Below are 72,089 nucleotides of genomic sequence, written 5' to 3'. Positions count from 1 at the left end.
CATTAATGTATAGCATTATTAGGCATTAACGTATAACCCAATTTGGCTACAGTATTTTTGAGTATGTATGTTGTATATATGTTGACCTTCTCGTAATGTAAAAGAATAACCTTGTCCTCATTCCATTCCCAACTCTTCGACTTAATATGGTATCAGCCTAAAACACGTTTCTGGGCCTTACCATCAACAACAATGGCCACCGATCCACCTCCCTCCATCGTCGCTCCAAACTCAACACCACCTATTTTGGATCAATCATCTCCATATTTTCTACACACTTCTGATCAACCCGATAATTCCCTCGTCTCTTCACCTCTCAATGGCAACAACTATCCCACTTGGAATTGTGCCTTTACAATAGCCCTTGTAGGCAAGAACAAACTCGGGTTCATAGATGGTTCCATTCCAAAACTCGCATCCGATTCACCTCAACTAGATCTTTGGATTCAATGCAACATCATGGTCCAATCATGGTTGATTCATTCCATCATTCCCTCCATAACCAACAACGTTCTATGGATCGACAACGACCGTGCTGTTTGGATCGACCTTCGTGATCGATTTACTCAAAAAAATTCACCACGCATCTTTGTGATACGGTGTGTGATTTCAAATCACTTACACGGCACTGACTATATCTCAAGAGCTTTTGGGGTGAACTCTCCTCTTATCGCACACCTCATGCTGGCTCCTGTGGTTCCATGAAAAGTCTCACAGATGTGCAGAACTCGAATCAACTCATGGATTTTTTGCAAGGCTTGAATGACTCCTACTCAACCGTTCGTTGTCAAATACTCCTTATGGACCCTTTGCCCTCTGTCAACAGGGCATATTCCTTACTACTCCAAAAGGAAAGACAATGGTCCTCGATTGATTTTTGGCCTCAATCGTCTGAACAAGCCACCATGACAACCCATCGTTCTTCTTCTAAGCTATATGTTCGCTCCGACTCCAGCAACAACAAACCAAAATATCATTGCAACACCTGCAATATGGATGGCCATTTTGATTCACGTTGTTACAAAAACATTGGATACCATGATGAATATCTTGTGGCAACTCACCCTCATCCAATGCTGGACATCGCAAGTCGGCGAACATCAGGAATCATCATCAAGCAAATGTTGTTACCAGCAACAACGATTTTGTCCAGCAACCCATTATTGCACCACAACTCACTACTGATTAATGGTAACAACTACTTTCATTGATCCCATCCGCTAATATTCATCCTTTGGCAAACATGGCAAGTACACCCATTTGTCCAGTCACATCTTATTCCTCAACTATTTGGATTATAAACTTCGGTGCTACTGATCACATGATTTCTGATTTGTCACTATTTTCAGCATACACCACACCCACTCATTCATCATCCATTCAACTCCCTAATGGTCTTCATGCTCCTATTGCACACATCGGAACAATAACCCTTTTCCTTGACCTTACACTCAATAACGTCTTGCATGTTCCTTCTTTTCATTTCATCTTGCTTTCCATCAGCAAACTCACATTCTCATTATTTTGTCACTTTTTTTTTCTAACTCTTGTGTATTTCAGGGCCTGCGGACGAAGATGGTCATTGCGACGGGTAACATACATGGTGCTATTTATTTCTTGGAGTACTCTTCACCTTTTTCTTCCACTGCAACTCATAGATCTCATTTTGACCTCTGGCATTGGCATTTGGGCCACCTCGCCATTTCCTCATCCTCAAATTTGAAGGCCTTAGATGATGGTATTCATCTCTCAAATAAATACACTTGTAGTGTTTGTCCTCTTGCAAAACAGTCTCGGTTGTCATTTAGAACTAGTCATGTTACTTCCACTTCCTATTTTGAATTAACACACATGGATGTTTGGGGACCTTATTATAAATTATCTTTATTTGGTGCTCGTTATTTTTTAACTGTGGTTGATGACTTTTCTCGTAGTACATGGATTTTTTTAATGCAGAATAAATATGAAGTTCTTAGACTTATTTCACATTTTTTTGCTATGGTTAAGACTCAGTTTAACACTCAAATTCGGTAAATTAGATCCGACAATTGCACTAATTTTTTTAATAAATCCAATCTCGATTTTTTTAGCTCGCTGAGTGTCATTCCACAATCAAGTTGTGTTGACACTCCACAACAAAATGGTGTTGTGGAGCGTAAACACCGTCACCTCCTTAATATTGCCCACGCACTTCGTTTTCAAGCTCACTTACCTTTAGATTTTTGAGGTGAATGTGTATTGACTGCCGCATACCTCATCAACCGCCTACCCACACGGGTACTTCATGGTAAAACCCCGCACGAAATTATTCTTAAAAAGCCACCTTGTTTCTCTCATTTAAGTGTTTTTGGATGCTTATGTTTTGGTCGCAATACATCCATCTAACATAAATTTGACAAACGTGCTTCACCCGACATATTTATCGGGTACCCTCATGGTCAGAAAGGTCACAAAAATTTTGACATTCCCACCAAGAAAATCTACATCACTCAGGATATAATCTTTTATGAACACATCTTTCCCTATGCGTTTCTCCCTTCACCCACTATTAATTCCCCTGTTCTTCTCCTACCACCCATTGACCATGAGGACCCACATATCTCTTCCACACAACAACTACCTCACCATGCGCCACCCAACCAGAATCAGACCTATGCTACCGCTACCTCATCACCCTCTTTCCAGAACCACCCTCCTCTTCGTCATTCCACTCGTACTAGGAAGCAGCCCACTTACCTTCAAGACTACTACTGCTCCATTGCCCATTCTCAATCTCCTTCTTCGGCTGCTGATTCATGTACAAACCACCCTCTTCAATATTTTTTATCTTACAGTAATTTCAATCTATCACACTTATCTTTCCTCACATCTTTAGCTATAACCCAAGAACCAACCACTTTTGTCGAAGCCATGAAATTTCAGGAATGGCGCGATGCTATGCAAGCTGAAATTGTTGCTCTCTCCAACAACAAAACTTGGTCCCTAGTTCCATTACCCCCTGGAAAGAAACCCATTGGTTGCAAATGGGTCTATAAAATCAAAAGGAACTCTAATGGCACAATTGAGCGTTACAAGGCACGTTGTGTTGCCAAAGGCCACACACATGTTGAAGGCCTTGATCGCCATGACACCTTTGCACTTGTTGCAAAGCTTGTTACAATTCCGGTTCTACTTGCTGTCGCCACAGCCCATGGATGGCCTTTACATCAACTGGACGTTCACAATGCCTTTCTCCATTGCGACTTTGATGAAGAAGTTTACATGTCCCCCCCTCCTGGATATCATCGAAAGGGGGAGAACCTAGTTTGTCAGCTACATAAATCCTTATATGGCCTCAAACAAGCCTCACAAAATTGGTTTTCCAAATTTTCAAATGCTCTACTTGACTTCGGTTCCTCCCACTCACAAGCTGATCATTCATTATTTTTCCTCGGGTTTAGTCTTCATTCTTGTTTATGTGGATGATATTGTCATCACTGGTTCTAATGCCTCTATGATTCAAGATGTTCAACAACTTCTTCATCAACAGTTTCATATCAAGGATCTAGGTCCCCTGAAATATTTCTCGGTATCGAGGATGCTCGTTCGCAGCATGGTCTTTATCTTTGTCAGCGCAAATATACTCTAGACATTCTCACCGACTCTGGCATGTTTGGTTGTAAACCCGTGGACTTCCCAATGGAACAAAATTGTAAACTCTCTGATTCAACGGGTGATCTTCTTTTCTATTATTCTCTATAACGTCGTCTGGTTGGGTGCCTCATTTACCTCACTATTACTTGGCCAGACATTGTGCATTCTGTCAACATTCTCAATCAATTTATGCACCAGCCTCACCTTGATGCCGTTAATCGGTTGCTCCGCTATTTAAAGGCTACTCTGGGTCAAGGCCTTTTCTTCCCCTCCCAGAACTCTCTTTGCCTCCGTGCTTACTATGACTCTGACTGGGCAAGCTGTCGTATGACACGTAGCTCCACCACGGGCTATTGCCGGTTTAGTCCCATCTCTTGGAAGATAAAGGAACAATCCATTGTTTCCCGTTCTTCAGCTGAAGGTGAATATTGTGTCATGGTTGTCACAACATGCGAGCTTACTTGGTTATCTTCATTACTACGAGACCTTGGCATCCCTCTATCCACTCCCACACCACTTTACTGTGACAACGAGGCAGCTCTACACATTGCTGCCGACCATGTTTTTCATGAGCGCACCAAGCACATAGAAATCGACTGCCATGTCGCATGTGAGAAGCTATAAGAAGGATTGATTCGGCCCATGTAGATTTCGTCCAAGCAACAACTTGCAGACATATTTACAAAATCTCTTGGCCGTGATTCCTTTCAATTTCTAAAATTCAAGTTAGGTGTTTGCAACCTACACGTTCCAACTTGAGGGGGAGTCTTACCATATTTGTGGTCGCCATATCAGGAATTTGTTCATAGCAATATTAGGTATTAATGTATAGCATTATTAGGCATTAATGTATCGCATTATTAGGCATTAATGTATAGCCATATTTATAGTCGTCATTTCAGGAATCTGTTCATAGCAATATTAGGCATTAATGTATATCATTATTAGGCATTAATGTATAGCCCAATTTGGCTACAGTGTTTTTGGTATGTATGTTGTATATATGTTGACCTGCTCTCAATGGAAAAGAATAACCATGTCCTCATTCCATTCCCAACTCTTCGACTTAATACTCGTAATTTAGAGGATGTGATTATTTGGGAATCTGAACATAATGGGTTGTTATCTGTTAAATCAGTGTATTCTAAGGTAGAGTCCGTAACACTAATCTCTCACTTGGTTCCATCTGGAAATGGCCGATCTCATCTAAAGTTCAAGCTTTCTTTTGGATTTCTTGCCAATAAAAGTGCCTAACCATAGACAACCTGCAAAAGATGGGTAAAGTTCTTCTTAACATATGTCTGATGTGCAAAAATGATGAAGAAACTGGATCACATCTTTTCATACATTGTCCTTTCGCCTCCAGTTTATGGTACTGGGCCTTCTCCTCGTTGGGGCTTTCTTTATGCTGCCTAGTAACCTTGCTAGCATCATCCATCATCTGGCTGCAGATGGACTTCCGAAGAAGGATATCTTGTTATGGAAAATTTTCAGAAGTAAGATTATTTGGCATCTTTGGCTAGAGAGAAATAGAAGAACCTTCGATGGGATCTCTCAGAATATTGAGAAGGTGAAGGAGCTTATTTTGCTGGCGCTATGGAACTGGTTCTCTTCTATAGCTGAAGGTAGGGGAGAACTTCAGACTGACATTTTTATGAACCTTAAACTTCTTACAACCTCCTCCACCTTCCCAAGCCATACCACAAGTTTGTGGTCGTCACCACCAGAAGCATTTCTAAAGCTCAATTTTGATGGCAGCTCTTTTGGAAACTTAGGCCTAATAGGTATTAGTGGCCCTTTGCGATAGTTCAGGGGGGATTCTTTCTTCCTTTTTAGGCCACTGTGGCATCACGACTGCCAATCAAGCTGAGTTATCTGCGCTCCTTCAAGGCCTACAAATCATTATTAATAAGGGTTTCCATAGAGATATTATCACTGAAGAAGACTCACTTAACGTTATCAAATGGTGCATGAGAGAGCAAAGAGTCACGTGGTCTCTATTCTCAATTTGGATCAAAACTTTGGACCTTTGCACCTCTTCATCTCGACGAATTTCATTTGGTCACACTCTTTGTGAAGCAAATGACTCAGCTGATGGCCATGATAAGTTTGGAGTTTCTCTTCCTTCTCTTCTTATATTTAACGAATTGATTACTTTGTAACACCATGCTCTTGCAGTAGCTTCTTAATAAAAGCCCATAATATTCATAAAAAAGAAGAAGAAAATTAAACACCATATTGCACGTGTAGACCTTCTTAGATTTCATGATGTTGGCATGAGTTTTTTCTCTATATTTTTTATTTTCTTAAAATACTTTGTTATTATGATAAAAATATCCTTGGCCTTATGATAATATATTATGTATATATCCCTTTTACCAAATGTTAAAAAAGGAAAAAGAAAAATCATTCCCCAAAATCATACCCGTTGGAATTTTGAGGATTCCCAAAAACTCCACCCGTTGGAATTTTGAGACTTAAAAAGAGATGGGTTTGGAGAGAAAGTTATGGTGCAGTAAATATCTCACTACCTATAATTCCTTTCTCTCTCTCTCTATCTATCTCTAAATTTCAGAGGTATTTTGGTCCCAATGAAGCACCCAAAAACCTTGCAAGGTCACCTTGAGACAAGCCACTATTGAGCGTAATCTCATGCACCATTATCTTTAAGTTTCTCTCTCTATATTGCCACTAGTCTCTTCATTCTCCAGAATTTTCAGCAAAATGTTGATATTCTTTTGATATTTTTGAGCTGTGGATTTGCTAATTCTCTACGAACCCTAGTTGGATCATATTGGTGAGTTTTTTTCATACTCCATACTTATTCATTTTATTATAATTTATGATTAGGGCAAATCATGAAATAAAAGATGATAGATTGGATATTTGATAAGTTCTAAGTAGCCCTTAGTTGTAGATATATGCTTAGATTATATACATATAAAGTGTTTGTTTATATTTTCAAGTAAGATTCAAATACTAATTTTGATCCAAATCTGATTTTGCATAAATCCATATTAATAGGCACTCTAAATCGATCCTAACATTTGATATCAGAACGTTGGTTACTTTCAATGGGTACTACAAAGACAATTCTTTCTTATTTGGTGAAAATAGAGAAATTAGATGGCTTCAACTGTTTAATTTAGATAGTACATTGTTTTTCTTGCTCCATACTATTGAATTGTTATATGTGATTAATGAAGAAAAACCATTTGAACCTAATGATGATATAACTCTTCAGTATAGGCAAAGGTTTATGAAGTAGGAAAATGTTGATTTTACATGTAGAGGTGCCATTCTAAATTGCCTTCGTGATAGACTACATAAAGTGTTTGAAAAAAGACATACCGATGATAATTGTATGGCTAAGTCTGAATTGTATGAAAGATATAATATGTATGACATGAAGAAAAATCAATCAGTACTTAAGTATTTTGATGATATATGCATCATCGCTAACTAATTAGCTGGTTTTTTGTGAACTCTTAAGGGAACATTAATAAATTATGAAGATTTTAGAAAATTTTCCTCACTCATGGAAGTATTTAAAGAAAAATTTGTGCCATAATGGGATTGTCCATACTTTAGATGATCTAAGAAGACATTTAAGGATGGAATAAAATGATAGAGTTAGGGAGAAAAATAAAATGGTTAGAAACCAAGCCTATCTAGTAATGATCAATAATCTTAAAAGAAATTTAAGAAGCCTCCTTAATAACAAACTTCTTTGAAATTTAAGAAATATTATAATTGTAATAAATATGGACATAATATTACAAGGAACCCAAGAAGAAGGATGTTGGACAAGCAATGACACTAAGGATTTTACCTTTGTGGTTGAATAATCATTGATGATGAATTTCTCCAATGAGTGGTGGGTGGACTTGGGAGCTACTCGATACATTTGCAATACCAAAAACAATATAGTAGACTTCAAAAAAAGGAGTGGTAGTGCTTGAAAACTTTACATGGGCAACTTGTCTACCATCCACATTCTTGGAGAGGGTACCGTTAGATGTCACTTCCAACCGATGGCATTTTGACTCTTATTGATATATTGTATGTCCCAAATATGGGGAGGAACTTAGTTCCTCCCCCTAGGATTTATATGAGTGGAGGTGATGTCTATGTAAAAGATGGGAAAATGATTGTTAAGAAAATGATGCTTTTGTTGTAAAAGCTACTATGGTTGGCAATATGTACAAGCTTAAACTTGATAATAAAATGAAAATGCCATTTGCTTATGATGAGTGTTTCAATGTTTGGTACATAAAGCTTGGTCACATTGGTTATGAAAAAGATTAATGAAAAATTAATCCTTTATTTAGAAAAGAAAAAATTCAAATGCGAAAGTCCCTTAAAAAGAAAAATACATATAAAATCATTTCCTTAGGGTAATCATTGGTCATTAGTCATGACATAGATGGGTTGACCAATGATTAAGACTCTTAAGGCATATTGGGGCCATCATATGGTGAGTCTTAGACATATCATACTCCTTATATCATAACAGGACCATATCTTTGCAAATATCTTCAAGAATCATATCCATTGGGTTTGCTTAGTGATCCCTTGCCTTCCAAGGTATCAATCTAGCATCCATTCAATACTTATCTCATGGTCATTCCTTCAAGCTCATCTATGCATCTCTCAAAAATATAATTAGTCCTGTATCATGACTAAAAATACACCCAACAAAACCGCCATGAGTGCAACATGTGTGGTATAATCCCAAAAGGGTGGGGCGTTCGGTCATTTGGGTGACCTCTCCGACTTCATTATCTCTTCTTTATGACTATCATTTCATGCATGCATGCTTCAATATCTTCAGAACTTCCCTTCATCCCCGGAGTCTCGATTTATCAACTCTCATTATACTATCTCGTTTTCCAATGGAATTATCTCTTCGGATTCCCCTTGGTGCTTTATACTGCAATCAAACTCACCCTACACATGAGTTTTATCATGGAAAACAAAAATAGGATCAACCCTTCTGCTGTTTTATTTTTCATTTTGGAATTTGGAATTCATCACAAGTTGATTTGAGATATGTTAGCAAATTTTCATATCCTTTAAATATAGTTTAGGGGGTTTGCCAACAATGTAGAAAATCAATCCAATGCAGATTTGGCAGCCGGATTAACTAAGAACTTGTAGAACTATCACATAAGCAGTTCAATGGATGCGATCGGTTGGTTTCACATATTCTCTTGCAACTGGCACATGCAAATAGGGGTGACAATGGACCCGGACCTGACCCAGGACCCGAGGGTAAACCCGATTTGGGTTTGGGTATAGGTCCAAAAATTGGACCTGGAGGGTTGGGTTCGGTAATATTTTTCGGGCCCCATATATGAAATATCTTTAAATATAATTAAATACATAGATATTTTAACTTTTGGGTTGGGTCTGGTCCCACACTATATTTTCGGGTCTCGGTCCTGTCCGGGTTCCGACCAGAGCAGGAACTCACCCATTGCCACTCTTAAATGCAAACTTCTTTCTATGTTTCAACCGATATTTGACCCTTTTTTTTTTTTTTTCATGCCTTTCATTTTTAATGGTTTGAATGTTTATATTGCTGAAATTTGTATCCGAAATTCCAGGATTTCTACCAAAAATCATGACTCTAGATGGTTGAAAAGAAACTCTATGTTTCCTTTTCTTGAAATGGCTTTCAAGCCAACTTCGTCAAAACTTTTGCCTTTGTATCAATTTTTCTATTTTATTGCAATTATTGTTCTTTATCCAAAGATTTTGCCTACGGACACGAAATGATCAAAAGGAAACCTATCTTATTTTTCTTTTTCCAAGGAAAAACAAAACTATAAAATGCCCAAATTCTTTCCATTGTTTTGTTAGTTTTACTATATTATTACATCTACCTTTCTTATTTCATTGAACTTTCCGGGAAATCGTGGTAAAAAATGGACAATAGGAAATCCAATCTAGTTTTTTTTATTCACCTAAAAAAAATCTAGCTTTTTCTTTCGAAGATTTTTCTTTCGTACATAGAACGAATTTCAGCAGTATTTTCTTTAAACTCCTTTCTTTTTCTTGCCATTGATCTGCTAGGTTAAATTCTAGTATTTGAAAAACCGTCTATCCAAAACGGAAATCATTGATCCAAATTGGGAATAAGTCCAAACTAGATCTGACCGCGTAGTTTCATCCCAAAGGCCAGCCTTATTGAATATCAATCCTTTTTGAAAAAATAACAGGAATATTACTAACTATTATATTTGCGGAGATCGGGTATGGCGTTCTTCTGCTAATTTCTGACGAATGAAATAGTAACTCACTTCAACTAACCTAATTGACATTAGGGAGATGCTGATGGCTTGTGGGAAAGTGCTCATATAAAACACGAATGCTACTATTGTGGATCACAATTTCTTGATAAATATGTGTAAACTCAACTCAACTCGATTCGACCGATTTATTTGGACTTGTTCGAATAACTCGGCTCGCCTGAGTACCTCAGTAGAGTCGATTTTTTAAACTCTGCATACAACTAAATACAGAGGGGATATATGGCTGCATTTATCCTGGGAGATCTTGTAGTAAGTATTTCAGTGATATCTTTACTGCATCAATGGCAAACTATTGTCTATAAAGCCTTTCAATAGATTGGTATGTTTTCTCCATCCCCATCCCCTTTTTTTCCACTGATTTTCCTATATAACGGACTGCAACTGTTGTGCAATAGTGACCGACCCAATACTCATTTTCGTTTTTCTCGATAACTGGATAGTGAGTGATGCTTTACTCGTATTTAGGAGTGATTTGCAATTGATAATATTAAATATTACAGTCTCCAGTTCCGTTCCGAACTATCCCAAGAAGAGAAAGTTATACGTTATGTTATTCCCTAGAATCAGATGGTTGGAAAAAGTCTCAGCAAATTGTTCCAAATTCAAAGTCTAGCATGAACCCCTAGACTATTTTCTATGTATTCAAAGTAAATTGACAGAAGGATGTAATTTCTAGAAGGCCTGAGTCTTATATATAAAAATAGAGCCAAAATTTGAAATCTTGTTTGGAAAGTACTTTTGGGTACGAGAAATCTCTAAGATAGCTTTAAAATCTACTTTCATCGCCGATTATGAAATTTGTAGCTCAAAAATAAGACTTGAGGACATGAACACTTAGAAGTGAACGGTCTCGATGATGTGTTACAATACGCACTATTTTCAAGGCTTGAAATGATAAATTTTTTCACCTTGATAATGATCAAGGTCGAGATGATCGATTTGAAGGTTTTTTTATACTGGAACAATAATTTTAAGATGATGGTTTCTTTTCTCGTGGCCTTATTTTAACATTTTCTATTTATTTTACTTATACTTTGCATAAGTGTAAAAATATTTCTAGAGAAATATTTTAATATGGAAAAACCCACATGTGATTAGGTGTGTTATTTTAGAGAAATTTACTTACATAATAAATCACGTTTGTCTCAAATTACGGGCGGTACCCCCTTGCAGTGTTTTTTTTCTCAAAATTGCCTCTGTTCGATAATGTGAACACTTCCATGTTTGAAAATACTGGATATCTATTTACTATCCTCAAGCCAGCAAGCCCTCTATCCGATAATACGAACACTTCGATGTTTGAAAATACTAGATCTATTTACTATCCTCAAACCAAGAAACTCTCTCTCTCTCTAAAAATCTCTCTCCCAAAATCATGAATATCTGTCTCAACTTCAATTGTTCTCTCTCGCGCTATCTCTCCCCCTAAACCATCTCTCTCCCGTAAACCATTTCTCTCCGCTAATCTTACATTATAAACGAAATCAACCGAAAATTTTATGGAGGTTTAGGGGATGAGTTATCAACGAAATCAATTGTTGCATTTCTCTCTCTACCTCCTTTTCTCTCGAACTGCTCTCCCCGAGAGCCAGGCCATTGTTGTGTTTCTCTCTCTACCCTAAGAACTAAGCCATTGTTGCGTTTCTCTCTCTACATCATTTATTCTCTCTAAGTGCCATTTTTAAAAACTAAGACAGAATAGCCTATATTTGGTGTTTGTATTATTGGACAAGGGGCAACTACTTAAAGAGTTATTTTATAATTTGAACACCGAACTGCTACTTTTTCTTTAAATACAAAAAACCCATATGTCTGGTGTTTGATTTATAGAACAAGAGTAACTTAGAAAAAAAAACTCCGAGGGTGCTGCCCATAAATTAAAACAAACATGTTCTCAATTTGAAATTGTACCCCCACAATATTGCCCCTACATAAATTTCTCATTATTTTACTACAAAATGACTTAAATGCAACAAGATTAATGGGTGTAAAAATACTGCTAGACCTAATTAGGAATTTTTCACACACGAAATACTTCATAAAAGTACCAAACACGCCTTTAGTAGACAGACAGTCTGGATCCCGGGCCATGTCCTCTTTCAAAGTCGGCCCGTCCAATGAACCCCTTATCCTCTTTGTCTTTGCCCTCAAAACGTTTGCTCATCCTTCTCTCGCCCACCCGTGGGCTTCACTTCACTCTCAATTCACTGGGTATCTCTCTCTCTCTCTCTCTCTCTCTCTCTCTCTCTCTCTTATCCTCTGAGAAAAACCAGTGTCCACTAATGGCCATCGCTTTTCTTTGATTTATTATTTATTAGCAGGAAAGGAGAATGGCTTCCGCTGCAACGTGCAGCTTCAATTTAGTAGGAGCTTTTAAGGGGCTATCGTTGCTTCCAAGCTCGTCTTCCTCTTGTTTTAGGGGAGATTTTCGAGTTCCCTCTGTTACAAATGGTTCCAGTTTATCTTTTACATTGAAATTTCCTTTGATAATTGAAGCAGCTCATAAGAAAGGAGCTGGGAGCACAAAAAATGGCCGAGATTCGCCGGGACAGAGGCTTGGGGTGAAAATCTATGGTGATCAGGTTGCGAAACCAGGGGCTATCATTGTGAGGCAGAGGGGAACCAAGGTTAGGGTTTCTTGAATTCAAAGGAACTTGATTGTGGGAATGAAATAAATTCTCTTCTTTCTCCTCCTCACTTGATTGTGGAAATGACATAAATTCTCTTCTTTCTCCTCCTCCAATTGTCCACTATCGCCGCATTGTCGTGAACATATAATAATCTCTCTCTCTCTCTCTCTCTCTCTCTCTCTCTCTCTCTCTCTCTCTCTCACAAATAAGGCCCCATTTTCATGAAGTCGAAGGAACTCACATGAATTTGTATACTTTAAATGGGTTGTTGATTCACTGAATATTTTTTAATTTTGATTGATCATTGATGATAATTGATGAATGGTTCTGTTGTGAATGTAATTGCTCTACACTTACTACTTTTTTCCCCATTTTCTACATTTTGCGATGCTCTTATGTCTGATATCTCTTTCATGGTTTTATGTTTGGAAAGAGTTTATGTAAGGTTTTAACCTTATAATGGAGAAATAATGCACAACTCAAAAACCCACAAAACCATATTGTTCGGACATTGCAAAGCCCTCCAATTGATCATCTTGACCTCAAGATATACGGACATGAAAAGATAAAAAATTCAAATAGTGCATCTTGTAGCACATTATCTAGACTGTCGGTTTTTTAAATTTTCAAAAGTTCATAGATGTATTCGATCTATATCATTTTTAGAGCTCTAAATTTCACAATTACCGCTGAAAACAATTTCTTGGGCTATCACAGAGCTTTCCAATACCAAAACTAATCTTTTAGTGTAAATTACTTGGATTGTTTAAGGTTGACACCTTATACAAACAAACCACACTCTTTATGTTTTGACTAGTATTTAGGAAATTGCCTCGGCCAAGGTACTACTTGCCGAGTCTTGAGTCTTATATAGGGCCAAAAGCCCTGGATAATTTTTTTTTAAAATCCAAAGAGAATTTAAACATAAAAAAAACTTCTAAATTAAATAAAACTAAAGACAACCTTAAAAACGCATACAAAAATGGATTTAAACAAACTGATTTATAGTTGGGGACATTTTTAAAAAATTCAAAAAAGAAAATATAAAAATAGGGATTATGCCGGAAATAAGTCACCGATATTTGCCCAAAAATCCAAATTGTTATATAAAATTTTTTATACAACAACCCCACATTTTTGCAATTTGTTTTGCAATTTGTTTTGGAATTTTTTTATATATCCTCAGTTGTACACACAAGTTGGGGTAACTTAGGGCAAGGCTGAGTTACTTCCCGGAGTCCGGGTGGCCTCAGTCAAGTCCCGTTACGCTGGTTTTAACCATTTGCATCAAATGAGATTATATTTCATATTTGTTTGGGGTAAAATAGTTCGAAAAGAATAGCTCATTCCTTGCTTCATCCATGGTTTTTTTCATATTTGATGTAGATCGGTATGTTTGTTGTTAAGGTGATCCAATACACACTTTGAAGATTAGAAATTGCCTATATTAAAGAAAGATCACCTCACTGAAAAATGAAAGAGGGAAAAGGAACCATCTAAGGGAGATGGAAATGCCACTTCAAGGCGGTGAGAGTGAGGTTTGGAGTGTTTAAAAGTGAGATAAGATGGAAATGCCACTTTAAGGCAGTGAGAGTGAGGTTTGGAGTGTTTAAAAGTGAGATAAGGAATGCAACCATAATAGCTTTTTGTTTCATACATACACCTTTACAACCTGGTCCGTACAACAATTGTACATTTGATTGCAATAGTAAAACAAAGGGGCCAGTTCCTCCAAAATTCATGTGGCCAGAATAAAGACCATGTTTGGTATCCCAAACAAATTTTGCCACTTTGAAAAAATTTAGTGTGAGCTACACAATTGACAACTTGCCATGCAATTAGGCAACCTGCACAAAGTTAGATCCTTGAAGGCTTGAACCCACTTCATCATTTCATTGAATGCTTATAAAAAGCTTGTTAAAAATCATTTGTTTTGGCTAAGCCATCAACTGAAGCCTTGAACTCTTCTAGCCTTTGGCTACCAGGTGATCCTTTGATCTCTCAATGCTTACATTAGAGTTGTTTAATTTTCTGTATGCAGAGGATACCAACAAGTTTCATATTGTTGGAATTGAACAAAGAATGATTGTCCATGTCTTTTTCCTGAGAACTAGGATGGGCACAATGAAGAATGAACAACTTGAGTGATAGGATTTGATGGGATTAATGTGCTATGACTCTTGATACTATGGGAATGTGAAAATATGACTCCCATTGAGCTGCAAAGTTTGAATAATTGATGGCTCAATTGGCTTAAAGAAAAATAGCACTTCATTTAAAGGCACACATGGAAATGTGTTGACACAGACCTGGTTTGCTATAAAACAGGTGTTGGATTCTCTCTCTGGCAAACAAAGCTGACTATCCAAAGCAAAAGTGCAGTTGGAATCTTTGGGTCACCAGCCAGTTGTGATGTTCATTCATATTATGTAAGGGAAGTAATGAATGTTCATCTTCATGTCAAAAGAATGTTGGCCCGAGAAAAAAGTCTTATTGACTGGTAAATGAGCATTTTGTCACTTGCCAATCTTGGGAATAGGGATAGATTGACCTTCTCCAGTACAAATTAGTACACGTTTACAACAAGATATGGGAATATTAGGGCATAAATACTTGGATTAGCAGTCTTGTAAGTTATTATACTAGTTTTGGGATAGCAAGTAGGATTAGATGGAGGAGCAATTGACATGCCAGCAAGCAATTAGAAGTCGATTGGAAGTCATTGATCTGTATATTTAGCCCAGTGAAACCTTGTTTCAAATGAGTTACCAAGTCAACTTGGTTTTGCACATGAATGAGTCTTGAAATGATTTGCACCAATTTTACAGTTTATAGATCAAATATAACAGAGTTAGTAAAAATGAAAGTGAGGGTGTTATGGCGGTATACTATCTATAACGCTTTTACAAAACTCACCTGAGTTTTTCCAGGTTGACATATGACTGGACAAGTTGGCTCTGTTTTGGCATTGTCCAAGTTGGGGACTGAGTTTGAGTTTTTGTACACTGATGTAAATTTTTGTGGCTGTCTTGTGATTTAGTGTGTTGCAAGTGTGGTGGATTAGCTTATGTTTGTTGGACTGATTTGGGCCTGTTTCACGATCAAATTTGAGCATCCTGCAGAACCATTCTTATATAATCATTGACATGTAGAACTGCTTCTCTGATCACCATGTCCTTATCCCTTCCGTCAGCCATGTTGTGTTTAATAAGGTGGTACCACCTGGTTGATTGAAGTAGTGTATGGTGGGCTAATGTTAGAGAATAGAAGGATACGGTGAGAGTGGCAGAAAATGGCGGTTGAAGGGGAACTGAAGTTTTTCGAGGTTGGAGGGTTGAAGGGGAAATGAAGTTTTTCGAGTTTGAATGATTTTTTTTGCAGAACAGCCATGGTTCTCCTTAAATTTTTTTATTTATCATTTGTTTGTTTATTTATCATTTGTTTGTTTGAGAGAGGAATCACGGAAGGTCAGAGTAAGAGTTTGGAAAGAGTGAAGAAGATGAGAGCTGGCAGATAAAAGAATATTTATTTTCTGGATGTATGTAGTGTATAAGGTAAGAGAAATGAGTGAAATACAGAATATAGAGAGAGAAAGAGAAGGGAAGGGAGAGATTCTAATGATGACAGAACTTTTGAGAACTTTGCTCATCGACACCCTAGGTCTGAGTGGCTTTGATACCATGACGGAGTTGGAATCTGATGATGAATAATTGTTCTGAATGAGAGATTTGACAGTTTCTGTACATGCACATGCATAGTTTGTATAATGGATAGACTATAATGCCTATGTCTTGAAAGGGAAAGTCAAAACAATACCCTTTAGGTACATATAAATAACATAACATATCAAAAATGCATGTAGAGTTAAATAATTCACAAATGATCTGTACGTCTTAGTAATAAGTTGCTTTATATGTATTTTTTATTTCTTTACACAATTCGTTGAAACTGAGCACCTTGAGAATCTATAGGTCCAGGAGAAGCATTTCCATGTCATCTTTGCTTGCTCTATTGTTTATCTTTCAGAGTTTGGGTTTGAAAGTTTAATAGCTTTAGAAGTGCTTGGTAAGTTTAATGCATTTTATTGTGCTTAATGATGAATACAACTTACAGATCTCAAATGATGTATAGTTTGATGCTGTAAACCCTTGGGCCAGTGACACCATGGCACAATAGTACATAAGTAACAAAGCTTTCAAAACCACTATTCCACATGAAAGATGCACTTAAGCCTGATATCAAAGGATTGACCCCTGTAGTGTCAATTGAGGAAAATCCTCAAAACCTTTGAAGATCAATTTTGAGGCCCATGCTAGAAAAAATTTACTAGGTTGTTCTCCTTTCATTTGTACTGCTTGGATTCCAGTGAATTGATAGTTGATACATTCTTCAACCTCCACCTGAACATGCACACACTCTCTCTCTCCCCCTTTGAAGTTCAATTTTGGGGTACATTCTTCAATCGGTGCTTCTTTGATTTTTTTTTTTTTTTATATCCTTATTTGGGTCTTCATTGGGCTTCTTATCATATTTTCACTTCCCTGCGAACTGTTGTTTTTACTGAGTGGAGACATTTGTAACCATTGCAACCATTGCAACCATATATTGAGCTTCCAATAAAGGAGTGGCTGTTTTGCTATATGCAGGCTTAGTGTGCCATTATCTAAGAGTTGTACATTGTTGATAGACATGATGTGCATTTTCTTGGGACCTCTGGCATATGCTTTCGTATATGCTTGTGCAGATTTGCCCAGCCTCATTAGAGAGACTAGCTTGTTTCCCATTAGCATTGGAATTAGTTGTACAACATTGTAGGCCACCGATGTTCCTATCTGAGAAAGGTCGTCCTTAATCCCTGTCTATATATCTTTCCTGGTAGGTCTCTTGGCCTCACATGTTTTCGTTGCCAAAGATGCTATCTCTTCTCTCCATGCTAGAACTTCAGCTACAAGTCTACCAAGAAACATTTCCTTTTACAACTCGTCATTTATGTGTTCTTGTTAAGATCGGCCTTCTAATAGCTCTACGATTAATTATTGCCTCTTTATCCTTTTTTATTGAGAAATGTTAACTTTAATCGTTGCCTCTATAAATGTAAGCATTTCACTTCGGGCAGTGTTATTCTGTTCTTTAACTTCTGAACTGGATTATTGGTGCTTACCTGTTCATGTATACATCGTTGAGCATCTTCTACTTGGATTTTAGATTAAAAATGTTGAAGAAGCTACTATATGGATATTTCTGTCTTATTATGACCAATCTCTAACTTTTTGCTCCCTATTTGTTTTTCAGTTCCACCCAGGGAAGAATGTCGGACTTGGCAGGGACCACACCATTTTCTCTTTAATAGATGGTCTGGTTAAGTTTGAGAAATTTGGACCAGATAGGAAAAAGGTAAGTTTACGCAATCATTGTTATTATTTCCTTTTCCTTAATCTGTTCACAGGACTGTTATAATATTTTGTTTCCTCAAATGAATAATTTCTTGGAAGGTATTTGACACTTTGGGTTACCTCGGTTTCTGATAGAGATGAGGAGAAAAAGAAAGTCTAAGTAAAAGACGGAAAAAAAAAAAACTTGATTGTTTGAGGAAATATTAGAATTTCTCAGAAATAGTGTGTTAAAATATTATACGAAACAAAAAAGATTCACCAATCCGATTCAGTTTAAATCAGAGGCCCTAAACTCGGAGCAGTGATTGTGCCATTGGCTTTGGGGCATATCGCTGGATCTTGTTCAAGTGATAATGCATTTTCATGAACTTCTGATAATTGCAGATTAGTGTTTATCCACGAGTACTACAGCCTGAGAATCCAAATAGTTATAGGGCAAGGAAGAAGGAGAACTTCAGGCTTCAACGTGAGCGCCGAAAGGCGAGAAAAGAAGGAATTCCAACTCCTCAATTGGTGTTAGCTTCTGCAGAGGTGGGTGCAGAAGCTTAGCCAAATTGCTGACTGTTTATGCATTGAGACCCGAAAGGTATGCCTACCTGATAAATGGAATTTTATGTCGTAATTTCATTAGCAAAAATGCAGATTCCTCTCCATTGCATGACCAAGAAAGAAAGCATATTCTTGTAAATGTCATTAGCTTCCAATGAATGTACTCAGCTGTGTAATTATTTGAGACATCTCTGTTTTTGCCATTTCTCCAGAATTGGCTGAGGTGCCGCATCAATTTTTCTCAAGTGTGTATGCATTTACGGTCGTTATGTGGAGAAAACATAGTTTCAGTGATTCATGGCATTGTTGTGTAGCAAACAGATTGTACATTATATGGTACACCTATGGGGGCATTACCTCCGTTAATCATGAGGAACAAGTGGGGGATTACCCAATGATGTCATATATATCTCTGTGGTGGCTACCAAGTAATGTCACTGTTTTTCATTAATCTCCTAATTGGTTTTATTTTTATACATTATTTTATCTTATTTTTAAAGCAAAACTTCCCATGACTTTTTGGCGTTCAAACATTGCAAAAAAAAGGAAAAAAAGAAAGAAAAAGTTATGTTGTTATTGATGCGAACCTCTTTGTTCTTCTAATCGTTTCTCTTGTTAGAAATTCCATTATTTTATAATTTTTACATGTTCTTTATCAATTAGTTGCATTAGTTAGCATTTAATTAGTCTTGCATATTGTCATAAATGATTCACTCAGATTTAATCAGGTTTTTACCAAATGTGCCTGCATAGTAAGTTGCATCCCAAATTGGCAAAATTAATAGAAGAGAAGCACATTGTAGATGTCGCTATCTGATGTGGACTAATCTCAAACGGAAGCTAATGAATATAAACATGGAAAATTTATCCAAATGCCCATTAGAAATCAGCTATTTTAGCATTCTACCCATGTCTTACAATTTAATTTTAAAATACTCATTAAAAGATACGTGATCATGGGTTGGAATAGTTTCAAATGGGTAAAACACTAAATGGTTCTTCTCTTATAGGTATTTTAATAAAATATCCTAAAAACAATAAGGTGTCATTTTAAGTTAATAGCAAAGAAATAGACCTGCTTACAGTTGCAGGTGTTTCCAAAAAACTAGATACTCTTAAGCACTGATATCGTATCAAAGAAGTCGTCTCTTTAGAAGAAATTTAATATCCTTTGTAATGTCTATGGCATTTTGGAGATAAGCAGGATTAGAGCAAATAAGCTCTCCTGTGAAATAATGGCAGGCTTGTTACTCTCTCTCTCTCTCTCTCTCTCTCTCTCTCTATTCAGTTACAATTCCAATTCCTGCAACAAAGCTTTCATTTCCGCTTCATTGGCAGAAGCATTACCACATTGCCATGAATAATTTAGCAGCGTCCTTCCCCATGCTCGCTATTCATGTAGGTCTTCGATCCATCAAAATTCAACTTGAGTACACTTCAGCTGGTGCTGCCTTCCAAACATGTAGAGGTCTTCTTTTAGGACCTCCTCCAATTTTAAGCAAAAAAAAATTTAATTTTTTTTAAGCCCCAATAAGCCTTGCTATCAAGCACCCAGCAAATCGTTCTCTATAATTTTGCGTTTTGTTTTTGTTTTTGTTTTTTTAATAAAAATAAATTCTACACCCACAACAAACCTTCAAAAAATTTTATGTTCCTTTCCCACCATTATCTCCCATAGGATAGCAGCATTGCATTGAAAGCACCATTGGGAAAGGGCTCTCTAACTGCAAACCGCCCGGCTAGATCGGAACCGGCCGGGTTGTGAGCAGTTTTGGTGATTGACTGGTATTTTGAAATTTTTTTTCGAAAAAATGTATATAAATTCCCAAAAATAAGGAATTTGGTTTGTAATGTATTTTTTAATATTATTTATATTATGGTAAAGATTAAAAATTATTTTGGTCATTAATAGTTGCTTTTATATTTTTCCCATTTTTTTTAGAAAAATTTTAAAACTTCTCTAGACATAAATCAATTTGTTAAAATCCATTTTTTTCATTAATTGTCAACTTTATTTGAATGTGTTTTGTTTTAATCATTCTTTACATGCTTTTTTTATTTTAGTAGATTTTTTTTTATCTTTTTTTATTGTTTTAACAATTTTTTTACCGCTCGAGTCTTGCTTGGTTAGAGGTTGAATAGGCCGGTTACCAGTTAAACCACTTTCGGGCCCATTCGCAGTTAACCGTTCCGATTCGATTTTACAAACACTAATTGAAAGCCTCCCATACTCCCCAGTTTCGACAATAGAGGTACATTCAAATGATCCAAACAATTAGAAGTTGATATGGGAGGATCCATAAGAACACACGTTCTACTAGCAGCCTACATCCATACATCATAGGTTGCAGCACAGTGCAAACAAAAGATGATTTGTAATCCTAAGGGAATCTCTCAATTGCCAACTCCAAGCACCAATGTCTTTGTATATTTGAATAATGGAAAATGTTTTGATCAAAATAAGTAAAGCTTCATCCCAAAACTCACTAGAAATTACAGTTCTGGCATCGGAAAACCTTGAATCGTCCTGGCCATGACCGATATGGTTTGTAAAAAGAAATTAGGATTTAAAGCCCTAAAAGTAGTACATATTATAACATAGCATCTAAACCGTCCATTTCACCTGCCATGACTGATATGGTTTGTAAAAAGAAATTAGGATTTACAGCCCTAAAAGTAGTACATATTATAACATACCATCGAAACCGTACATTTCACCTTAAAAATTAGTGTTTATGGATCCACAAGATCTGATTGCTATTTTTTGAACTTCAAATCTGCTGGAAATTGTTTTAGAACATATATATTACCGATGCCCAAAGTACTTTGTAGATGAGAATTCAAAGTGAGGCTTTATTTTATTTTCATAAAGCCTAGACTTTATAGAAACTGCATCCATTCAATAATAATAATAAATAAAATGTGGAGCTCGATTGGCCTGGTAGGAATTGCCTGGTTCCTAATATATTCAGGGAACTGAGATGGAATTCTCAGTTTGGGTCACCCAATCCCAGCTAGAATCATTTAAAACATTGGTAATGCCTACAGTAGTAACAAGAATAACAAAACGGATGAGTCCTTCGTTTCTGATTCTAGCAAAACAGACTCAAGCACTTTCATGCACGATGTCCATACCTCATTCATCATCAATTAAAACCAAATTTATCGCTACATTCTCTTAAAAGAAGGGAAATTGATCACAAGGTTTCTGGAGCATTACAGAGGAAATTTAACAGGCAAACAAAAAAAAGGAAATGAGAAACATTACAAAGGAAAATTTGTTCCCAGAAGTTCTCACTGTCCCATGTAAACACAAAATGGTGCAAAGACATGCTGGAAAGGCCTTTACCTATAGATCAAGGAAAACAGAGAACATGGCAGCCACAATTAGTGCCATAACCACTCTGCCCATGCTGTTAACTTGGGCCATAAACGCGCTCGAGTCCTGGTTTTGGGGGTTCCTGGTTCCCGAAGTGGAATTTCCTATAACCGTAAAGACAATATAGGAATATAAAACTAAAGTAGAATAATAAACAAGTATGTTGAATAAAATTAATGGACGAATATGGCATACTGTCTCAAGGATGAAGCTTATGACTTAAGTATGAAGAAAAAGAAGAAACACATGATTAGATAAGATGTATAACAGTAAGCTTTAACCAAATTTTCATCTGACCACAAGGAATTTACATATGGATGAGTAAAATTTATGGAATTACTCTTTGGTTTATATTTAAGCATATTTTACGGTGAGATACCTTTTTCCAAGGGAGTATGGCTTGGATAAAGTTTTCAATCTTATTGAAGATGGCAAGATGAATAGAAGTGGTTTATCGGTTTAGAGGGGGATAACCCGATTTCCAAAGAAACATTAGAAGGGTTGTTGGAAATTAAAAAGAGATGCTTTTTTGGATTCATAAATGGCAATGGGACGCTAAGACATTAGTTTCTGGAATTATTTCAGTTGGTGGTTAATAGATTCTCAGTTTCTGAATTGTATGCTTTATTTCAGGGACAAAAAGTATTTTGGAGCTACATGTTCGTACTAGTACCTAAATCGAGGGTGCGATCAAATGATTTAATAAAAATCTCGGAATTCCTTGGAGTTTGAGAGCTATTTGGTGGGAAATCATGGATTTAGAATGGGAGTTTAAACATTACTTTTTAACATGTTTCCAGAGAGGCGAATCAGGAAGCAGATGTTTTGGCTAAACCAGGAGTTACTCGGTAATTTTAGTTGCCTTGTTTCTATTTTGATGTTCTAATATGTTTCTTTTGAGTCATTAATAAAATATAAGTACCAGACTCATCGTACAACCCTTGCTTTACACCAAAAGGTAAATGGTCTTGTAATTTTCCTGTATAATATGGGAATTGAGCATTAGTTTTACCTGAAGATTGGTTCATGAAGATGGCATACTCTGGAGAAGATGGTGATATGTTGAGTATCTCTGCCCAAAAAGTAAAACATCAAAAGGTATCTGATCAGTGTTAGCTCTTACTATAAAAACAAGGAGACGCATGATCATGACATGGCATATTTTAATGTAACAGTCTCAAGGCATGGATGTTTTGGGTTGAGTCCCAAGTTACATTAAAAAAAATTGGAAAATTTTATCTAAGCATCCACAAGAGATAAATTATTTAGATAGGTATTTTGAAATTAAATCAAAAGACTTGTAAAATGCAAAATAATTCAGAGCTCATGGTTATTTTCATAAATTTACCAAAAACATTATAATACCACCCATTTGATCATGTAACAACATGGTAATGTGGGTCATTACCATCCCCATAGGTACGAAGAGGGTTCACTGAAAGTATCATTAATGACTTGGATGTCCCACTTCGCCCAACACCGTAAAACCCATTGTTTGAACGGTGATGATATGTTCTTTAAATGGTCAAAATGGACCAGGCTACACTTGCCTTTTTGTAAAACCCTTTAGAAAGGTCTTTACCCTCATTGGAAGAGTGATTGTAATCTTTTTAAAAAATCAAAGTAAGGTGAACGGTCAAATAGTATCGAAAGGTGTTGTTTCAGTATTGAAAATCTAATGTAGGTCGAGCATATCTACCGAGACTTGAAAATCTTGAAACTTGACTGTCCAAAAAATACATTGCAAAATGCACTATTTATAAGATTTGAAATCAATTTTTTTTCCTGTCCATATATCTTGAAGTTGAGTTGATTAATTTACAAATTTTTGAGCATCGAACAAACCTCTTTTAATAAAATTTTGAACTGGGCTTTAATTGTTTAGAGCCTTGCACTTATATAAATTTTTTAACTTTTTCGAGCACGCAATATCCAGACAATATCCAATAATAACAAAGATAAATAGTCTCATAACGTACAATCCCATACAATCCCACGTGGAATTAGAGCAGCATTGTGTAAACATGAAAGAGAGAGAGCTCTCCTAACTTCACATTAATGATGTCAGCTCTAAAGGGTACGAAGGTAGGCCGATTAAAAGGACCGAGTTTTTATGAGTCCCCCGGCTCATATTATTTTCTTGCGGGCTCCCTTGAACACCCATTATTTGAGAAAGTGAAAGAGGTGCAGATGACTGGTGATATTAAATGAGCTTGGGGTCACAAATACATACAGCTAGCTTAGTTTCTATCCACCATTCATCATGGAGTGGAAATGCATGTACCTTTGATGTAAAATCTATAAGAAACTGTGTTCTATTTTTCTCATGAAACAAATTAATTACAGAGATAATATCTTCATATCTATTATTTCTAAATTTTATTTACTAATAAATCTATAATTTCAAAAAATATCTTCCAATCCTTTGATCACTTCAAATCTATTTTTTAACCTAAACATACGTGAGAAAGATATGCTTATTTTCTTTTCATTTATATACCCAATCTTCTCTCTTTTTCTTTTTTATTGAGTGTTTCACTCTCTCTCCTCCTGTGTTTATCCAAACACATTTCTTTCTCTTCCTGATAACCTCTCATCACTAAGTATCTATTTCCTCTTGTGTTTATCCAAGCATCCCTTTGTTTATCCAAACATATCTCTTTTCTACCCGTAACTTCTCATCACCAAACACCTCTTTCTTTTCATGTGTTTATCCAAACATCTTTCTTTCTCTCTCTATCTACCTACTGTGTATTTGGGAGGATAGAGAGTGAGAAGAAAGATGGAAACGTGAAGAGATAGGGAAACGAGAGAGAGTGAAGAGTTAGAGATGGGAAAGACGGAGGGAGAGAGGGGCGGGGAGAGAGAACGGGACGAGAGAGAGAGAGTGAGAAGTTAGAAATGGGAAAGACCGAGAGAGAGAGAAGGGGGCGGGGAGAGAGAAAGGGAGAATTTTGGGTCGATGACTTTTAGAAAATGCATATTTTATTAAAATTGTTTGGCCTAAGAAAACATGTTTAAAGTAGAAAGTTGGAAGAAATAAAATCCACAATTTTTATGTCCTAAGATAATTTTTAAAACCTATCGAGATATTTTCCCTTAATTATATAAGGTAATTTTTTTTTTTTAAAGGAAAAAAACTTGTGATATTCTTAAATCAAAACTTTAGCTTTCGTTAAAACTTATACCAAGAACAAAAGGATAAAGAGGAAGAATCGATTGATGCTAATTAAGACAGACTTTTTATTTTCTTCTTAAATAAGAAATCTTGCTAGACTTTTACAATCCTATATTCAGAAAGACATATTTTTCACAATTTTTAAACTCCATAGCCCAAACCAGTGTGCAAAAACTCGGACGAGCCAACTCGGACTCACCCAAGTAATCCTAGTACCCCGAGTTGGGTAGTCCGACTTTGGAATCTTCAAAAAGATTTAAAAACTATAAAAAATCTAAAAAGTAAAATTTATTTTTATAGTTTCTACTATTTTGGCAAAGATTTGAAAATGAAAGTGCTTTGACCATTAATACTTATTTTTCAATTTTCCTTCTATTTATATTATTTCTAAAAATACACCAGTTACAAATTGTTTTTCCAAAATCCGTTTTTCTCATTACTTTTTTCACTACTTTTGTAACCTCATGTACATGTGTTTTGTCTAATTTTTCTTCTAACATGCTTTCCTAATTTTTTGGATTTTTATATGGGTGCGGTTTGTATAAAGCTGAGGCTCTAAACAATCAAATTAGAGCCCATCTTTAAATAGTGTCGAGAAATATGGTTTCAATAGTGAAAAAATTTATGATAGTCTTAAATTATATCCTCATATTTATTTATAAAATTCAAAGCTTAAAAGACAGTGTCGCTTGAAAATTGACGGTCAATAAATGCGTTATAAGATGTACTATTGATATTGAGATGATCAATATGATGATATTTGAGTATCAAAACAACCTCTTCTAGTGAAAATTTGGAGGTAGGTTCTAATTTGATTGTTTAGAACCTAAGCTCTATATAAACTTTTTCCATTTTATATATCGTTATTTTTTAAGACTTTTTAGCTTGCCAGGACCGTCCCAACTCGAGCTGAGTAACTCAAACTCTACCCGAGTTACTCAGCTCAGACATGAGGCGACTCCCGTCCCCGAGTCTTGCTGTTATAGACCAGGCAAAACAACTTGCCAAGATTTTGATACATGACTATACGAATAAATTAAGCTAATCAGCAGTATTTCATTGCTTTCTGACTATATTATTTGCTTTATTTTTTTATTTTTTTTATAGCCTTTTTTATGAGAGGCTATATTTTGTTGATATAGTTAGTTACTAAAAAAGTAAGAGCACAAAAACTTACTTGGGCATTGGGTGACATTGGCATTAATCTTGCAAACAGTAGGGAGTTGAAGGGTTCGAGTGAGATCAAGATTCAAACTCTTCACGGTGCGGTCGCCATTGACAATGAGCCTGAGCAAGTAGCACAAGCACAGGACTGACCTCTCCTCCACATCTGTGAGCTTGGTGCAACACTCTTTAGTAGGGGAGGGGTCGCTCTTTTGAGTATAGGGCAGGCATGGCATCAGGTTGTTGACCTCAGCTTCACATTTTGCGGTATCATTGGAAGCTGAAATAGAGAGAGATGGAAGAGAGAAGAAGATGAATGTGAAGAAGAGAGGGAAGAGAAGGTTTTCAGTCGTCACCATCTTGCCTGGTTTCAAATATGGAGGATGGGTTTGTTGTTAAAAGTAGAGAGAGATGAAGGACAAGTATGGGTTTCTGTTAAAAGTAGAGAGAGAGAGAGAGAGAGAGAGGGGTTGTTAAAAGGGAAGTAAAGAGTGTTTAAGGCATTGGAGGCTATGCAAGATGGGTAGATGGGAAATGAACAGTTGGCAGGTCATTTAAGTGGGCAGGTGAAAGAAGTTAATGGTGCGTTGTTGACAAACGGTGATGTTCACCTATGGAATAATGGTTTTAGAAAAAAAGGAAGTTAATTGAAAGTGAAAGATAATGATGAGTTGCAGGGGCTTAAGAACCTCAAGAGTTGGTGGCATTTGGTGGTGAAACTTAAATCTTTTGCAGATTCAAAATGGAAAGAGCGAGAGAGAGAGAGCGGGCAAAAGGTATACTTCAAAGCAGTGTTTTTAGAAATTGGGGATTTCTGATCGATTTAGATGGGAATCGGTCAAGATTGACTCTATATATTGTTCCGATAGCTCGCAGCATGAATAATAATATAGGTGAAATGAGAGTCGTCATATCTTCGTAATTTGGTTTAGAATATATATTGATATATGAATTTTAATATTTTTTTTTTAAAATCGAATCATAATGAAATTTTAGACATGTATATTGAAAGATATGGCACACAATTAAAAAATATTTTTCAAAATATAAGATGATCGAAATACCCTTGAAAAATGATAGGAGGCAATTTGATCATTTTAAATTATTGAAAATAATTTTTTTATATTTTTATATGGTACGCAATAGTGTTAGGTATACATATGCAAAATTTTATCTTAATCAGATTTATATAAAAAAAAAAACTAAAATTAAAATAGTAATATGCATTCTGAACCACATGATGAAGATCTGACGGCGAGATTCCACCTCTATTACTATTTATTATAGCTGTTGATGTTTATTAGCTTGATTTTTCAATATATATATATATATATATATATATATATATATATATGAAAAACACTGCACAACGCTTATAGGCGAAAATGAACAGTGATTCTGCCTATGATCATCATTGTCTAAAGTTCATCGCCCGGGTACAATTGTCCAATAGTACTTCAATTTTCATTTTTTTTTTCTATAAATTGAAGTGATTTGAAATTTGGAGTGTTTATTCATCAAAAATAGGATAACCTAATAAAATATAAAATAAATAATTTGAAAAACATAAATTAATTGATCAAAATACCCCTGTAAATTTATCGAGGTATTTTGGTCACTTTATATTTTTTAATTAGTTTTTTATATTTTTATTAGATGTGGCTCACTAAGATGTACACGCGCTCCAAATTTCAGATCATTTTGATTTGTAAAAAAAAATTAAAATCGAAATATTAATAGACAACCGTGATCGTACAATAAACTTTGGACGGTGATGAACATAGGCGAAATCACTGTTCATTTTCACCTATAGGCATTGGGAAGACCTTCTTTCTCTCTCTATATATATATATATATATATATATATTCGTTTATTTGATTACTTATTCAACGGTGATGCCCTTTCTATACACCAGAGCCCCTCTCATTTAATCAATGTTATTGATAACTCATGCAATTCATACTATTTGGCTTTACCCATCAACTTTCTAATTAAAGGTCTTTTTACAATAAAATCTATCCACATAGTGATGACATTTAATTTTGAAAATTGTCAAGGTAGCTGACCTTGTTAGTCCACTTTTGCATCAGTTAATAACATAATCTTTTCTTTTTTGAAAAAAACCAGTTCCCTTGCTTAATGGATACCCCTTTACTACCGAGGTGGAATTGTTTATAATCTTATATGAACGTGATTGGATTTGCACCAATGGAAACCACAAATCCATAAGCAATAAAGATAGATGATAGATATTTTTAGAGAGTGCATGGAATTCTTCCATTCTATTCATTGCTATTGGAAAAATCGTTAGTTTTTTTTAGCTCATGATCTGAGTGAGTCGCACATATACCCTAGTCGTTGAGGGCATCCTTGAAGAGCCGGAGATTTTGAAACATTTCTAATTTACTGTCTTGTGTTCTTAATAAGTTGTAATAAGTTGTTTGATAGTTGATATATTGAATCATATACAAAATCAAATGGTTTGGGAATTACTTTTTATATAATATATTCTAATCCTATTAGAATTATTTTATCCCCCTCTAACTCGGTAAGAAGACAAAATATCACCGGTCATTCTCTCTCTCTATATAATGTTTTCTTGAAGCCCTATTTTAATTTTTTAATTTTATTTTTAAAATTTTTGAAGATCACTGATTTGGATCGTTCTAGATCGCAATCCAACAATGAAACATGAATCTGTGGGTGAACTATCCTCCCCAATAATCAGGGTTTTAAGTCACGGTTGATCATAGAAAATTTGAAATAACATCCTCGTGGAATGCAAGAGAAAAAAACACAAACAGAATGAAATATGGATAGGAATATACGTAAATGGCGCGTTAGAAGACTTGGCCTTGCCCCAGCGGGCAAATAACACTTTAAAAAAACTAGTGGTGTATAGGTGCTTTGCACGTAAAAATGTAAGCAATGCATGTAGTAATGGCCAAATAACACTTATAAAATACTTTTAAGTATTAAATAGAAAATAATACAATAAGGAAAACAATTCCTTGTCACGAATTTAGTCAAATAATATTTAAATGACATAGGTTATGTTATTCACATGAAGAACACATGAAAAATTTAAAAGTGTTAAAATATACTTTTAAGTGTTAAAGAATTCCTCGTCATGAATTTAGCCAAAAAAAAAGAAAGAAGTGACATTTTATTTTCTATGAAAAATACACTATATTAACTTAGCGAGAAAAAGCAGAAAGATCAAAAAAAAAAAGAAAAAAAAACCATATGACTTAAAATGCAAGCTAGGAAAAAGTGGTAAAGCAAGAGATAAATAATGGAGAATCGGATAATTATGAAAAATATCTAGGCATACTCTAAAATTCTTCTGGAAAAGTATGAACACTGAAGGTGACTCCTAAATTTCAAAAGCATAAGAAATAGTAAAAAATTTAAAAAAAAAATTCTAAAAAATCAATTGAAAGGATAAAAAAATTCCTAATAAAAATATAAAAACTACACCACAATATATACATCTATTGACAAATGCCAAAGAAACAAAACTAAATTTCTATCTCTGTAGTAAAAACAAATAAAATTATTTTTTAACATTCTAAAATTTTATAAATTTCTCTATCTCTGTAGTAAAAACAAATACAATTATTTTCTAAAATTCTAAAATTTTAATAAACATAAATATTAGCTATAAATAACCGTGGCAGTATAATAATGATAAAATTATATTTAAAGTATAAATATTCTATTAATTTTTTTAAGGAGCGTGAAAACTCCTACATAAATAGCGCTACTATAGGGGCATATGAGAATGAATTCTCAATAAATAATTGTAGACATTTATTAACATTATTAATTTTATTATATATTTCATTATAATTAAATGAATAATGGTGATAATTACTTATTTATTATTATGATTCGATTGATAATTATATTAATATATTACATATAATTTATTTACTATTTATTGAATATCCCTTCATATTAAGAAAATCAATATTCTTAAATATACACAGGCATTGCTTTTCTAAAATTCTTGTTGCGAACTTCAAAGGAATTATAAATTCTCAAGAATTTGGTGGAATAATTATCTTTAGCAGAATTTGTTATAAAATTAGATCGTAATAAAGGATGTGGTTTCTATGAGTCCAAGGACTCATATGTAGAAATGAGTCCCCTCTTAAAAACCTATTTTTGAGATGGATTTTGGACTAATTCTTCAGGAATATAATCTCTACCGTTGATATCATGAATATGTAAAGAATTAATAAATTTTAAAACAAAAATAATTCAGTCCCAAATATTAAATAATTTCAAATTAATCCATTGTTAATATGTAAAAATCAAATATAATTCAATCCCAAATATTGAATAATTTCAAATAAAACATAATATGTTTTTATTTGATTTAAAATGAAACTAAATGAGCAAGATTAGAGAGAGAGAGAGATTCATCTTGCCGAGAGAGAGTTTCCTAATATCAAAATGCAGAAAAAAAAAAAAAAAGAAGAAAAAAACAGAGAATCTCTTAATATAAAGTTTATAGGTGTAGAGAGCAATGCTCTTAGAAGCCGGATTGGAGGAAAATACCATAACTTTTCTTACTTATCTGGAATGGAATCTAGATAGGAAAAACATTTCCAAAATTATAACAAATAACCCATAGAACTTGCTCAAAATCATCTCTTCTCCTAAAGTAGGGAGAGATATCCAAAAGAGACATCAGGTGCCCTAAAGTCTTTTTTTTTTTTTTTTTGAAGGTCGTGTGTCCTAAAACCTCTATACGGATGGATCCCTTTTTATTCTTCCACCATGTGTCCACGTCTTAAGTGTTGCTTAATAATGTAGTATAGTATAGATAAAAAAATATAAAAAATTAGAAAACACAAGTATCATCATCATCGTCAAAGTCCTTTCCCAACCAATTGGAGTTGGTTGGAGAGCACAAGTATATGGGTTAGAAATCTCTTTAGAAGATTTTGTTAGTTTTTAAGATCATTAAGAAACTTTCTTATTTTTCTTTTTTTAGTTTTTATGAAATATTCAAGGTATAAATCCAGATTTTCAATAATCCATCTTTTATATATTTTTACATCTTCTTTAGTATGTTCTTTCTTCTTATTTTTAACAATTTTTTAGAAATTTATCCTTTTTTTTTACTTTTTTTTAAAATTTATTTTTGGATATTTGTTATACAATTGCGTCAACTTGCTCTCAACCAAGTTACTTGCCTCAGCCAAAGGATGAGTACCTTCGACGAGGTGATTTCCAAAAACATTGAGTTCATGATTGACCTTGAGTAAGATAAAGCAAATGCAGTTAACTTGTTTTATGCATAGAGTGGTATGCATAAACTTTTGTTGGATTTATGTGACCTTTCAAAGCCTTGACACTGTATGTTAACTCAAGTTGGAATATGTAATCCGAGTTACTCACCAGGCTTTATGGTCTGCGGTCCGCTATTGGTGTCTAAAAAGTCCCTAAAACCTTGGATCCTTTTCAAGGCATGGGCTTGGAGCAACATTTTACCAATGAAATTAGAGGTTATCCCTCGGTTGAGGTCTGCGGTGGTCCATTAGAAGTGTTTTAGCCAGGGCATGTGATTTTATATGGTATGATATGCACATAGATTGTGGTTTATGTTCATGGACTTGTGTGTTTGGGCTTGTTAGAACAAGGGCCCGAACCTCATCACTAGCTAATCCACATAAAGTGGGAATATAGCCGGTTTTGGGAAGCCACCCTTTCAGTTGATCCATGGAATAGGGACCATACACATGTGCTTGGGAGAGGAACCCTTGTACCCGCATAATGGGGTCGGTGCTACTTGTCCAATGAGGATACACTCGTAATCTACTTGAATATTGGGATTTTTCCATCTATTAATAAGCTTTGATGAACCAAACTTAGGGCCATACTTGAGACTGTGGGTCATGGGTCTGTTGGGTTTGTTTGAGATTATGATTGTGGATTATGGGATGAGCAAAAGCGGAGTGTCTTGGTATTATGCATTTGTTTCAAATCAGAAAATTCTTAATTTTCGTTCATGAATTTTCCAATTGCCCAAAGTACTTTATTAGTAAAGAATACTGAAAACTCACACTTGATAATTTTTGTGAAATTTTATAATTTTGTTTACGACAATTTTATAAAAAAATAAAATAAATTAAAATACCCATGTGGGTCTTATGCATAATGGCTTAATGGCCAACAGGGTCCCACACATGTGCATGCTTGGACCTCGTGTGGGGTCCACACACTCCACATGTGGATGACGTGGTCCACATGGGGGAGTATTACTTATATGGTGTTTGATGAGGCTTTTTATGTGAGATGTTGTTGGTAGCCCTAATTTAAGGGATCTTTTTAGAAAGGACATAAAGTTGGATATTGTAATCTAAATTCTAAGGCTTGTGGGAATAGAAATATCCACCTGCATGTTACTTGGCACGCTCTTCTTAAATCCTATATACTATTGAGAGTAAGTATTAAATTTAAATTTTAAAATAGAAAGAAATATTTCACGCTCAGGGGCATGCCCCTATCTACACATTTTCTCTCACAAAATTGTTATATGATGATTGGCAATTAAGTCTTTGATAATTTGAATTTGATATTCAGTCTCAGTTATGACCACGTTCATTGGTGGGTAAACTTGAATTCAAAATTGGAGGGAAATTCAGGATCATATTTAGCCAAAGGATAATGATGTTAATTTCCAGCCTTGAATATAATAACCAATAGAATAATAGATGGCTAAGATCAAGCCTATTTCACCTCATAGCATTCCAAGAGGATGGATAGCCTTAAATGTATAGGGGACCAATCCCTCACTTGAGATCATCCTATTTCATGCACTGATACCATGCTAATTTACAGAGAGAGGGAGAGTGACATAGGAATAGGGATAAAATAAATAACTAAACTAACAAATAAAAATAAAAGATGAGAAATTTTACTTCTTAGGAAGCCCATTTTAAAAAGATCTCTTCATAAGACACAAAATATAATCTTATTCTCTTCCGTCGATCTTTTGGGATCCAAGAGTTATATATTTATAAAAAAAAATAACCCTTAAACCTATCTTTTTCCCTACGAAATCCTGATTAGATCTCAACTATTTATCTTTTAAAAAAATAAAGTTATATCTTTACCCATCAATTCTCTACAACTAAAAAAGACATAAATATTCATAAAAAAGCCTAAAAACCTCCAAGAACTCTAAACTTAAATTTCAATCTCTTAAAGAAAAGATACAATAAAACTGAATACCATATTTGTATCATTTTCTTGGGGTTGGGAGAAGCTCAACCTCAAGCTTGTTGAATTCATCATATCCTCTAATTGTCTTTCCAATGATGATGATGAAGTCCCAAGATTCACCTATGTAATCTTGATGTTAATCATAATGTTGATTTTTTTTTTTGCACCTCATGTAATTATGGAAGATCAACCTTGATATCAAGATTATGTAAATGTTATTCAAATCGTGCTTTTGCATCACAATTTGCTTATTGCATATAGGGTCGACAATCAAATCTATTGTGGAGGCTAAGGTGAAAGTTAGTATCAAATCTATATGATTGCGAGCATCCTCTTTTTCGCGAATGGTGTTTTTCAACTATTGCAATTACCGGTGCATTATGCTAATATCTACTCGAATACCATCCATTGATTGATTTAGGCTATTTATACTCTCGTACTCCATATCTTTTATAATTTGTGGCAATTTATCATTGATTGCTGGAGTGGGTTTTGGTTGCATTGTAATGCATGGATCTTGTAAAACTCTTATACTACTTTAATATAGGGACTAGGTATAAAATAAATAAGCAACAGATAAAAGTAAATAATGCGAGATTATACCTTCTCTCAAGATCTTTAGGCGAGTCCAATAAACTCTCACTATATATTTATAAAAAGATAACAATCCTAAAACCTAACTTATTCTCTAAAATATCCTATCATAAATCCTAACTCTTTTATTTTTTTTAAAAAAATAAAGTTTCAATTTTGCTCATCAAGTCTCTACAACTAAAAAAAACATAAATACCTTTAAAGAAAACTAAAAATCCAACATAAATCCAAATTTTAATTTCAATGTCCTAAAAAACAATAAAAATAAATAAAAAACCATTTTTGTATAAGAAAGAGAGAGATGGCATGCCTCACCTAGAGTGGTCATGAGAGATGAGAGAGAAGGTTGGTACTCCTAGAGAGAGAGTAATCATGGCTCATACTAAGGACAAAAGACCTCCCCATGGTCCACTAACTTCACCAACTTCCCTATCCATCATCTCCATGCTCAAACCTATCATCTAGCCTTCAAAAAAGTTGTTGTAACATGCTACAAAAGTGCATATAGTTTATTTGATGGAGCCTACTCTTTACTTTTAGAAAAAGTAATATTTACCTTTGAAATAAGGTGGTCAATATTAATCTTGATCATTAGACGTGAAAGCATTTGTTCTATTGATCAAGCTCAATGTTAAATTTTTTTTTTTTCGAACTTTGTAATACACTTATGCTATTAAATTATACTTGGGATGATTAGAAGTACTACCAAAAAGTGAATGGTCTCGTTTGTATACAATCCCTTATTTTTATATACCCTCCTCATGCTTCCTTAAGCCTTGTTATGCTTCATTGACTTGCACATCAGTTGGTCTAATTTTATCCACGCAGCAACCTCTTTTCTTCATATGTTTACTGCTACAAATCGGTCCCTAATGTGATGCCATAATGTGAATTTAGAGCTTCGTCTTTACCTCCCATATGTGACAGTGATAGGACTCCAAGAGTAGAATTCATAGTTTGTGGCTTCCACACACACATTTGTGAAACAATAAAGGAAAAGTTTATATAGAGCCGAGGCTCTAAACAATCAAATTAGAGCCCACCTAAAAAATTTTGTTAAAAAAGGTTATTTTGATGCCCAAATATCCTCAAATTGATCATCTTGACATGACGATGCATGGACATGAGAAAAAAATAGATTTGAAGTTTTGGAAATAGTGCATCTTGTAATGCATTTTTGGACTGTCAATTTTCAAGATTTTCAAGTTTTCATAGATCTGCTTGATCAACACTATTTTTTAAGCTTTAAATTTTATAATTAAAGATGGAACTATAACTATCGCAAAGATTTTCAGTATTGAAACCACATTTCTCAACACTATTTGAAGGTGCGTTTACTTTGATTGTTTAGAGCCTCGGCTCTACATAGACTTTTTCCTTAATTATATGTGATAATTATATATAATAGTTGTTAGGTGGTTTGAGTTAATTCAAGTGGAAGGCTAAGACAAGGTAGCCTAAAAGGCATTGGTTGGAAGTAGTGCGAAAAGATATAGGGACTTATGGTCTCATTGAGGGTATAGGCATCAATAGAGCATAATGATGGACTAGAATTCGTGTAGCTGATTCTAAATAGTTTAAGAAAAAGCTATGATAATAATGATAAATAATTATATATAATAATGATAAATAATTATATATAATTTAAGTCAGGGAACTGCTAGTGTAGGCTAGTGGGTCTACAACTATATATGAGCCCAACAGCCCAGATTGAATATCCAATGATCACGATTGTATTTCGTATTTTAATTTTAATTTTTTTTTCTATAAATCCAACTCATTTTAGATTTTGGGCATGTGTTATTTAAAAATAGGAGAATCCAATAAAATATATATAAAAAAAAAAATTGTGAGAATTAAATTAACCAAAATGACCTCAAAACTTTTCAGGAGTATTTTGATCATTTTATATCTTACAAATTATTTTTTTAAATATTTTTATTAGATACACATTGATGAGAAGAATAGACACCTAAAATTTCACATGATTTGAATTTGTAGAAAAAAACTAAAATTCAAATACGAAATGAAATCGTATTTATCAGATCGACCTAGATTCAATCTTTACCATTGAACTCATATATAGTTGGAGGTCCACTAGCCTACACTAGCATTTCTCTTTAAATAATTATTAATATACCTACGAAACACGCCATCCTCACAATCCAAACAACATACATGCATCTTTTACGTCTCTTACCATGTTATCCAATCGGCAAACACCCATCTTCCCAAGATACCTCTTTCCAGATAACTAAACGTCGTCTAAAGTGATGAAAATTCTCTTCATAGATTTTCATTTCTTTTTGCAATCACTTTTTTTTTAAAAAATATTACATTCCTTAACTTGCATATGAAATTGACTCTTTTACAATCTTACACATGAAATTGAATTATTTCTTGGTGCTAGCCAGTGTTTCAAAACTTGGATAGATGGAATGGAGTGTTCATCCCAAAAATCCATGTTGCATCGGTGTTATCGATGATTTGGATTGGTCCGGATCAGTTTAAATCGGTGGTGGTGGGGGTATGGGGGGAACTAGTCGGGACCCATAACATCCTAAAATTGGCTGAGTCTCAATCGATTCCCATCCAAATTAGTTATCTGGTTTGGGAATCATGGCTTGCTCAAACATTTACTATTAGCTGTATCAATGGAACTACCAGTTATTTTTCTAATTCAATTATCTCCAAAACTTTGGACATGGGTTGATTGATATTGGAAAACTCTTTTGCCATTGAGAAATATGGGATGGATGCTTTTCGCTATGACGATGACTTTTCGGATGTTATATATGGGGGATGAATATGTATACGACGTTGATGTATAAAACAAATAAAATTGTTTTTGCAAATTAATTTAAAAATAAATATTTTATTAGTATTAAATCTGCTTCTCTAAAGTTTTGGAATGGTGTTCGTGCGTAAGGTTTAGCCTCAAATTACTCCAACACTAAAACAAATATTAATTCGATAAATATCATATTGAAAACTAACTTTGTCAAAACTAGGCCTAATGCAATCGCTCACGCTCCTAATCCAAACTTCTGGTACTTTCGAGTTTCACATCATTAAAACCAATGGTTTAAAAAACGGATCGGTGACCCGGATCGAGCTTCTAAAAAACCGATCTGGATCGACGAATCGGCCATTCGGATCGGGAATCAGGTGAATCGGTCAGAATAAAGCTTAAAAAAAATTCGAAAAAATTATTAAAATTCATTATAAATATTGTTTTTTAGGAATTCAATAAAAAATGAGGGTACTCCATTAAGAATTTTCATGTTTTTGAATGAATATGCGAATATTGATATGTTCTTTCCCTGCATGAACCGCCATTCAGCATTTAATTTACAGTATTTCGTGCTCATCCCTACACTGTTGCTGTTGGGACTCGATATGTGAATAATATGGCTGGGATAGGGTGGCCTCAGAATCATCATCTCTCTCATTTTCTCTTTGAATAATATGGATAAAAAAAAAAATTTAACAAATTTTCAAAAAAATCGATCATGGATTAAAAAAAAAATCACAAATTTTAAAAAAATTCTATCATGGATTACAAAAAAAAATTCGATCATGGATTAAAAAAAAAAAATCACAAATTTTCAAAAAATTCAATCATGGATTACATAAAATTCGATCATGGATTACATAAAATTCGATCATGGATTACAAAAAAAAACAAACAAAAAAAAACAAAAAATTCAATCGTGGATTACAAAAAAAGAAAAAAACAGTTCGATCATGGATTACAAAAAATTCAATCATGGATTACAAAAAACTCTATCATGGGTTACAAAAAAAGCAAAAAACAAAAAATTCAATCATGGATTACAAAAAAAAAAAACAAACATTTCGATCATGGATTACAAAAAAAAAACAAACATTTCGATCATGTATTACAAAACATTCGATCATGGATTACAAAAAATTCTATCATGGGTTACAAAAACAAAAAAAAAAAACAAAAAAATCGATCATGGATTACAAGAAAAGAAAACAAACATTTCGATCATGGATTACAAAAAATTCTATTATGGGTTACAAAAAACCAAAAAATTCGATCATGGATTACAAAAAAACAAAAACAATTCGATCATGGATTACAAAAAAATCGATCAAGTATTACAAAAAAATCTATCATGGGTTACAAACAAAAAAACAAAAAAAAAAATTTCCGTACGGACTCGCTGATTCACTGTTCGGACTCGCCGATTCCGTACAGTGAATCGGCATTCACTGTACAGAATCTTCCGGTTCTCTCTAGAACCGGACGATTTCCGATTTTTTAAGCTATCCGGTCCCCTTTTCACGATTTTCGAGTCGAACCGGGCGAGTCCGGTTCGACTCGGCGTTTTTTAAAACACTGATTAAAACAAAACATATTCTCATTTAAAATAAAAATATTTAGTTTTTGATAAAAATAAAATAAAACTTTAATTTTTGTCTTATCATTATTCAAGCAAAAATATACATAAATGGTCAAACAACCTTACAAACTCACTAAAGTTTGTCAATCTCATACAATTACTTTTTGGAAAAAATTTATATAAGGATGCAACCTTATAATGTAGAACTACGGATGCACCTCAAAAATCCATCGAAAAATATAGTTTTAATCTTGAAAAAACCTTTGATTGATCATCTCGACATCGAGAGCTTTCAAGTCTCAGAAATAGTACATTTTAAAACATATTATCTACACCGTCTAATTTCAAAAAGTTTATATGTTTATAGATCTACTTGATTTTAACTATTTTTTAAATTTAAACTTTTATAATTAAATATAAAAATAAATTTTGAGATAATCCTAAGAACATTTTGCATCAAAATTATATACCATGCTAAAATTTGAAGGTGCACCTTACCTCTACAGCTACATATGCATCCATATGCCAACTGCACCCTTACTTTTTAAGTTTCATTGCACTTAAAAATAATTAAATTGGCCTTTCGAATAGAGAATCCTAAACAAACCGGGGCATTTCGATAATTTATAAGTGGCCCAACTCAAATAACATGAATATTCTTGGTTGATACGGATTCAGAAAACAAACAAGGGTCTGATGAAAAAAATGAGTTCCGAGGCTTTCATTTGGCAGTTTTGTATTGCTAAAATTTGACTCAAGGTTTAATATATTTTTAAGGAGGAACATCGAATAATTTGACTGCTTTAATGATTTTGTAAGGGGCTTATGAGTGATTTTTCTCAGTATTTAAAGGGTGAGGTTTTATAAACCCCCTCTTATACTGTAGAAGTAAAGCAATGTGGGGATGTAGTTCCAATGTTGAAAATCTTGCTTGGAAAATCTAAATTCATCCTTAGTTATAAAATTTGAAATTTTAAAAATAATATAAATCAAATAAATCTATAAAAATTTGAAAATTTTAAAAATAAATGGTCTATATAACTTATTAAAGGGTGCATTGTTTTCAATACTTGAAATTCTTTTTTTTTTCATGTCCATGCATCTCGAGGCCGAGATGGCTTTCCAACATCGGAACACTATCGCCTAAAGGATTTTTTCAGTGCACCATACCTATATAGTACAAGCTTGACACCTTACATAAACCTCTATAAATTCTTTTTATTTTAAAAGGTCCCGACAGAAAGTTAGAATTCTAACTCTTCTAGTGTCACATCTTACTTATGTCTTATGGCGTCTTTGAGAGGAGGCCTTCTTAGCCCTCCATCTAAGCAGGAAAAGAACAAAAGCCAATCCTACAGAATAGTAAAGCTTCATAAGCTCATTTCTCAGCTACAAGCAGTATACATCTTCACAAACACATCTATTTCACCAAATCCCGCTCCTTGGAGAATGCCCAAATTATGATGCATTTCATGCAGGTTCATGCTGTATGAAAAAAAAAGAAAAAAGAAAAAAAAAAATTGAGAGAAGATAACTTGTATTAAGAGTAAGGGGTATACAAAAAAGGACCCCATTTACAGGGTCAAGTGACATCGTTGCCGTATGACAAACATTGGATGAGAATTTGTGATATAATACCAAAAGGAAAATAACAAATAGTACACAACCCTTGAAAAAGTAACTTTATGGGTAGGTAGCTCGTCTGTGGGATGGAAAGCAAAACAAAAATTAGCCTCCTTAAACCTGACAAAAAATAGCCACATTCAACAGCCTCGGTCACCAATACTCATCCTGTCTGCCTTTGATGCGTATGAGAGGCACTCCATCATTCCTCCAAACTATGCGTTCTTCACACAATGCCTCGACCACTTCCACATACAGTTGATGCTCCTGTGCATAGAATGTCAACCATTTCAATGCTAAACCATGAACCCAAAATAATGAAATAGATATCAATTGGTCATGCCATGGTTGGCCATGATTCCATCTTATTCCTTTTGAGTGTGTTTCCATGTTATGCACATAGCATATTTTGGTTTTTGAAATCTAGTTCACTAATATGCACATAGCATATTTTGGTTTTTGAAATCTAGTTCACTAATATGCACATAGCATATTTTGGTTTTTGAAATCTAGTTCACTAATATGCACATAGCATATTTTGGTTTTTGAAATCTAGTTCCATGTTATGCACATAACATATCACTAGTAGCATGATAAACCATGCAAGTTTTCTTCATTAACCAAAGCTGCTGACATTTTTCCAGTCAACTGAGTCGCCAAAATTTTCAACAAAAAACTAGGAAGTTATTATGGAGAAAGTGGTTTTATTTTAGTTTTTAACATTCGAAACAGATATTTTCTTGGATGAATTTTAGGCCATGTGAATTATCAAAAAGAAAAAAAATCCAGTCATGTTAAAATGAGAGGTCCAAAAGGTATTCATGGGATGCCATCCAAAAGAACAAAAGGATACAAAAGTTCAGTAACAGCCTACAAAAGGCTAGGAGTTGATATGTCAAAAAGACCAATCCATTGTAGCATGATAAACCATGAATTTTTCTTCAACAAAAGCGGTTGACATTTTTCCAGAGTCAACTGAGTAGCCAAAAATTTCAAACAAAACTGGGAAGTTATTATGGAGAAAGTTGTTTTAGTTTCTTTTTGAACAATGGAAACAGATATATTCTTGAATGAATTTTAGGCCATGTGGATGGTCAAAAAGAAAAAAAATATATAGTCATGTTAAAAATGAGAAGTCTAAAAGGTACTCATAGGATGCCATCCAAAAGAACAAAGGAATTATTTCATATCCAAAATGCATTTTCAAAGAATTAATCTTTTTCTTTAATGGACTTATAATTTATCAAGAAAGTACCACAAAAGAGACAGGGCTGCTTGTAGCCTTCAACATCATACATGGAACATGAAGGAAATAATGAGCTTCATACCTCATGAAGAACCCTAGCAGCTAATTCCTCTGGGGTATCCTTTGCCAACACAGGTACAACCCTCTGAGCAAGGATACGGCCTGTATCAAAATGTTCATCTACAAAGTGTATAGTTGGACCAGAATATCTGTTGCAGGTACAAAAATAGTATAATCAAATAGGATTCTGAAAAGGAAACTTTTAATCTTCATTTAGTTTCAGAAAAGAAAACTACAAACGAGGAAATTCCATGCCTAAATTCTTGAAATTTTACACATGTGAAAGAAAAATAATTTAAGATGATATGGGGGCTTTCTTTGGTATAAGAAACATCACAACAGCAATCCACCAAAAGTGTGAGAAATGCATATGACAAAGGATACATAAATGTTTCAAAAACTCGTAACATAAAATGGAAAAAGTGAAGGTATGATTGGGAAAAAATATATGTAGGTCCCATAGGAGTAGGATAGCCCCACACCTACCTCCTTTAGTGAATGGTAGACATCCAGGAACTGTATAATATGAAATGCCCACAAATAGGTTTTGAAGGATCGCACCCACCATCTTAGTTGGGTTAAAATCCTATAGATACCACTTCCCAGTGATTGTCTGTGTGTCTATACATGGTGGCCTATGTACATATATGTATGTCTATATTCACATGAACATGAGAGAGAGAGAGAGCATCAGCAGCATCATTACACCAGAAAACTAATGTTGACCATTCAAAACTACCATAATACCAAAGAGAAATGGAGGCAACAAGACTTCATGCAGAGCCCGTTCTGAAAGTATAAACCTGAATGCCTGTTCGACGTGATAAAGCTTAAATTGAAGATCATTCGAGATCTACGACCCATATCTCTTGGGTTGTTTTCATTGTTTCCAAGTTGTAATGCGTTTAGGGGTAGTGTCTATATAAAACCAAAGTTCTTTCCTAATAATGGAATAGCAGAGAGAATTAACAGCAGCATATGCTCCACAGAAAAATGGAATAGCAGAGAAAAATGGAATAGCAGAGAGAAGAAATAGAACAATAGTCGAAATGGCTTGAAGTATGTTAAAAGGTAAGAACCTTCTTAATAATTTCTGGGCTGAAGCTATAAATGCTGCTGTTTATAAAAAAATACTTCCCATGGCATAGAAAAGTTTGATGAAAAAGGCGAAAAATATATTGTCATTAGATACAGTGAGGTTTCTAAAGCTTATCATCTTTTTAACCCAAAAGTAAAGGAATTAGAAATTTCCACATGTTATTTTATATGAGAAAAGTGAATGGGATTGAAATGAAAAAACTGGCCAAGACTAAATATTTTTAGAGGTTGATAATTCAAGCCCAAGCTCTTCAAGTCCAAGACAGAATAGTCCAAGCCCAAGTTCTTCAAAATCAGAAGAACCTCCCAGAAAAGTAGTATCTCTTTATGAAATTTATGAATCATGTGATGCATTCTTTTCTTGTGAACAAAATTTTTTTGAAGAAGCAACTAATGAGAAAACTTAAGTAAATTCAATGAATGAAATTATTATAGTGATAAAGAAAAATAATACATAGAAACTGGTTGAACGCCCAAAAGGGAAAGAAATAATAAAACTGAAATGGATTTACAAAAAAAAAAAAAATGAAGAAATTTCCATTCAACAATACAAAAAGCTCGAGTGGTGGCAAAAGGCTATTCAGAACAACCTGGAATTGATTTCAATGAAACTTATGCCCCCGTTGCAAGCATGGAATCTACTCGAACTGTTTTGGCCATAGTTGCACAACTAAAAATTCCAATTTTTAAATTGGATGTGAAATCTGCATTTTTGAATAGAGAGCTTGAGGAAGAAGTATATATTGAACAACCATTGGGTTTTGTTGAAAAAGGAAAAGAAAAAAAAGTTTATGAACTTAAAAAGGCTTTATATGAGCTAAAACAAGCTCCACGAGCTTGGAACAACAAAGTTAATAAGTATTTTCGCCAAAATGGTTTTGAAAGAAGCTCAAGTGAACCTTCAATTATTTTCACCAAAATTGTTTTGAAAGAAGCTCAAGTGAACCTTCACTATATGTTAAAAAGGGAAGTGAAATTCCTTCTTAATTGTAGGCCTCTACGCAGATGATTTGATTTATATTGGTACAAACCCAAAAACGATTGAAGAATTCAAGACAGCAATGCTCAAAGAACATGAAATGATCAATTTGGGGATCATGAGATTCTTTCTTGGAGTCCAAGTAAAACTGTTGGAAGGAGAAATTTCTCTCAAGAAAATTATGTTGATCGCTTGAAAAAATTCAGGATGTCAAATTGAAAGCCAATGAATACTCCAATGGAGAGTGAATGAAAAACTCCCCAAAAATGATGATGCAGAAAAAATTAATGCATCGACTTATCGAAGCTTGGTTGTTTCCTTGATTTATCTAACTACAAGACCAGATGTTGTGCATGTAACCAATATTTGTTCCAGGTTCATGAATGAACCAAGTAAACTGAATTTTGCAGTAGCAAAAAAAAGTTGAGATATATCCAGAGAACGAGGCAACACGATATCAAAGATAATTATGAAAATGATACTAAAGTTGTTGGATTTTTCTATAGTGATTGGGCAGGTTCTATTGATGATTGGAAGAGCACTTCCGACTATGTATTCTGCCTAGAAACAAAATTCATATCTTGTTCATTAAGGAAGCAAAATATTATGACTCCATCGTCAGCAGAAGCCAGATATATTTCAGCAACAAGTGCAGCATGTGAAGCAGTTTGGCTTAGAAGAATTCTATCATATTTCCAACAAAAGCATAATTCCTCCACAACAATTTTCTATGACAACATGCCAGCAATTGCCATGACTAAGAATCTAGTATTCCATTCCAGATCGAAGCACATAGAAATTCGACTTCACTTCATAAGAGAGATGACAAAAAAATGAGAAATAGAACCGAAGTTCAACAACACAAATGAGCAACTTGCAAATATATTCATAAATGCAATTTCTAAAAGACAAATTTATTCAGTTCAAAGATATTATGAGAATTACAAATTAATAGGGGATGATAAAAAATAATTTGCAACTCTCTCACCGACTCTCTCATCAACAATGATATCATCATACACCATACACTCATCAATGACATCATCATACAGCACACACTCTTCTAACTCTATTGAAAAGCCATCATTTTTTACTATGAAATTGTATTCCAAAAGAAAACCATATAAACCCACAATAGAAGAAAGATGAAACTTCTTATATCAAGATGAAGGCACACTAGAAAAATATAAAAAGGCGGTATAAAAAACCTATAAATAGATCATCACTACAACGTTGTATAGGAATGAAAAAAAAAAGCGAAAACCCATGCAAAGAGTGAGAGAGAATCTTATCAAGTGAGGGAGGTAAAATTGTAAATGAGATAAAGCAATAGTTGTGCAACCATTGTAAAAAGAGTGTGTACCCTCAGTCCACATTATTCATATGTAATCCCTCTTTTATACTATTTCAGTGAAATAGTGGAATTACTTTGAAAAAAAACGGCTTCCTCTTCAACTTTTCTATGAGCCTTTGTAATTTCTTCTAACATAATAAAAATAACTGAAATTAGAAGCAAATAGTATGATCTTCGGGGACCACACCTTCTTTTTAAGGTTTTCTACACCTCCTTTCCTTTTTACATTTCTCTCCCCCCTATTTTCTTAATTAATGCACCTATTTATAGACTCATGCACCAACGTTCCACATGGCTCTCACATTCTTTCTCCAAGTAATAAGCTTCACTAGTCAACTATTGTAGGCTTCAACAACCTTCGACCGTGTTGCTCGAAGGACGATTCTATTAGCCTTAGGTGGTAACTTCAAATATAACGGCTTAGGAGGGACTTCTAGAGAAAGATTGACAATGATGGGAGAGAGAGAGTTGGTGAAAATTACAATTTATTTTTTTAACATCTCCCCTTAATTCGTAACTCTCATAATATCTATGAACTAAATAAATTTATCTGTAGAAATTGTTTTTGAGAAAATATATGCAAGCTACTCATTTGTGTTAATAAACTTCAGTTCTATTTCCCTTTTTTCTGTTAGCTCTCAGAAGAAGTGAAGCCGAATTTCTATTTGCTTCGATCTGGAATAGAATACTAGATTCTTAGTCATGGCAATTGCTAATATGTTGTCACAAAAAATTATTGTGAACGGATTCTGCTTTTACTGCAAATACGATAGAATTCTTCAAAGCCAAACTGCTTCACATGTTGCACTTGTTGCTGAAATATATTTGGTTTCTACTAACAACAGAGCCACAAAATTTTGCTTCCTTGATGACCAAGAAATAACTTTTGTTCTTAAACAGAATACATAGTCAAAAGTGTTTTTCCGATCATCAATAAAACCTCACCAAACACTATCAGAAAATCCAATAACATTAGTATTATTTTCATAAATATATTTGATATTTGTGTTTCCTTGTTCCCTGGATATATCTCAAAATCCCTTTTGCTGCTACAAAATGCAGTTTACTTGGTTCATTCATGAGCATGGAACTGCATGCACAATATCTGACCTTGTGTTAGATTAGATTAATCTAGGAAACAACCAAGCTTCAATAAATCGATGCATTAATTTTTTCTGCACTATCATTTTTAGAGAGTTTTTCATTCACTCCCATTAGAGAACTCACTGCATGCAATTTGACATTTTAAATTTTTTTAGGAGATCTTCAACAGATTTTTCTTGAAAGAAAACTTTCTACATCTGACTGCTTTACTTGGATTCCAAGAAAATATTTCATGATCCCCAAATCGGTCATTTCATAGTTTTTTCATCATTACAACCATTTTTGGGTTTGTGCCATTATAAATTAAATCATCCACATAAAGGCATACAATTATGAAGGAATTTTTACTTCTCTGTTTTACGTATAGTGAAGGTCACTTGGGCACCTTTCAAATCCATTTTACCGAAAATGTTCATCAATTTTACTATTCCAAGCTCGTGGAGCTTGTTTTAGCCAATATAAAGCCTTTTTGTTTCATCAATTTCAAATTTCTGAAATTTAAATGCCACAGATAAGATTCATTAAAATTTTCATAACTCAAGGCATAATTCTCACATAAAGGCATGACCAAGGGAAATACCTTATTTGGGATCATTTTCACCTTGACTATTATTTGTTTATTCTTCTTATCAAAAGTAAAACGTTCAACCCTATCGAAATTGATTGAGTAACCATTTATATCAATTGACCAACACTTAAAAGATTTTGAGTCAAGTTGGAAACAAAAAGAACATCATAAATGAATTTAGGATTATCACCCTCTATTTTTACTACAATTACTCCATTTCCTTCAACATTTTGAGGTTTACCATCACCGATCTTGACTTGAGTTGTTATCAAATAGTATGGTCAAACATTGTGCTGCAGTCAGCATTTGTTCCAGGTTCATAAATGAACCTCGTAAATTGTATTTTGCAGCAGCAAAAAAGATTTTTAGATATATCCAAAGCACAAAGAAACACGGTATAAAATATGTTTCTAAAAATAATATTAATCTTGTTGGATTTTCTGATAGTGATTAGACATATTTAATTGATGATCGGAAAGCACTTCCAGCTATGTATTTTACCTATATACAAAGACGATACCGTAGTCATCAAGGAAGCAAAATACATTGGCTCTGTTATCAGGTAAAGCCGAATATATTTCAGCAACAAGTGCAGCATGTGAAGCAATTTGGCTCAGAAGAACTTTATCAAATTTCCAGCAAAAGTAAAATTCCCCCACAACAATTTCTATGACAACACGTCAGAAATTGCAATGGCGAAAAATGTAATATTTCATTCCGGATTGAAGTACATAGAAATTCGGCATCATTTCATCAGAGAGATGACAGAAAAAAGAAAAATAGAACCCAAGTTCATCAACACAAATGAGTATCATGTGGATATATTCACAAAAGCAATTTCTACAGACAAATTCATTCAGTTCAAAGATATTATGAGAGTTACAAGTTTAGGGGGAATTTTTTTTTTTTTTTTGATAATTATGTTTAGGGGGAATGATTAATTTATAACTCTCTCACCGACTCTCTCTCCCATCATTTCCAATCCCTTTTTAGAACTCTCTTAAGCTGTCATATTTGAAGCCACCACTTAAGACTAATAGAATGGTCCTTCAAGGAACATAGTAAAAGATTGTTGAAGCCCATAATAGTTGACTATTGAAGCTCATTACTTGGAGGAAAAAGAACGCAAGAACGATGTAGAATGTTGGTGCATGAGTCTATAAATAGAAGCACATGTTAAGAAAAAAGGTAGGAGAGAAGTGTAAAGAACGGTGGCGGACAAAACCTCAAAAAGAAAGGTGTGGTCCTGAAACCATACTATTTGCTTGTCCTCTCAATTATTTTTATTGTTTCAATGAAATAGCAAAAATTTCTTCAGTGACTATTGTTGCTTCTTCAACTTTTTCTTCCATCCTTTGCTATTTCCCCCAACAAATTTTGGTATCAAAGCCAGATTTGTGCTCCTAAAGTCCCTTTTAGCGAAACGTTTCTATGGCATCTACTTCTAGTGTGAATTATACCCACCTAATACCCATTTTAGATGGAGATGACTATTATTCATAAAGTATCCAAATGAGGACACTTTTTATCTCACAAGGTTTGTGGGATATAGTAGAAGAAGGCTATCCAGAGCCAGAAGATGTAGTAACACTCGAATCATGGTCGCAGGCAAAGCGTAAGGATAACAAGGAGAATAAAAAGACAGAAGCAAAATCTCTTCTCTTCTTCCATTAAGAGGTAAGTAAATCTATTTTTCCACGAATTAAAATTGCTTCAAAATCAATATAAGCATGGGATTAATAAATGAATTTCAGGGATTTGAAAAAGTGATTTCTATAAAATTCCAATATTTATATACAGAATTTGATAGATGATGAAAGATAGTGAATCAATTCAGATCTTCTTTTCTAGTTGTTGGAGTAGTAAATCATATTAAAAGTTATGGAGATGTCATTCTTGATAAAAAAAAAAATTTGTTTAAACTTTTTTGAAAACCTTGCCCCGTAAAGTTTGACCATGTTGTAGCTGCCATAGAAGAATCCAAAGATTTATCTAAATTTCATTACAAGAATTGAGTGGGTCTCTTGAAGAACATAAGAAAAGAATGAGTAGATTCTCAAATCAGAATATAAAACAAGCTTTTCAATCAAAAGCAATAGTTTCAGAAAAGAAAAATATTAAAAAAAATAAAGAAAGAGTTCTAAAAGAGGTCATGGAAAACAAAAATTTTCCGGTGGCCAAGGAAGAGGTAGAGGAAGAAATAACTACAACAGCCAAAGAAATCCAAATGGAAAAGGTAAAAATGCATCTCATTGTTTTAGTTGCAAAAAATCAGGGAATGAATCAAAAGATTGTCGATATAAATGTCAAAAATGCAGAATTCCCGATCATTCTCAAAGAGATTGTTGAAGATCTCTTGAAAAATATGTTGAAGATCTCTTGGAAAAATTTGAAGGACTTAATGCACGAAAGAGGCTCTAACCATTGCACTATAGCAGTTCCCAAGACCATCATCTTGATTAATAACAAGAAAAAACAACTTTAAATACCTGGCTCCAGATGCAATAACAGCTTTGTGCACCTTCAAACCATAATATCCTTTGCCACCAAAAGATGGAAGAAGAGACGGGTGTATGTTCAATATGGATCTTGGATATGCTTGAACCAGCTCAACAGGCACAAGCTTTAAAAAACCAGCAAGGAGAAGAAAGTCAACCTGGAATTCCCTAGTGAAGTAAAACAGAGAAAATAAACAAACAAGATTACCAATGAAGTTAATGTAAAATAGGACATCCAAAAAATAAAGAACGGCACAGCAACAAATGGAGTCAAGCTACAAAAAAAAGATCAACAAAAAAGAGTTCCAGCAGTTTAAAAGATGCACTACTAACTCTAGAAGGCAACGAATTTGACAAAAGAAAAGGACCAACAAATAAGTGTCTAAAAAATTTGGGCTTTGGACAAACTATCTATTTAAAATATAAATTTAAGCATCCACATGCGAACATAACAAAATTTTCATATTGGACAGTGACATTGCATCCAACGTGGCCAGTTTTTTTCCCTTTCTAGGTGCACAGGTGCAGGAAACAGTGTCCGTATTCTTGTGAAATATGCCCCACTAATTTTTAACTACAAGTTCAATCAAAAGTTGCTGTCCACCATAGACAACATTTTGAGTTCTACGACCTACACTCAATTCATATTTCTATTTATATATGCTATACAATTGACAAAAGGAGCAAATATCGACCAAATGCGACACCCTTTTCAGCCCAAAAACAGATTTCAAAAAATTCAAGTCCAAGGACAGTAACTTTTTTGACAACAAGCGTTTTTGTTCAAAACTATTGGGGTGCCTTATCAACTCTCACACCATCTTCCTCGCACCATCTTCCTTTTCACATGCTTTCTCCTTGCACATCTCTATCAAATCTAAACCAGCATACCAGGCACCTCTCTCTCCTACATTCCTTACAACCATCTCTCACATCCCAGTTTCTCCAATCTCACTGGTCGCTTTCAGCCAGAGCCATAGAAGCTCATGGCCCAGCCAGGCGTAAGCTAGAAATACCTTTTGAGGAGAAACATGCTAGAAAGTCATAGTAATGGCAATTCCAATAGAAAACTTTTGATCTGAGAGTCCAGAATAAGCAGTTGTTGTCACTGTTTCCTTATTCTCAAATGTATGACCTCTGACTTCCTTTTTCTCATTTGGATCTGGTCCTCAAATCCAACGATCAGAAGGAGCCCCATAAATGGTAGATTTAACAGATTTATCACAATTCATGAATTCATTATCTCTGAGTTCCTTTTCTCCTCTTGATCTAGTGATGAATGCCTTTGATATGCTAGAGCTTTAATGACAGATTGGGGGTTTCCACTGGATTTACAGGCTTTTGTATTTATATGTGGAAGAGGTAAAGAGTGGAAGGGCATATTACTGCAGCATTGCTTATGAACTGCCCAAGAAGGAAAACGAGAAGAACACCTCCGTGCCATTGTGAACTCTCTCTCTCTGTCTCTCTCTCTCTCTCATAAAAAAAGAAAGAAACAAGTCATCACTAATCGAAGTACGATGGCCGCAAAATAAAAAAGTGACTAGACTCATGGAAGAGTAGTGTTGTAAAGCAATGAATGTGGTTGCATGTATCAGTATGCCCGACAGATATGAATAAAAAGTATAATAAATCAAAATATTTGGCTAAGTAACCGAACAAGCACATCAGGCAAACAGAATCAACTTCTGATATATTTTTCAGACAGCTAAAAAATCTTGTAGTAATAATAGAAATTAGAAAATAAACTCACGAGATTTTCCAAGACAACATCTAAATATTTAGTCTTCTAAATGACAAATGATGGATTGGTACATGCATGTACTTGAGAGAGGACTACCCGTGAAGCAAACGAGGGAACCTAGACGCTCCTGTGCACTGTTCGGTCTATTTGGCTGATGAACTTGTCCTTAAGGAAAATTGCACCAGGAATATGTGGCTCGACTGAGGCACTACTATGCCTTGGCCAGCTTTGATAGGCTAATCATAAGCCCCTTGCATGGGAGACTTGTGGATCATGGATTCATCGGGATAGTTTTGAGGTCTAGGATGGGTCATAGGGTAGTTGTTGATAGCTTGTAGAGCATTTAGTTCCATTGCTAGCTCATTCTTCCAAGGTTTTCTACAGGAAAAAGTATCCGGTCCACATCATGTAGACAGATGGAAGGGTGCTATTTGATATGGCCATATCCAGTCTTACATACATACATATATATATATATATTTGACTTAAATAAGATACTAATCAGAATTTTAAAGTGTAGGTGCATTTTTATAAATATAACAGAAAAAAAGTGACTAAAAATATTTTAAATAAATAATAAACAAAATACTCCTAAATTAATTTTCGTCACTATTTTTTATTCAAAATATTTTTATTATTTTTATTTAATCTTACTTATAAAAATGAACCTAAAACAAAAATTTCATATTAATATCATTTTCAAATAAAATTAAAAATAAAAAACAACATTCATTATTGGCTCTTGAATGAGCATGGTTCAATCTCAATCATTGAAAGATAGATGTGCACCTTTAAGCATCCGTATGTTGTGGACACTATAACAACCCTTTATAAAGAAGGTTTCCAAAGGTTTTTAAAGGAAAATAAATGTGTCTTTATTTCCTGTATTTAACCACCTACATATAGAGTAGTGAATTTATTAAAACAAAGGTTATTTTTTAATAAAAAATCCATTTTAATTATAAGGACCTTTAGGATTTATTGTTTGATTTACTAAGGAACAATTCAAAAGGAATTGTACAAACTATGTAAGGCCAAACTTGGACACATTTTTGTCCAAGTGGGGCCCACATGCTTTGACTTTTTTATCGATGTGACAGGACTGGACAGGGGTGCCAAGTGGCTGATCAATGACATGAGCCCCACCAAAATTCCGAGGAGGGCAGGTACCATGCGAGGTTTCCTAGTGAGAAGAGTTCAAAACAGGTCAAAGTGGTTAACTAGTGCAAGATGTTTTTGGAAATATTTGTAACACAAAGTTTCAAGGTGCAAAGATTAGAATTCTGGACGATTTACTTCTAACTAGAGTTAGTCATAAGAATCCAATTAGAAGTAGAAGTTTCCTAGGAATGCTCTAATGAACCCCTAATAGAATTAGAAGAGTGGTTGGAATTGGAGCAAGATCCAACCTGGATCTATGATAGCTGGCCAAGGGATGGATCACTGAGATCATCCCTCTAACACCATAAATCTCCTAGTAGAGTTAGAAGGCTAATTCACTTTTATTTCTTCTTTACCCCCATAAATCTTTATATGAAGGGTACCCCACCCCTTTATTGGGTCTATGTTTTTCCATCCTAGTAGAGAGACTAGGGAATATGTGGAGGGGCTTAAGGCAAGGTCATGTGAGGGTCTTGAGATGTAGAGAAAGGGTTTTGGGTTAAAGAGAGTTCCACACACACACACACACAGAAGAGAGAGAGAGAGTGAGAGAGAGAGTGACGAGGTATGAGGCGTGCAAGCTAGGTTAGGGTTTCACTGAGTTCTCCATGTTTGAGAGATCCAATTAGAAAGAGAGATAAATCTTGAAACCAGTCACACCTAGACTCTAAAACTTGCCCAAATGGAGAAAAGAAAACTAAATTAGCCTGCTATACAATTGATCCCACAAGACGGGGCAGGGTGTACAAGGTCTTAGGAGATGACCTTAGGCAACTCCAGTTTGCTGATGTTTTTTGCAGATTCAATTTTTCTGGAACACCTAGATGTGGAGGTGGCAACAACATTTCTTTGCCCAAGATATTGCTTCTTTCTGTCCAATTTCATGTGTCAAAATTTCACGGCAGACACATGTAAGACCAGGGACATACAAGGGTTTTATTGGAAGGTGCTCTGTCAAGACTCTTGAATCCTGTGTCACCATGGTCATGCCACCCACATTCATGGACTGTGTTGTATGAGGGTTGATAGCTATCCTAATGTTTCGGTTTTCTTTTGTATTTCTTTTCTCTTGTTTGCGGCCTTCAGAAGAAAAAAGGGGGGTGCAGTGCACATGTAAGATTTAGTGCTTGATAGGGCAAGTTAACAAAATTGTTTTCAGAAACCTTTGACAAGCCACCCTACCCTAGCACATTCTTACCATGCGTCGCTCATAATCCACAAAGGGCTATGTAATTTACGGAGGTAGCATGGCAAAGTCGCCGACAAAAGGTAAATAGGTAAAGCTGAGCATAAATAAAAATGAAGAAACTGCAAAACAAGGGAGATGTGCATTCTATCCAAAACCTTTAGCTGCAGAAGTAAACCTAGCAATTAGTAATGCAAATAATTCACCACAATAGGGACAAAATGCAATGAACCCAACAGAGCTGTCTATCATGTGGTCATATGTCCCTGAATCAATCATCTAATAGGTGAAAATAGAAAAGCGTTAGAGTGCTCTACGAAAAACACCTACAACCTAGATGGCCACATGAGCTTTTCCAGAGTAGCAATAGCTGCTGCTGGCATATAGAAGAGGGACATGAAAAAAAGGGGAATATTTGAGAGAGTGGCCTTTATGAGAGTCACTCTGGTGCTGGAGATGAGAATCGCCCTTTCCAAGTAGCCAGTCGCCTTTCGAATTTGTCGATAATGGGATTCCAGTGCTGAATTCTCAGTAGGCCAAGGGAAAAAAGTGGAAGACCGAGGTAAGTGGAGGGCAATTCTTCAACAGCACATCCCCATCGATCGGCTAAGCTTTGGACAAGGGCCTGGTCTAAACAAATACCCATCATCTTGGTTTTCTCGAAATTAGATCCAAATTTTGATGCCATCTCAAAGCATTGGAGAAATAGCCGTAAGAAATCGACTTCTTATTGGGTGGCATTACAAAAAAGGACAGTGTCGTCGGCATATTGGAGGTGGGAGATTGAGGGGCCCAACCTTCCAATGTGAAAGCACGAGAAAAAACCTGCACTGTACATACGAGAGATGGAGTCATGAATACCTCAGCAGCTATCACGAAGAGCAAAGGTGATAGGAGGTCCCCTTCGCGGAGCCTGCGTGAAGCTTGGAAGTAACCCTTGGAAGTGCCATTTATGAGGACCGAGAACTGGGGTTTGGAGATGCACTCTTGGATCCTTTTTTGCCATACGGCCCCAAAGCCCATTCTAGAGAGGGTTTCGTCTAGGATTCTCCAATCAATATGGTTGTAAGCTTTCTCCTAGTCTAGTTTAATAACCAGACCAGAAGTTTTAGGAATTAACCGAGAATGGATACATTTATGGGCAATTAAGGCCCCATCAAGGATCCAACAATCCTTCACGAAAGCCCCTTGGGAAGGGGAGATGACCCAACTGAGGACCGACTTAAGCCGAGAAGCTAGGACCTTTGAAAGGATTTTGTAGGCGCTATTGATCAGGCTAATAGGTATGAAATCTTTTTAGTTCTTCTGGTTGGTCAATTTTAGGAATCAAAGCTATGAAGGTGCCATTCATAGCCTTATGGATTGTGGCCAGGGAATGGAATTTGTCAAAGAAGGCCATGATATCAGGTTTCAAAGTGTCCCAAAAGGATTTGAAGAGGGCAACGGGAAAGTTATCAGGTCCGGGAGCCCAATCATTTTTAAGGTCCCTAATAGCCCCAAGCACCTCGTCGTCAGGAAAGGGTCTTTCAAGAGAGGCTGCAATTTCACGGGTAATTGTTGAAAAGGAAGAGGTCTGCCATTTCAGGTCTTGGCCAGGTTGGAGTGAAAACGAGCTGAGAGAAATATTGGACAGCAGCCTGCTCGATGAGATGCAGTTAATCTAAGATGTGTTCCCCCACTTTCTGATGGGTAATAGACTGATGCGAATCTGAATAAAATGCTTTGCAACAGTATTTGCCCAAATGCCTCAGAAACTTGAATAAGCCATACACTATAATAGGAGGTGACAAATAAGAAAACACAAAAATGCACAAAAATTAAATAATCAGCAACTTACGTAAGAATCGCAGAGTGTTAAAATATTTGTATAAGTCAACAAAATGGGGGACATAAAACAACAAAATTATCAACATAGAAGGCAATGTATTTGGAATATCATTAATCATTTTAAAATACTTCATTTTTGTGTAATAATCATTCATGAAACAAAGATGAAGATTAGAAAGTCCATAAGAAAATTTCGCATTAGAGTGCAAATCAAGACTGTGGTAAGCTGAAATACTTTGTAGAAATAAATCAAATGGGGGACATAAAACAACCAAATTATCAGCAAGAAGGCAATTCTCAAAAACATCATTAGTCAAACTTATAGTATTTCATTTTTGTGTAATTATCATTCAGGAAATAATCGATAAAGATTAGGAAGTCCATAAAAATTCACCTGAGACGAGTTATAAGATCAAATGGAGATAACGCAGTGGGTAAAGATGACCTCCTGGGAAAGCAAACAACTGGGATTCCCTTTTCGTTTGCATATTCTGAACCCCCACAACCTACAATAATATAATTTGCACAAAAACAGTAAATGATGACAGACTTCGACAATCACACACACATTCACAAGCAAGTAAATCATAGAAACCAATTTAAGGCATGATCTGTTACATATCATTTAAAGAAAATAGATGAGTTAAAATCACTAATCATACAAACCAATATAAGGCATGATCTGTAAGAAATCATTTTAAGAAAATAAATGGGTGACACTCAGTTTTGAAGTGTCAGTTCGAGGAAATGTCTAAACAATTTTGCTTGAGTCGAGGATGAAAGAGCATGAACTGAGAAACATGTACTTGCCATCTTGAGAATCAAGATGAAATGCGAAGGACCAATCCAATAGCACTAGGTGGCAAATGCACTGAATTAATCATTTCTACCCAAAAAAGAAATTTATATTTTGTCTTGAAAGTATCAAGAACTCATAATTCCACATATAATATGGACTAGCAAAAATGATGAGTATTACACATTTCAAATTTTTTTTTTTTTTTGAGGAAATTGTTAACTTGCATATTTCAGATATTCTTAAGCAATTAACATACAAATATCAAAACATACCATAAAACTTTTTTATCAACATAACCACATTCCAGAAAGGCCACATTAGAAGAAATGAAATTTCTTTAGAATCAAAGTGATTGTGTCATTTTTCTCATTACTAGTACAAACAAAGACCATAAACGTGAGACATTTTGAATCTCCAATTTTAAGTTTTTTCTGTTGTTTTTGATTGTCTGTATCTCAAAGTTGCATCTCAATATATATATATATATATATATATATATAGGGAAATGCTAGCGTAGGTCAGTGGGCCTATATCCACATATGAGCCCAACGGCCCTGATTCAATTTAGACCGATCCAATGATCAAGATTGTTTGAATTTGAATTTTTTTCTATAAATCCAAATCACTTGAAATTTTGGGCGTGTGTTCTTTAAAAATAGGCAAATCCAATAAAAATATAAAAAAATATTTTAAGTTTCGGGAGTATTTTGGTCAATTTATATCTTGCGAATTATTTTTTTAATATTTTTATTAGGTGATCCTTGATGAGAAGAATAGACTACTAAAATTTCACATGATTTGGATTTGAAGAAAAAAATTAAAATTCAAATACGAAATGAGGTTGCATCTGTCTGATCAACCCAGATTCAATATGGGCCGTTGGGCTCATATGTAGCTGTAGGCCCACTGGCCTACGCTATATATTTATATATACATTTATATATATATATATATATATATATATATATATATATATATATATATATATAAGAGAGTGAAGTGGTAAACAAAAAGGATTGTGGCAAGGAAAACAATGGTGATGACGATCGTGATGAGGTCATTGGTGTGGTTCACCAATGATGGTGGTGATGGGGCCACATTGTTGGCTCAGAGTTCACACTCAAAACACATGAAAAGAGAGATATATATATATATATAAGAGAGTGAAGTGGTAAACAAAAAGGATTGTGGCAAGGAAAACAATGGTGATGACGATCGTGATGAGGTCATTGGTGTGGTTCACCAATGATGGTGGTGATGGGGCCACATTGTTGGCTCAGAGTTCACACTTAAAACACATGAAAAGAGAGAGAAAGATTGTCCAACAAATGAACACACCAAGATAAATTTAGAGACGCTTAAGAAACGCAAGCATTCATTATGGCAATCGGCATAGATGAAATCCATAACCAAAAATGTTAAACTATTCAGCTGGGAAATTCATGACAATAATTTTCAATACTTCTAAGACTAAATGAATAAGGGACAAGGGAATTCAACCATCTTCTCGTCGAAAATAATCTTTCTATTTTTATATGAATTATTTCTGCACCAAACTCCACCAGACCACTGATTAGGGCCAAGGAGACCTCACTGTGGTCGCCGGAAAGTTTTTCAGTAAGAAAAGTTTTAGTGACATGATGCGTGTCGCAAGGCGACACAGTCTATGTTGTTGGGCAACACTATCTGGGACTAACATTGATTATTAAGTTGAGGTAAGACCGGTGTAATCACAGCAGTTATCATGAAGAATCATTAGAGTTATTTAACTTGCGAGAAAAATCACGTCCATAATTTGGCAATTGAATCTTATATGCTTAGTGGTAGCTTCAAATACTGAAAAGCCAGTAAGTAAAAAAACTTTTGCAAAAAACTACATTCATAATTTGATGGAGCTTCAGATACTGAGAAGATGAAGACAAGAAGAAAACAACAAAATATCACATTTAAAAGTGACAAATAGCAACTACTTTATGCCCACTTCATAAAATGGCAAGAACTTCTCAGAAAAAAAATTCATAAAAGTACAGTTTTTGCCTTAGTATACATAGAGAGATAGAGATAGAGGGAAAAAGAGAAACTCCATTTATTCTTATTTTTTTAAATACGTTCACCATAATTCCAAGAACGAGAGCTTATATGAGCAAGTTAATACTCATTGCGAATGGTGTTGCATTTTTTTTTTTTAACTATGCAAGAAAACCAAATAGGAAATAACCAAGAGAAAGTTCACAAATGTTTACCAGGTTTATCAGTGACCACCACTGAAACTTCTCCATGGATTCTACCTTGAAGGCTGGCCTCATGCAAAGATTTGAAATTGGACCCTCCTCCTGAGACAAAAACTGCCAATTTCTTTCGTCGAATATGCAAATTCTCTTCCACCTCGTTCTTTAAGCGCCCACTTTCTGAATCTGGGGCAAATGCTAAAGCTTTGAAAGCTTTAGGCATTGGGTTAACTAGTTTTAGAGAGGGTGTATAGTTCTGTGGTCTCTGTGAGAGATAATGGAACGAGGAAGGGGGAGGAAGTGACCTGGAGAGAGAAAATGATGGAGTAGATGGTTGGAGGACAGAGGTTTTGGGCTCGAAAACTAGGCCTAAAAGCCCCATGTAAACCTGGGTTCAAGATATATATTATTTTACTTAGAGAGAGAGGTAGAGACGTAAAACGCCTGTCAATGTACCAGGAGATGCCTGTTCTGGAAATAGGCTTCTCCTGGAACTCGCCTGTCCCTGGGATAGGGGTGTATGTTGCTTGATAGCACTTGGTAAAAAATCTGGAATACGAGTTAAGAGGAGCTTGGTTATCCAGGTGAGAGAGATTCAATATGTCTATAATGTAGATTTGTCATCATACCTCCTAAAAATGGGGAATGCGAGTTAAGAGGAGCTTGGTTATCCCCTGCTAAGCAAGAATAATGAAATCAGGTAAATTCAATGAAGAAAAAAAAATATTTTTTTGACCATTAAATGTCCACATACCAATTAATCCATGCACTCCATGTCAAATCTCAATACTGAATACAGGCAACGGAGGTACAATATTTTTGCACTGTATAGTTTAATTCAACCAAGAAGTAAACGAAACAAAACAAATGAAACCAGTAGTCAAACTTCAATAACAAAAGAAATGAAAACAATGGCTGAAAATCATACATAAATAGGGAAAATAATTGATTTCAATGATTAGTTTGATTTTTTTTTTTTCACTATGCACTGGTTAGTTTAATTCGAATAAAAATCTTGAAATGAAAAGAACCAGGTCATGGACTAAACCCACAAAATATTAATGTCGTTTAGATGAATTCAAAAAATTGAAGCTACTGATCACCCACAGAAAAATGCCATAAAAAGAAGAAAGTTAACAACAAGATGAATATTATTTGATCTGGTATATTGAATAATCACATTTAGCATGCCATGAAGTGAAGAGGGCAAAACAACTAAACGAAAAAAAATAAAAAAATTTACTCACATTTTCTCCTCGCCACATACACATGCCATGAATTGAAGAGGGCAAAACAATAACTGAAAAAAAAAAGAAAAATTACTCACATTTTCTCCTCACCACATACACAGGCTCTTGATTGAATGCAGGGGAGCAATGGAATCATCAGCTGCATCGACATTTTCTCTACGCCACTGTTAGCCTGTCCACTCTCCATTATATAGAGAGAAACAAAAAAGCAAACACTAGAAAACGCCGGCGTCTTTAGAGATAGATTTATGGCGCTCTGGGAGGGCTTCAAAGTACCCCGGAGTGGGTGTCAGAGGGCTGCGAGCAGGGTCAGGGCTTCAAAGTTGCAGGGGGAGAGTGAGCAGTGAAGAGGAAAAGAGAGTTTTTTGTTTATCTATTTTATAAGGAAAAAGTTTATATAGAGCCGAGGCTCTAAACAATCAAATTAGAGCCCACTTCAAAAATTTCTTTATAAGAGGTCGTTTTGATGCCCAAATATCTTCAAATTGATGATCTCGGCAATCAAGATACATGAACATGTAAAAAAAAAAAATTGAAAATAGTGTATCATGTAACATATTTTTGAACTATCAATTTTCAAGGTTTTCAAGTTTCAATAGATCTGTTCGATCTACACTATTTTTTAAGCTTTAAATTTTATAATTAAATATAATAATTAAATATAAAATTATATTTTAAGGCTATCACAAAAGTTTTTAGTATCGAAACCATATTTCTCGACACTATTTGAAAGTGTACCTTACTTTGATTATTTAGAACATTGGTTCTATACAAACTGTACCTTTGGAAAAAGTTTATATAGGGAGCCACCTTAAAATCTAGAATTACATAAGCACCTCAAAAATCCATCAAAGAAAGTTGTTTTAATGTTAAAAACCCCTCTAACATGTGAGATTTATGAATAGGAAAAAAAAATAAAAAAAATTAGTCAACACTTTATCTAGGCCATCCATTTTCAAGATTTTATATGTTTATAGATCTACATGATTTTAACTATTTTTTTAATTTAAAATTTTATATTTCAATATGAAAATAAATTTTTTGATAATCTTAAAAAATCTATACCAAAATTATATGTTATGATCAAATTTAAAAGTACGCCTTAATTGAATTGTTTAAAGTTACAACCTCATAGAAACCACACCAAATTTATAATAAACCCAATATAATATACCTATTTGTTTTCTATTCTTACTGTTGTAGTTTTATTGCAGTGACAAAATAAAACCGAAAAAGTTTGTATAGCGCCGAGGCTCTAAACAATCAAATTAGAGCCCACTTCAAAAGTTTCACTAGAAGATATTGTTTTGATGCTCAAATATTCTCAAATTGATCATATCGACATCAAGATGCGTGGATATGAGAAAAAAAAAATTTAAAGTTTTGGAAATAGTGCATCTTGTAAAGAATTTTTGGACAGTCAAATTTCAAGATTTCATAGATCTGCTCAATCTACACTATTTTTTAATCTTCAAATTTTATAATTAAAGATAAAAATATATTTCAACGATATCACAAAGATTTCCAATATTAGAAACACATTTCTCGACACTATTTGAATGTGTAGTTTACTTTGACTGTTTAGAGCCTTGGCTCTATACAAACCACACCCAAAAAAAATAGGCCTACCGGGATATTTTTTTTCGTACTTCTTAAAACGATAGTAGTTATGCTAACTTATATAGTATTAGATGCGCAAGAGCCATAAATAAATTTGATTGATATTTAGAAATGCATAAATATAAATGTAGAATAGGTGAAATTATATCAACAACCACCTCCTAATATCTGGCGATCAAAGAAAATAAGTATAATCCAGTTATACTGAAGAATTTTTTTTGAAATAGCCTTAGATGTAAGGATCAAAACTATAATATACTTAATAACAAATAAGATTTGTTTTTAACAGGTTCAAATATATGACTGAATGACAATTAGGAATAAATTAATGTATGATAAATTTTTGTTAAATAGACAATTCACTAAAAAAATTAAAATTTATTAAAGATTGAAGGCTTTCAGAGCTACTACATTTGCTACTTGCTGACATGAAATCACTATGAATTTATATTGAAAAACAAATATTGGCAATGTGCCTCATAAAGTAACGTGTGTGTATTATATATCTATAGGAAAATATTGATATTAGCACACTAGTTCATATGAATACACACACTTACACATAACAAAAACTTCTAATTTACCTAACAGAGCCTTTGTATTTGTGAGGTTTAGTCTCTACGTGGCCTTAATAAAAACAAAAGTTAATAATTAGGTCACTCAAAGTGTTCTAAATATTTCTTATACATGATAAGGACACTGATTTGCTTTCTACTCTAAATTTTGTAATTGCCTCTATGTTTACCTCTTGTGCACAACACAATGAAAATCTCTCTTATTGAGAAGAAAATACAATATCAGATAGTAGAGATATAGCAAGCAAATACCTATAGCATCGATATAGACTTGGAGCTATATCCCTATGTACTTTTTTTTTTTTTTGGGTAATTCAATGGGGAAGATTGGCCCCTATCTGTTTTTTCAATAGATCAGGGAGTTATATTTTGAAGGTGTTAATTGAGGGTATACGTGATAGGAATGGATACCACGATGTGGTAACTGGTATGGAGATGCTACCACTACGACCCCAGCCCATATAGACTTGAAGCTATATCGCTATGCTCTTTTTTTGTTCCCTTTTTTTTTGTTATAATTCAGTGGGGAAGACATGCCCCTACCCATTTTTTCAATAGATTAGGGAGTTATATTTTGAAGGTGTTAATCGGAAGTGTCAGTGATAGGAATGGATACCACGATGTGGCAACTGGATATAGAGATGCTACCACCACGACCCTAGCCAGATCCTGCTGTATCCCTATGCTCACAGCTGTATGAATGCCATATTTCCTTTACCATGTATAACAATAATAATATAACAACCCAAAAACCTAAACCCTCTATCCACTTCTTAAAGAAGAGCTATTTAGCCTATATTTCAGCATAATGGCCTCTGGATAGACTCTCTTTTCCTTAATATTATCAATATTTAGTTAGTTGGAGTAACATGGTCTCTTAATAGTCTTGCAAGTATGTGTGCCCTTGAACAAAATTATTCCTCACAGAAAAAACTTTTATTTTAGGAGTAATGTAAAAACTTAATAGAAAATATGTTTTTCTTTTATGGTTAATTTTATATTGTGTTTTATATGAGGCAGATTTAATGTTGATTCTAATGAGAATCGCATATCGTGATCAAAATCGGTGAGGAGTCTTCCCAATTTTATTTAATTTTTTAGCCTTATTTCTTCAATTTGCATGAAATGTTTATAATATTCCAAATCAATGAAATCATAGGTAAAAAAATTTTCCTTTTTCTTCATATGACGAATCTAATATTTTTAAATTTTTCTTTTGTTTATCCAAAAATTTTGTAATGTTAAATGCATTTTGTTGTTCGTGTCACTTTTAATCGCATCTTTTTGAAGGATTTCATATTTGTAGTCCAACTCGAATAAATCAAAGAAATGAAAATTGGGTTTTATTTTCTTTTTGAGCTCGGATTTTTAATTGGATATAGATGTATACTTTTTTATTTAAAAATGACTTAAATAATCACATAAACATGAGAAAGATGACTCTGCATTTTTTTTTTTCTTTTTTTCTGTTTTTTAGTTCATATCCGGCCCGACGCATATCATTCAAATGGAAGGCTGATCTACTCTAGTGCTCAAAGTTTTTAAATAATAATACATCTAAATGCTTAAAAACTCAAAATTCAATTCCAATTAGTAAAAATAATTAGATGGTAATTCTAAAGGACTTCTAAAATTTAATATTAAGTGAATAACCAAGTTAATGTTTAATGTGCTCCCGCACGAGCACACTGTAGTCATTTTAACATATTTTCAACAAAGTTTTGCTAAATTGAACAGAGAGATAAAGTCTCGATAGCCCTGAGCGAATTTTTATATAAAAAATTATGGTTTATATATTATATTATTTATCATCATTGCTGCCGCCGCCGTCGTCATCAAAGTTTATTCTCAATTATTTGAGGTCGACTACATGAATCCTGGTCTGCCATTTTGTTCTATCAATGGCTATATGCTCAATGAGGCCATATATCACAATTTATTTTCTCACTAATTTTAACTATATCTTCTGGGCTTACCCCTTGCCCTTTTTTAGCCTTCTACTTGAACCAACTCACACCTCCTACCCTGTATTGTATTGAGTCTGCGTTGTACATGCCAAGCCCACCTAAGTCTAATTTCTCTCATCTTTTGCCTATTGGAGTCACACATAAGTTATCCTGAATTTATTCATTTAGAATTCTATCCCTTATTGTCTTGTCACTCATCCATGTTATCATCCTCATCTTGGCTTCACTCATCTTATGGGTATGTTGTTTCTGGACCACCCAACATTCTACCCCATAAAACAAAGTTGGTCTTGTTGTCCTATAGAATTTTTCCTTTAGCTTTATTAGTATGCGGTGGTCGCATAAAACTTCGATTGCACATCTCCACTTCATCTACCTAGCTCTAATTCTATGTGCGATATCTTCCTCAATCTCTCTATTTTCTTGGATTATTGACCATATTATTTATATTATATACAATATATTCTATGTTATATATGTAGTATATCATATATTATATTATATTGAAGAAATGACATACCCTTTTACATAAGATTTTATAGTTTATGCATATTATATTATGAAAAAGTATACAATGAGGCCATTTACATTTGATACATGGTGGTCACAAATATCTTGCCCATTGAATGTAAAATTGGGTGGTTGCATTTATTCCATTGACCAAGCTCAAAGTTTTAATTTTATTTTTTTTCAAACTTTGCGACATTATCAAGCTCTCGAATTTCACATCGGATGGCCATAAGTAATTGTGACCTCCTTATACCAAAGATAATTGGTCTCATTGTATACAATCCCTTATATTATAATGTATCATATAGTATATTATATTAAGAAAAAGACAATAGCAATTAATAAAGGGTGGGGTTTGCGTAGAGCCGAGGTTCTAAACAATCAAATTGGAGCCTATCTTTAAATAGTATCGAGAAAAGTAGTTTCAATACTGAAAATATTTGTGATAGCCTTAAAATACATTTTTATATTTAATTATAAAATTTAAATCTTCAAAAATATTGTAGATTCAGTAGATCTATGACAACTTGAAAATCTTAAAAATTGTCAATACAAAAACAAGCTATAAGATGCACTATTTCCAAAACTGGAAATCCATTTTTTTTTCTCATGTACATGCATCTTGATGTCAAGATGATCAATTTAAAGATATTTGGGCATCAAAACAACCTCTTCTAGTGAAATTTTTGAGGTGGGCTCAAATTTGATTGTTTAGAGCCTCGGCTATGTATAAACTTTTCCCCATTAATAAAAAGGAAAAGTTATTATAAGGTTGAAACCTTAAAATGTAGAATCAAAGATGCGCCTCAAAAGTCCATAATAAAATATTGTTTGGATGTTGGAAAACCCTCTAATTGATCATCTCAACATCGAGATGCTTGAATTTTAACAGCAAGAAAGCTTTTGAGTCCACGAAACAGTGTATCGTCAACACATTAACTGAACCGTTCATTTTCAAGATTTTCATGTGTTTATAGATCTACTTGATTTGAACCATTTTAAAATTTTAAAATTCTACAATTAGAGATAAAATTAAATTCTCAAACCATCCTAAAGAATTTTTTATATCAAAATTACATTTATGGTGAAATTTAGAGGTGCACCTTAATTGGATTGTTAAAGGTTGCAACCTTATGCAAACCTCACCGTTAATAAAATTCACGAAATTTCACTGAAATTGACCTCTCAGTAACAATTTCAATCTCCAAAGCTAAAGCTCGTATAGTAGTCCTTCACATGTATTTGTGGTTCATCATATAAAATAAGTTTAAATAATATGCAATAAAAATAGATAATTTAATTATTGATCAGTTGATCTACTTCATCAAATATATCACCTAAATACATCACTGACGAGTGAAAGTGGAAATTGATGGCACGTGTATGATACCAACCCGAGATAAAAAAAATACTGTGAAGCTGGTGATCGCAGAGCCCGAATTTTTCTTGCCCTATTGAGATAGGGAAGTTATGTGTTTACAGATGAAACTTTGTATATCTTTCTTTCTTGTTGTATTCTTCCTCTATCTGGTTTCCCATTTTATCGGGAGAAGAAAAGGGCTTAACGATTATCTTTCCAACGGGTCTCTGAGAAATTGTCTTTTCTGATCTTAGGGACATTCATCAACATTCATATAGACATTGGTTCATGTGAACATTTGATATGATAAGCATAGGATTCCTCCCACAATTGTAGGCCTCCCAGCCCACAATTGTAGGCAAAGTCACGCTAGGCCTTATGGTCATACGCGTTAACATCCCCCACTTGGTCATGACGGTCGAACGTAAAATAAGTCACATGCATACTCCCACTTTTGAGTATGATCTTTAAAAAAAAATCTTGCCATGAGGTTTTTCTCATGCTTTCGCGTATATGCTTCTCATAACAAATGTCCATCATGAGGATTTCACGTTAATGCGGATTTATTACTCATGAAAACTGACTGACATACACATTTTTAAGTCTCATTAAGCTAGTGTGCTTAAACAGTAATTCAACACTTAGACCCTTTGTTAATGGATCATCGATCATATCTGATGAGGGCAAGTAACTAACGGTTACTTCATCTTTCTCAACTACATCCTAAAGGTAGTGATATTGAACATTTATATATCTTTCTTTAGAGCTATTTGCTCCACTTTAAATTAATTTAATTGCAGCTTGATTGTCACAAAATATTTGGATCGATCCGTCGATTATTTGCAGCTTCAAGTTATCTATAAAGCAATTTATCTAGATAGCAAAACTACAAGCAGTGCTACATGCAATATATTATGTTTCTTGTGTGTACCTAGCTGCACATCCTTGTTTCTTGTTAAACTAAGAAATAACAACCCATCCAAAGGGAAAAATATGTCCTGAGATGAACTTACTATAATCCTTATCCCCAGCAAAATCCTCATCTGAATATCCTATAACTTCAAGCTTATCTGCTTGAAAACACAATTTTAGATGCTTTGTTCCCTTAATGTACTTCAAAATTCTTTTTACTGTTTTCCAATGAGCTATGTGTGGATTACTTTGATATCTATTAACAAGTCTTACGATATAACTAAAATCTGGTATTGTACATCTTACTGTATATACTAAGCTACCAATAGCTTATGCATAGGGAACATTAGGCTTTTCTTGTCCTTCTACTGGACAATCCTTCCTAGATAACTTTACTCCATTTTCAACATGAGTAAACAATGGTTTACAATTTTTTATTTGAAATCTTTTGAGGACAGAGTCAAGATATCCCTCTTGACTCAAGCACAACATATTTGATTTTCTATCTCTAGTTATTTGTATACCTAAGACATAAGATGCTTCTCCCATATCTTTCATCTCAAACCAAGAAGAAAGTCATGATTTAGTTTTATCAATTCTTTTTAAGTCATTTCCAGCTATCAGGATATCACCTACATATAATAAGAGTATTGTGAATTTATTCCCACTCTTCAAGACATACACACAACGGTCAAATCTATTTACTTCATATCCCATATGTAGGATGACATCATGAAATGTTAAGTACCATTGTCTTGAATATTGTTTTAAACTATATAAAAATTTATTTAATTTGTACACTTTATTTTCTTGACTTTTAATTATGAAGCCCTCAGGTTGATTCATGTAGATGGTTTCCTTTAATTTACCATTCAAGAATGCAGTCTTTACATCCATTTGGTAAAGTTCTAGGTCATAGTATGCAACAATTGCCAAAATTATTCTAATAGATATAAATGTTGCAACTGAGGAATAAATATCAACATAGTCGACTCCATTTCTTTGCTTAAAGCTTTTGCTACTAACTTAGCTTTAAATTTATCAACTGATCCATCAGATTTTAATTTCTTTTTAAGTATCTATTTAGAACCTATAAGTTTCCTATCTGATGGTAAATCACATAAATCCCAAACTTTTTTTTTTCAATAGAATCAAGTTTCTCTTTCATGGCATTGAGTCATTCTTGAGATTTTTGTGGCTTCATAGCATCATTGAAGTAAAAAAGGTCATGAATTTCATCTAGGTCAATAAGGTTATCTGTCTCCTCATTCGTATAGACATATAAATCATCAATGTATGATGGAGGAGTTTTAGACCTTTTTTGACCACTTAATATTGGGTGTGTGGGTACTTCAACATCATCATTTTGATTAGGGCTATCCATATCCACTATAAGTAGTTGTTCTAAGTTATCTATGATATTAAGTGGATTATCATTGTCTACTACATATATGTTTTTTTCAATAAAATATTTTAAAAACTCAGCATCTCTATTTTCAATGAGCCCCTTATCTTTATGATAAAATCGATATCTTTTTTTATCATTCGGGGTATCCTATAAAATTACAAATTAGAGTTTTGTTTTCTAATTTATTTCTTTGTTGATATGGAATTAGGACATGCGCAGTTGACCCCCACTTCTTTAAGTTAGATAAATCAGGTTTTCTACCTGTCCATAGTTCATAAGATGTAGAATATATTACCTTAGTTGGAACACTATTAAGAATATACATTGATGTGCCTATTGCTTCTCCCTACAAGGTATTGGGTAGATTAATGCGAGTCATCATGAATCTAGTCATTTCTAATAGGGTTCTATTATGTCTTTTAGCTATTCCATTTTGCTGTGGTGTATAAGGCATAGTTGTATGTCTTTTAATACATATCCTTGGCAATAAGCATTGAAAGCTTTGGATGTGTATTCACCTCTCCTATCAGTTTTAAGAACTTTGATGTTCATACCCAATTGGTTTTCTACATCCATTTTTATATATTTTAAATTTTTCTAGAGCTTTTGATTTATGGTGGCTTATATAATTATATCCAAATCTCAAAAAATCATTAATAAAAGTGATGAAGTATGACATCCCTCTATGAGTTTAACATTGAGGGGCCCACAAATGTCTGAGTGGACCACAATCAAGAACTCATTAGCTCTCTCCCCTTTATTGAATGCTTTCCTAGTCAGTTTTCCTGACAAGTAGTGCTGACAGGTTGAAAATTCCATATTACTTAGATTTTGAATAAGACCCCATTTTATTAACCTATTTATTTATTTTTTTCCTATGTGGCCAAGCTTAAGATGCCAAGTATATGCATCAACAACCATTACATAATCAATATAACCAGAATAAGATGAAATTTTATTATCAGCTCTCTCATTTACATGAAGAAGAAGGAATAAGTTGTGGTTATCAACTAAGTGTCCCCACGCATAAATTTGTTCACGCTTTCTACTTTCAATAATTGAAAGTGGACTTCAAAGCCCTTTCTTATAAACAAATGGACATATACAATATTTAATCTCATATAAGGGACAAAATATATATCAATTAATACAAGATCGATTGTCCTACATATAACCTACAAGTTCCTACACCTAATACATCAGAATAGGTGTTGTTCCCCATGTAGATGCGTTTCTTCCCAGCTTTTATTTATTTAAAGTCCTTAAAGAGGCATTTTGAGCTTGCGATGTACCGATTAGTGACTGAGTCGACCCACCATCCTTTGAAGTTGTGGTTTGCCAACAAGTACTCAAAGACCATACAAACAACTTCACGCCTCTTGCTTTCATTCCCGCTATTCTTTGGATTTTGTGGTTTTCTATTCTGTGGGTAGCGAATCTTGAAGTGATCTGGTTAACCACATAAGAAGCATTTGGCAGTCTATATTTAATTTATTGGTCGTAGGGCTAAGTTATTTTGCTTTTGAACCTATTATTCATCTTGTTAAATTTCTCTTGAAATTTTTGGTTCTCAGGCTTGCGTTGGTAAAATTTGGGAGGTCCTTGAGCAAACATGAGTTTACTCTTTTTATCTTTATTCATGTGCTCTTGCTCTAAGGTTAGTTGCATAGGTAGATCCCCTAATGTAAGAGATTTTGCATTCAACTTAAATGCAATTGTTACCATCCTACATGAAGGTGAAAGACTATTTAAGACAGTGGAACTCGCATGCGCTCGAAGACTTCATTCCCAGCAATGGCTAAGTCCTTAGCCATAACGAGTATCTTGTTAACATGTTCCACTACATTATTACTCTTCTTCATCTTAAATGAATTATATTGCTCTGACAACAGTTGGAAGTGTGTTTTAGAGGTTGAGCCATATTTAGCTTTTATTGCCTCTAGTATTTTTTTAGATGTTTCATGATGCTCGAAAGCCTTAATAAGGTTATCTTGCATAAAAGTTAACATATATGTTTTTGCTATAAGATCATCTTCTAAAAAACTTTCTAGCCTTTGTCTTTCTTCCTCAATTGGTATATCACCAACTTCTGGTGGATCTGCTCTTAGTACATATATTATTCTAGATTGGATGAGAAGATATTTCATCTTCCTCTTCCACATACCAAAATTATTTTCATTCAATTTTTCAACTTTGGAAAGTTCAGCCATTACAATTCTACTGGTCATTTGCTAAGTTTTGTGTGAACAAACTAATTCTTTCTAAGTTCTAAAGAAGCTGACAAGGTACCAAAAAATTAATATGTAGTCAATACTTGTACAAAGAGAGTTGTAGTTATTTCATAAAACAATATCAGTTATTAAGTGATGCTTAAAAAATATTGAAATAGGCAATTTCTAACTCTATAAATAAGTACTACAATTATCGAAGACTATACAAAATTTCCCCTTTATTATTTATTTGGGGTGCAAGAGCAATATCAAGATATGTGAGCCCTTATATAAAAGAACAAATATCACGTATCAATTTCTATATCACACAAAGGCAATAAGTGCATTACTCCTCCATAAAATATTTAACGGAGATGCAGAATCACACAAAGGCAGTAAGTGCATTAATCCACCATAAAATATTTAATAGAGATGCAGTATATGTGCGATTTAATGTTGGGGTTGCAATGACTTACACACAACTAATACTTGAGGCTGGGCCCACCAAAAATATTTTCGACTTTCTTAGTTCAAAAAATATAGGTGCTACCTATCGTTTTATATATTTCTGTATCTTAAATATGGATGCATGCAATATCTTAAAATAAGGTTGTACGCAATGTCTTAAAATATCTTAAATATGGCTGCAAGCAATATCGCAATATCCTAAAAAATATGGCTGCATGCAATATCTCAATATCTTAAAAAAATATTGTTGCATGCAATATCTTAAAAAAATATTTCGTTACCAACTAGATATTAGTTTGTTACCAACTAGATATGGATGGATCCCGATTTTTCTTACATGCTAGCAAAATATTAGTGAGCCCTTATTTACTTTTACAAGTATAAAGTATATATATAAAAAATAGTGATAACAAAATATGTATGGATCCAATGTTTTATTAACAACTAGATATGGATGGCAATTTTGGTTGTCTGTCATATATGGATATAATATTTAATTGGATGCTTTTCATATTCAGCTCAGTGGATAGAGCGTCTGTTTTGGCGCGTTTGTTTCTAGCTATGTAACAACAAGATTAGCAAGTGACTTTACGTGCTTATCATAATGCAAGATATTCTGACTATAAAGTCCAAAAATAGTAATTCACTTCACGTGCTTATCAAAATGCAAGGTATATTCTAAGTAAAATAGCAAGTGATTTTTATGTGCTTACAAGATATTCTATTAGTATAAAGTCAAAAAAAAAAAAAAACATTGACATTCAGTGGCATGCACTGAAACTCACTGTAATATTGCCAATAGAGGTTTACAGTTTTGTAAACACAGTGGGACTTTCCTAAAATAGAGATGATAAGAGAGCAAAATTCGATGATGGCTCTTATTTAGTTAACATTCCAAAAGGGATGATAACAAATAAATAAATAAATAAAAGATCAAGGAAAGAACTCACGGCTCAGGCCCAAGGAATAGCAAAGAAAAGCCGAATTGAGATTGTGATAATTACAACAGCACCAAGATCATCATAACAACTACGCTATGATTCCAGTGAAAATGGAAATTGATGGTGCGCGTATGATACCAACTCAAGATTAGAGAAAATGCCGTGAGGTTGGTGATCGCAGAGCTCAGATTTTTTTTGCCCTTTTGAGAGAGAGAAGAGGAGTTTTGTGTTTACATATGAAACTTTATATATCTTTCTTTCTTGTTGAGTTCTTCCTCTCTCTAGCTTCTCATTTTATAGGGAGAAGAAAATGGCTTAACGGTTATTTTTCCAACAAGTCTCTGAGAAAGGATCTTCCCTGATCTTAAGGACATTCATCCAACGTTCATATGGATGTTGACTCATGTGAATGTTAGATGTGATAAATATAGGATTCGTCCCACATTTGTAGGCTTCCCAACCCACAATTATAGGCAAAGTCACGATAGGCCTTATGGCCATACGTGTTAACAGTACTCTTATCAAACAATATATATAAATGAAATACCATCAAAAGTGTCGTTTATCGTAACGATGCCACAAATCCATTGAACTGAAAAAACCTTGTTATACGTGTTTAAGGGGCCGCCATTGAACTAAAAACCTTGTGTGATGCGTGTTTATGGGGCAGTTTGGGCACTTGAAAATATATTACAGGGAAATAGATTATTAGGGAATATGGCATTTACACTGTTTGGGTACATTTATTAGTAAAGAAATGAAAACATATTACACAATATTTTCTCAAATATCGTGAAATCTAATACGTGCCGGGGGAGTGCTGGCAAATCTTTTACGCACATGATGGATAATCTTCGGTGTGCATCTAAAAAACCATTTTCCCTCTTTCCTACGTACATCATCTTCTCCCTCTCAAGCTCCCCTTTTCCCTCTGATAAGCCTA

The 72,089-nt window shown here is 34.2% G+C and overlaps 3 protein-coding genes across 19 annotated transcripts; 1 reads left to right on the top strand and 2 right to left on the bottom strand.

Annotated features, from left to right (window-relative positions):
* The first annotated feature begins 12,018 nt into the window (after nt 1-12,018).
* On the top strand, nt 12,019-22,932 carry RPL27 (ribosomal protein large subunit 27). Of its 8 annotated transcripts, none has more exons than XM_088869599.1 (5): nt 12,024-12,161; nt 12,272-12,577; nt 17,873-17,974; nt 18,358-18,559; nt 22,702-22,932. In XM_088869599.1, exons 2-4 carry the CDS (start codon nt 12,281-12,283, stop codon nt 18,520-18,522), a joined length of 564 nt encoding a protein of 187 aa, XP_088725725.1. In that variant the 5' UTR covers nt 12,024-12,161; nt 12,272-12,280; the 3' UTR covers nt 18,523-18,559; nt 22,702-22,932. The 8 variants fall into 8 exon arrangements, with proteins under 8 accessions (XP_088725722.1, XP_088725725.1, XP_088725724.1 ...); XM_088869598.1 differs by having other exon boundaries at nt 22,535-22,932; XM_088869601.1 differs by having other exon boundaries at nt 12,269-12,577.
* On the bottom strand, nt 21,673-27,069 carry LOC18437992 (non-specific lipid transfer protein GPI-anchored 1). Its single transcript, XM_006848184.4, has 3 exons — nt 26,257-27,069; nt 22,914-22,973; nt 21,673-22,005 (listed from the first exon to the last, which is right to left on the bottom strand). Exons 1-3 carry the CDS (start codon nt 26,600-26,602, stop codon nt 21,872-21,874), a joined length of 540 nt encoding a protein of 179 aa, XP_006848247.1. The 5' UTR covers nt 26,603-27,069; the 3' UTR covers nt 21,673-21,871.
* Nucleotides 27,070-39,970: 12,901 nt separating this feature from the next.
* Nucleotides 39,971-59,402, bottom strand: LOC18437991 (Formyl transferase). Of its 10 annotated transcripts, none has more exons than XM_020669863.2 (8): nt 59,253-59,402; nt 58,680-58,749; nt 58,555-58,599; nt 57,941-58,474; nt 55,293-55,404; nt 48,972-49,148; nt 41,402-41,528; nt 39,971-40,340 (listed from the first exon to the last, which is right to left on the bottom strand). In XM_020669863.2, the coding sequence occupies exons 4-8, from the start codon at nt 58,305-58,307 to the stop codon at nt 40,227-40,229; spliced, it is 897 nt and encodes a 298-aa protein (XP_020525522.1). In that variant the 5' UTR covers nt 58,308-58,474; nt 58,555-58,599; nt 58,680-58,749; nt 59,253-59,402; the 3' UTR covers nt 39,971-40,226. The 10 variants fall into 10 exon arrangements, with proteins under 10 accessions (XP_020525522.1, XP_088725720.1, XP_088725718.1 ...); XM_088869594.1 differs by having other exon boundaries at nt 57,941-58,230; XM_088869592.1 differs by having other exon boundaries at nt 57,941-58,599.
* Between the last annotated feature and the right edge of the window lie 12,687 nt (nt 59,403-72,089).

Source organism: Amborella trichopoda, chromosome 6 (genome assembly GCF_054954075.1).
Source record: "Amborella trichopoda isolate Santa Cruz 75 chromosome 6, AtrichopodaSantaCruz75HAP2 v2.0, whole genome shotgun sequence".
NCBI classification, from domain to species: domain Eukaryota; kingdom Viridiplantae; phylum Streptophyta; class Magnoliopsida; order Amborellales; family Amborellaceae; genus Amborella; species Amborella trichopoda.
The sequence above is the reverse complement of the archived record's forward strand: the minus strand, read 5'-3'. Positions and strand labels throughout refer to the sequence as shown.

Bases quoted from the DNA above. Each gene is read 5' to 3' on its own strand.
- RPL27 (XM_088869599.1), top strand. From the start codon at position 12,281: ATGGCTTCCGCTGCAACGTGCAGCTTCAATTTAGTAGGAGCTTTTAAG. The intron at 12,578-17,872 runs GTTAGGGTTTCT...TTTGTTTTTCAG, and splicing joins TGAGGCAGAGGGGAACCAAG to TTCCACCCAGGGAAGAATGT. The intron at 17,975-18,357 runs GTAAGTTTACGC...TGATAATTGCAG, and splicing joins TTGGACCAGATAGGAAAAAG to ATTAGTGTTTATCCACGAGT.
- LOC18437991 (XM_020669859.2), bottom strand. From the start codon at position 59,362: ATGGAGAGTGGACAGGCTAACAGTGGCGTAGAGAAAATGTCGATGCAG. The intron at 58,231-59,252 runs GTGAGTAATTTT...TTCTCTCTCCAG, and splicing joins GTATGTGGTGAGGAGAAAAT to GTCACTTCCTCCCCCTTCCT. The intron at 55,405-57,940 runs GTAAACATTTGT...ATATTATTGTAG, and splicing joins GGTGGTCACTGATAAACCTG to GTTGTGGGGGTTCAGAATAT.
- LOC18437992 (XM_006848184.4), bottom strand. From the start codon at position 26,602: ATGGTGACGACTGAAAACCTTCTCTTCCCTCTCTTCTTCACATTCATC. The intron at 22,974-26,256 runs GTAAGTTTTTGT...CTTTTTGGGCAG, and splicing joins CAATGTCACCCAATGCCCAA to AGATACTCAACATATCACCA. The intron at 22,006-22,913 runs GTAAAACTAATG...TTACGGTTATAG, and splicing joins CTTCATGAACCAATCTTCAG to GAAATTCCACTTCGGGAACC.